The sequence below is a fragment of the Lontra canadensis genome, unplaced genomic scaffold (assembly GCF_010015895.1).
Source record: "Lontra canadensis isolate GAN:19392208 unplaced genomic scaffold, GSC_riverotter_1.0 scaffold23, whole genome shotgun sequence".
Lineage (NCBI taxonomy): Eukaryota > Metazoa > Chordata > Mammalia > Carnivora > Mustelidae > Lontra > Lontra canadensis.
In genome coordinates this window covers 17,493,154-17,565,242 of record NW_022631017.1, presented here as the reverse complement: position 1 = coordinate 17,565,242, position 72,089 = coordinate 17,493,154, and the positions used below count along the sequence as shown (strand labels likewise).

General features: G+C 37.8%; 2 protein-coding genes and 1 non-coding gene across 3 annotated transcripts; 1 reads left to right on the top strand and 2 right to left on the bottom strand.

The window, feature by feature from the left end:
• The first annotated feature begins 19,648 nt into the window (after positions 1-19,648).
• On the top strand, positions 19,649-19,811 carry LOC116870630. Its single transcript, XR_004383274.1, has one exon. It is a non-coding gene; the product is annotated as a U1 spliceosomal RNA (small nuclear RNA).
• A 10,712-nt stretch (positions 19,812-30,523) lies between these two features.
• SMPDL3A (sphingomyelin phosphodiesterase acid like 3A) lies at positions 30,524-47,185 on the bottom strand. The gene is made up of 8 exons (XM_032862432.1): positions 47,074-47,185; positions 41,674-41,887; positions 40,376-40,520; positions 35,786-35,882; positions 34,873-35,042; positions 34,241-34,421; positions 32,764-32,888; positions 30,524-31,158 (listed from the first exon to the last, which is right to left on the bottom strand). The coding sequence occupies exons 1-8, from the start codon at positions 47,183-47,185 to the stop codon at positions 30,841-30,843; spliced, it is 1,362 nt and encodes a 453-aa protein (XP_032718323.1). The 3' UTR covers positions 30,524-30,840.
• Positions 47,186-50,935: 3,750 nt separating this feature from the next.
• On the bottom strand, positions 50,936-55,086 carry FABP7 (fatty acid binding protein 7). The gene is made up of 4 exons (XM_032862433.1): positions 54,733-55,086; positions 54,121-54,293; positions 53,346-53,447; positions 50,936-51,219 (listed from the first exon to the last, which is right to left on the bottom strand). Exons 1-4 carry the CDS (start codon positions 54,803-54,805, stop codon positions 51,169-51,171), a joined length of 399 nt encoding a protein of 132 aa, XP_032718324.1. The 5' UTR covers positions 54,806-55,086; the 3' UTR covers positions 50,936-51,168.
• Positions 55,087-72,089: the final 17,003 nt, after the last annotated feature.

Here is a 72,089-nt window from a genome sequence, read left to right as displayed (position 1 = left end):
GAGAAAAGGGAGCTATGTGGAGACAATTCAAGTCTTGTTGGAGCGCTGATGTCAATGTAGGTGAAAAGAAACTGATATCAGAGAAAGAATCTTCCAAAAGCAATAGGACAATTTTAATAGAAAAGGACAGACAGGGTTGAGAAAACTTAATATTTCCAGCAGCCAAAGGAGAAAAGGAGAAAGACCTAATATGTTGAGCACTGGGTAATATCCTCAGAAGAGTATCACCTTAATGTTGGGGACAAATTAGACCCAAACTAAAGGGTGCTCTGGACTCACCCTAACAAAGCTTAAGGCAGACCTCAAAAGGGTCAAACATATCCCAAGTAACTTAATTGCATACCACAGTAATGTCCAGCACTATTTAAATGAATGAAACAAAATCTAGTACCCAACAACATAAAATTCATAATCTCCGTCCTCAATTTTTAAAAAAGGACATCAAATAAGTAGGATATATGATCTATCATGAGGAGGAAAGTCAATCATCAGCAACAGAACCAGAATTTACAGAGATGGTGAAATTAGCAGACAATGAATTTCAAACACTGTTATATTCCATAGGCGCAAGAAGGGGGAGAAAAATGTGAAAATTATGAAGGAAGGATCGAATGTAATTTGTAGAGATAGAAGTATAACATCAGAAATAAAAAATATGAAAGAAATTAATCACAGATTAGACCCTACAAAAGAAAATATCAATCAACTTAAAGGTGTCGAAGTGAACTTAAGGCAACAGAAAAAATCCACACGGAAGCACAGAGAGAAGAAGACTTCAAAAAAAATTTTTTTTTCAACAATACAGCAATGACCTGTGAGGCAATATCAACAATCTAACACAGTATCACTGGAGACCCAGGGAGAAGAAGCGATAGAAAAAGTCCTTGAAGGAGTAATGACCAAAAAGATTCTAAATTTGATGAAAACTAGAAACCCACAAAGAACCCTATGCAACAAGAAACATAAAGGAAACCACACCAACACACATCGAAATCAAATTGCTGTAAACTAGTGTTAAAGAAGATTTAAAAGCAGCTGGGGAAAAAGGTACAATAAATTCAGAGGACAAAGACCAGGATGACAATAGAATTGTCAGAAACTATGAAAGCCGGAAGACAATGAGGCAACTGAATGTATTGGAAGAAACGGTGAAGACTGTCAACCTAGAATTCTATATCCAAGGACAATAACTTTCAGAAATGAAACTGAAATAAAGATTTTTTCAGACCAAGAAAAAGTGAAGGGATTAGTCACCAACAGAAGCGCAATAAAAGAAAGATTAAATGAAGTTCTTCTGATAGAAGGAAAATCATGCTAGACAGGTGCTAATTTGGCTCTGTGTAAAAGAATGAAGAGTACTGTAAGTGGTAAATATGTAGATAAATACAAAAATTAAAATATCCCAAACTGAGCTTCTGAATTTTTCCTCAAAATCTGCTTCTTGCTCAGCCTCTCTTTACCACATTTTAATGACAGCTCCATCCTTCCATCTTAAGGTCAAAAATTTTGAATTAACATTGACCTGTCTTTTTCCCACACATCCTATATCAAATCATGGCTCTAACTTCAGAACATGTCCAGAATCTTCCCTCCACAGCTCTCTCCTTGATGCTCACCCCCATCACGCAGTCCCAACCTTCTAATCGGCTTTTCTGCGTCTAGCAGCACAGTGTACATTCACAACTCAGAGGTCCCAGGAATCCTGTAAAAACAGGCTGCTGCGTGTCACACCTCTACTCACAAAGCCCTGGTAGCTACCCATCTCATCAAGAGAAAAGCCAAACTCTTGCTACAGCCCACAGGCTTCATAGGGCCTTCCTTTCTCCAATCTTTGCACTGCTCTGTCCTGTCCCCCAGACACCACCACCTCCCCCCACCCACCCCGTGTCCTCCCTGCCACTCTGCTCAGGGCTCAGGGTGTACAGACCTTCTCAAACACAAGACTTACTCTCTCCCCTCGACATTTTTGCATTTCCTCTTCCTAGGTCATTTTTCCGCAGACGCTATCATGATTTATTCCCTCCTTTCCGTCCAGTCTTTTCACAAATATATTCATTGAGGCCTTCCCTGAGCACACTAGTAAAAGTCACAACTTCTTGCCCGCACACTCCTACTCGCTTCCCTGATTTATTGCAATTCCCAGTCCTGATGTATTATATCATGTGTGTACTGTGTTTATCTCTCTGCAGTAGGACATAAGTTCTATCAGGGAAGGAACACTGTATTTTGTTTTTACTGCTGAAACTCCAGTGTGTAGATCAATGGCAGGCAGTTAGCAGGCCTCGATAAATGTTTGCGGAATGGAAAGAGTAAAAGAAGGGGTTTAACCTAGTACTGTAGCTGTAGTACATGCTCTTTGTCACCAGATGGCAGCACACTAGCATTAAGGTTTTAAAAGAAAAAAGAAAACGGGAATTCAGATCCACACACAGGGGGATGAGAAGAGGTTTTCCCAAACCCAGGTGGTGTGGTGGGATCTGCGTAGAAAAGAAATCAGGGGTAGTTGAATCAACCTCTGTTTTCCGGTGTATGACCTTAACCTTCGCTTCACTCTCTGGGTCTCAGTTTGCTCATATTTTAAATCAAGGGCTAGCGCTAGACTGACTTACCTCTGCTTCCCTTTTGGCCCTAATATTCCATGATTCTAAATTAAAAAGGACCCCTGCTCACTCATCCTCCTGTTTTAAAATTCATGCACAAGCTAGAAGGTAGAGCAATGCCTTTCCCATAAAGTTGTATTCAAGCTACTGGGATTTCATTAACTCCTCACAAGTTCAATAAAAAGAGCCTTTTGTGTGAAGACTATATGAAGTAGGGAGCTTCATTCGATTTATTTATTCCCACCTCTGTTCTTTTAATGAGACAGAGCAATACTTCTGGAAAGGGAAGGAAGTTAGTACCTATCAGGAGATCTGAGATAGTGTTAATTAAATGCTGTGGTTTCTTTCCTTGTTATTAATTTTGGGGAGAAGCTGATATGTACAACAAATTGTGCATATAGGAGAGGCATAGGAGATATTGCCTCCCAGAAAAGAGACCATTTAAATTTACCCATCAAAGGAAATGACCGAATTTATTTTCCTAATGATGGAAGAGTTTAATTTTCTCTGAAAGAAGCGGCATTTCTAAAATGTATCAGGGGAGGGCAGTGAAGAGTCATATAGAGCCACTAGTCAGTAAACCATCCTTACAAGAGAGAATTCTCTTTTAAGCTACTTTCTTTTCTTTTCCTGTCCCCTAATACAATTCACTCACCGTTTTGTTGGTTTGAAAAAAATTAGTCTCATCAAGGGGTTTGTGGATAATACTTCAGTCACTAAGTTAGCATGGCACTTTGCAATAAAAACTCCTGAATCACATGTTACCGTTACAAAATGAAGCCTACTACCATAGGCAAGAGAAAGCCTTTTTTTCATAATCAGATATTTAAGTGACTTTAATGAGATCCTTTTTATGGGATTAAATGCATTAGTTTCTACTCGAGTATTTTTTTCTTAGTCTTGGCATTTGACTTATTTTAGAATGTCTAATCCACATTCATGTCTCACGGAATTTTATTTTTGGAAAAGGGGAACATGAACAGACAGGTTGGCTTCTTAGGACTGGTTATTATTATCTTAAGGCAAAATCAACCCAGGAGCTTGGGTTTTTTGGCCTAACTCCATTGATGTATGTGGGTGCTCTGGTTGCAAATATATGTGGGTTGCTTAAGAAACAAGGAGGGAAAAGGTTTCTATGTCATGTATCCAAAGAGCATGAAATAAACACATCTGATTTTCTAGTTTTCTGGGAGAATAACAGGTAAAGGTATCTGGAATGCATCAAACCATCTGAGCTCAATTCTGGCTATGTTCTCATAACCCACGGTTATTTCCTTTGTACCACTTACCAAAACTGTAATTATCTAATGATTTGTTTTTTACTTTCTATCTTCATCACCTATAATTGTACCACCCACCACTCTTGCCAACTCTCTCCTCATTCAGGGCTATATCCCTGACAATGTACACAATGCCTGTTCATATATCAGGGGCTCAATACATATTTGTGCTAGAATAAATAAGTTCTTCTAGCTTATCAGCCCCAAGGACAGGGAGGTTCTCATAGTCATCTTCAAATTTCTGGTATCTAGCACATATCATGGTAGGGCATGTAGATCTAGTCAATGTTTCTCAGATAAAGCGTTGTCTAGTATATTTCTTTTCTCTGCAGGATACCACAGGATACCACAGGGAACAAAATGAGTTTCATGTTCTCATGAAAACATTCTAGTAAAAGCTGGAGGAACAGAAGTAACAGACACATGCATGAAAAATAATTAAAATATCCAACAGTAATAAAAGTACATAAACTCTGATAGCATGTCAAGAAAGCCTGCTTTGGGTAACTGACAGTCAAGTTCAGAGCTGAAGGCACAGTCCTCTGAAGAGCACAGAAGAATAAGAGCAAGGGAATAGCTTGTGCAAAGGCCCTGTGCAGGAGTTTGGCAGGCTTGAAAAATCAGTGAGGCCAGAAGGATTTGCTGAAGAATGGCACGGCCACCCATCTATTCCATTCTTGGTAATGGAAACCAACGAAAAGGAGCCTGAAAGGGATGATACAAGGAATGCAATAACAAATCAATCATCTAATAACAAACACAAAGGAATCCTGTACTAAGCACTCAAAAGCATAACGCTCAATACCCTTAGCATTTGATTTTGCAACATTATATAAAGAATTCCCCATAAAAGCTTAGGGAAATACTATGCTTATAATGCTGCTTTAAATATCAGGATGCAAAATTTCTTAAACAGGGTAAGTTCAGTGAGGCAAGGACCATTCAAAGAAATAAGGAAATATTATTTGATGAATACTTAGTGAGTGCCTTCTAATGCCAGACATCATTCTTGGTTCTAGAAATACAACAGTGGACAAAACAGAAAAGGCACCTGTCCTCATGGAGGCTGTATGTATGTGAGTGTGTGTGTATATATATATATACACACATACATATGTATACACACACTCACATACATATATATACATATATATACATATGTGTGTATATGTATGTATGTGTGTGTGTGTATATATATATATATATATATGGGACAGATAGGCCCTGCCCCCAAAAAAATCACACAAAAGAATGAAATTATTTCATCTGTGACAAGTGCTACAAAGGAAAAGTGCCAGGATCAACTTGGCAAGTTGGATGCCTTCCAATTCCCCTTCTCAAATAATCTATCAACCAACCAATAAAGGGATCATTAAGAGAGGTTTCCTTTAAGTAATAGAATGACTGGATAATTTTCTCCTTTATGTTTTCTGCATTTTCTAAGTTATTGTAATGAGAATGTTATTTGACTTATGTAATCAAATTAGCAGAATGTACTAAATAATACATAATGATAGTCTCGTTAACATTTCAGTTGTTAACGATAGAGTCTCCCCTCCCCAGGGAGAGGAGACACAAGGAATATTATAAATGAGCTTTATTAAAAGTGACAAAAAGATTTGAGGTCCGTGATTTGGTGCATCTGATTCATAACTGTAACAAATGTTCTCTGCAAGACTAATCTCTCTTCTCGGAAGGATAAAAAGACATAAGTTAACATGGACGCTTTCTTCTTTAATTTATGAAGAGCATTATCAACAGGGATACTGTTGTTAGCCCCATGTGTTCAAAAAGAGATTTCTGCAATTCTGTCTCAGATAAGCAGCAAGAAGGGCTTTCAGGAATTTGGTCTATGTGTTATGAAGACGCCAGTGGACCTCAGCAGAAAGAAACTCCCTATTTTAAAAACTTTTTCTTGATCAAATGTTCAAATTCAAGAGTCCAAATACTGTTGATTGCCACAAAGCTAACTGTATGAATGGGTCACCAGTATTGACCAAAGTTGTTTCAGTAGGACGTAGGGTATATCATTGTTCCATGTATCTAGGAAAGAAAGACTCCATTGGGTAGTCCTCAGCCGGCCGCCTCAGGAAAACCAGTGCATCACACGCAATACACCTCCCCAGACCAGTTTGTGCCCTTGAGGAGGAATGACACAAGAGACACAAGGGGAACCAGCTCACCATTTATTGAAATCACGCAATCAACCACAAGCAATGTAATATGAGATCTGAAGAGAGATTATCCAAAATGTTAAGAAAACAGGAAGAAACATTCTACTTCCTTTAATCAAAACCAAAATGAACAGAAGTATTATTTTCTTTGTCTCTACTCTGCTAATGCACAAATACTTTTTTAGATAAAAGTTAATATAATCACTGGAAAAATGGGGAGGGAGTTTTGGGGGGGGTCAATAAAGTATGAATACAAATAAGCTGATATCCTGGACCCATTTCTCACTACACCGTAAATTTTTCCTCATCTTCTGTCTCCCTTTATTTCCCCCTCCCATTTTAGAACCTCAATGAAAAATATGTATGTGTGTGTGTGTGTGTGTGTGTGTATATATATATATATATATATATATATATATATGGTTATAGTGGATTCAGCAATTCTCACAGAAAAGCAGGCATGTCTTGCTCTTTTTCCCAGGCTTTTTTGTCTTTCCTTGAAAGACCAAGAAAAAAAAAGGCAAAAGCAACAAGGGGAGACTGTTTGGCGCTGCCCAGCTCCCCATCATGCGATGCTGATGTAACAGGCCGGAGGCGTGCGGACTGGCTGCCCGTGAACTGGTCATGCTCTCTTCACGCATGGAGCGGCAATCAGCTTACAACTAAATCACATCTGAGCACAAGCTGTCTCCACAAAGACAACCAAAGAGGCAGCATTCAAGAGCTTACAAAGCGTCTCAAAAGCCAGAAAGAAAGGGGAATCCTGAAGCTGCTGAAGGGGAAGGCTTCCAATAGTAACACCCACTCTGGGCATTGTGCAGCCTACCCAGGGAGAATGACGGATGGAACACCATCTGAAGTTCACACTTGGGAAATGCTGCATGTTTAACACCAGGACTTGGAGGAAAGTGCCAAGATATAGAACAAACAAATAAATAAGGAGAAGAGGAAAAGGAAGATGTCGTGTGGTAACAGCAGAACTGATGGTGTTTGCTATATCTCAGGCTTCCGGTGAACTCAGCTAATTATTCACAAGCAGGAATTTTGTGAATTGCATATACTTTGCATGTCATTTATTTTCTAATGTAAGCATTAGGAAGAGTCATTTCTTGAAAGTTCAAATGCCTTTTGTTGGAAGCGCTTAAAAAAAAATTTAACACTGACCAAAGATCATCAAATAATATCTAAAATAGCATTTAGTAGGTCTGTTCTTCCAGGGCAGAGGTTGTTAGTTAATACACTATAAATTATTTACAGTCACGTCATTGATCATCTTAGAAACAGGTTGTACCAGAAGAAATGTGCCAGCTCTGACTTAATCTGGCCCTGAGATCTGAACCAGTTCTCCTCACAGGATAGTGCAAGACATTTTATAGGATACCAGCCTTTGTTATCCACACACTTGTCTGCCTATTCCTACCAATGCATCCTTCCACGCATCCAGTACTCCCCAAGTAGCTCACATATTGCTTGTTTGTATTTACCTCTTTGTCATCACCTTCCTCTTCCGAAAGCCTACGGCAATACGAAATCACAGGCTTTTATCATAGACTCTTAAAGGGATATTTGGTAAGATCCGTATACAGAAACTTGCTTCATTCCAGGTTGAAACATAAAATTTGTCAATTTCCTTCCAATTGAGTGAAACAGAATAATCAAAACAAAACACTGAGTCTACTAAAAGAATGTGAAAAAATTGGATGTGGGAGATATAAGGTTTAAGAATGAGACACAGAGGGGCGCCTGGGTAGCTCAGGTCATGATCCCAGGGTCCTGGAATCGAGTCCCGCTTCTGGCTCCCTGCTCAGTGGAGAGGCTACTTCTCCCTCTCCCTCTGCTTGCTGCTCTGCCTACTTGTGCTCTCTCTCTCTCTGTCAAATAAATAAATAAAATCTTTAAAAAAAAAAAAAAGAATGAGATGTAGAGTGAAAGAGGAAACTAAGAGATTAGTTTGCATGTGTACACTGTTTAGTGCATATATTTAATTACACTAACTTAGAGTTATGTAGTGCTTACCTTTTGCCCTGCACTTTTCAAAGCACTCAAGAAATATTCTTTCCTTTAATACATAAAATAATTGTGTGATATAAATTATATTGCTAATCATGTTTTATTGATTAGGAAAACCAAAGCTCACAAACTTAAGAAGGTAATACAACTAATAAGTAGCAGAAATGAGATTTGAACCCCAGCTGTCTAGATCCAAAAGCTGAGCTCTTAAAATCTCTGATACACATCCTTTGTGTTAAAGCATGTTTAAGATTTTTTTTTAATCAGCACTTTCAAGGAATTTTGACACCTATTTTTTAAATAAAAAATAAATGTCTGTTGATTAACTTGCAAAAATAAATAAATATGAGCACTAAGCAGGTCAAAATACTTACCAGCTTAGCCAGCAAAATACCAGCTACCTAGGAAGTCAAACCATAAGAAAGATGCTGAGTAAGAAAGGGATTAGAACAAGAAGAATTTTCCATGTGTCTTAATTTGGGCTGCCATGACAAAAACCAAACCAAACAAACAAACAAAAAAAACATAGACTGTGTTGTGTGGCTTAAGCAACAGTTCATTTCTCTGCAGGCTGGGAACTCCAAGGTCAAGGTGCCAGCAGATCCAGTGTCTGGTGAAAGCACTCTTCTTGGTTTGCAGATGGTCTCCTCCTTGAATCCTCACATAGTTGGAGAATAAGAGGGCAAACTGTCCTGTCTCTTCTTGTAAAGACACTAAACCTCCTGACCCAATTATTTCCCACAGTTCCCACTTCCTAATACCATCACACTGGGAATTGGAATTCCAACAGAGGAATTTTGAGAGGACACCAATATTCAGTCCATAATGCTAGCGATTTAAACATAGGAGAGTATCAGGTCCTACCATCCTGATGCCTGCATCTCCATCCAAGGTGCTACCAAGTCTTGTGCTGAACTGATTCCAGAGCCCTGCTGAAAGTTGGCCTTGAAGAGTCAAAATTACCCTCTGATTTGGCATCGGGATATTTCATATACTTCCCTTTTGGAAGATACGCACACATCTTCACATGCACCCCATTTTCATCTGAAGGCCATCATATAACCAAAGAAGGCAGGATGCATATTTAGGTCTCGAGTGTCAAAAAGAGGATTTTGAGAAAGAAACAAAGGAAGAACACTTCAGTTTCAAACAATATGGGCCTGACTTTTAAATATTGTCAAAGTATAAGAGCAATTTCAAAATTGATTACATATTAATCAAGATTAGGTTATTTTAAAGCCTATGGTTATTGTTGAAACACCAAGAAAATTAACAACGATCATAACAATGCTATTATTACTGAGAAGTAAAAGCAGATTTTACATAGAGATCAACTCTGTTCCAGAGAGTTGTGCCAACAAGACTGTAGTTGGACTGAATGTATAATAATGAGGAATGCCTTTGAGGAGTGGCACTGGGGGGAGAAGGTGGCTTAGGATTTAGAATCCACAGTCTTTCTGTCACAAAATCTAATCATTGGGTGCAGCCAGTTTTGTTTTTTTTTTTAGTTTGTTTATGAAATTGAAATGGAGAGACATTTCAGAAAACATACTCTAGTTCAATCCAGAGTAGTCCTGCTTCTTACTTTTTTTCAGAAGTTACTACTCAATATCAAAAATTATTTGTTCAAAGACATCCATAATGAAAGCACACTGTCATCGATCACATGGCTGAAAGTCTTTTGAAATGATAATAATCAGTGCTTGGTCAAGTGTGTGCTCTGCTTTCCTAGTGAAGGTATAAACTGGAATGTAAAATCTTACATGGAAAGACAGTAGTATCAACAAAATTTTTCATCATTTGATCCAGTAATTCCATTTCTAGAAACTGATGATAGGAAAATAATAAAAAATCTACTCAAAGACTGACGTATAAGAATATCCTTTATAGCGTTATTTGTTGTGGCAAAGCACTGGAAACAACTCAGATTTCTAATGCTAAGTAAATGGTTATATTATTGGTTATATTATTTATATTAATGGCTATGTCAATGATTACATGTTTTAAAGAACATTAACTACCAAACTCCCTCAAGAGATTGTGGCGTGAGATTGTGGCCCCAAGCTCCAAGCTAAGTGGGCTACGTTCAGCTTTCTGATTTGACTTCATCCTCTGTTCCTTGTCTTAGCCTGCTGCCCATCACCTTCCTTTCCAGTTTTCCACAGTGACTTGGCTTTGCATCTCTCTCCTAAAATGTCATGCTATTAAACTGGTTCCAATCCCTAATCTCTCAGCTGTCTTCCCTTCCTCCGCATAACTCAGGAGGGAGGAAGGTAGTACATTTCTTAGGCCTGAATTGGAAGGTTATTGGTACCTAGGAACCCTATTAAGGTTGAGGGTCACGCTATTAGAAATCCATGCAGTATCTGGCTATTTCAGAGCCAGACATACAACAGGGACTCACTTTCTGGGAAATCTGTTTGCTAGGTGGTAGAACCCACACAAAGGAGTTAAGGAACAAGGCTGGCCCAAAGGAATTCAAAGCAGCTGCTTAAAGCTCTATTTATTTCAATAATCTATCTCTGTTATTTTAAAAAATCTATCCATATATTGACAGCACATCCTTACAACAAGATTTGTTACTAGCTTGTTACCAGTTACTAAAGGTATTCACTTTTTTAACATTGCAGTATTTCTCAGTGACCCTTTATTTTGGATCTGGGAAATTTTGACACAGTAGAGGTCATGAGCCATAGAAAGATCCTGGCTAGGGGGCGTCTGGGTGGCTCAGTCAGTTAAGCAGCTACCGTAGGCTCAGGTCATGATCCCAGGGTTCTTGGATCGAGCCCCCTGTCAGGCTCCCTGCTCAGTGGGGAGCCTGCTTCTCTCGGCCTGCCCATCCCGGGCTTGTGCTCGCTCTCTCTCTCCCTCTCACACACAGACACAAATAAATTAATAAATAAAATCCTTAAAAAGGAAAGAAAAGAAATGGGAGGAAGGCGGTTATGAATGAGACAATGGAAAAAAACTGTCTTGAGATTATATCATAGGTGCTTCCTTAGGTAGATAAATTTTAGAAAGAATGACATTGGAAAATCCTTGTCCGCATTATCTAATATTAACTATGCTTTCTTCAAGTTCTAATGTTGCTAAGATTACATAATTCTAGAGACAGAACAGGTACTGGGAATTTCAATTCCTTCCATCTCTATTCTGAGAAACAAAAACTAATACTAAACATGCAAAAAAAAAAAAAAACAACAACTCACAAAAAAACAAACAAAAAACAGAACAGAACCATTTCTTGAACTTTTGGGCAAGGCCCCACCTTGTTATGACAAATCACAGAGAAGTTTTTTCATAATTACCTCCATGTCAAAGAGCTTCTTCATTTACAACAAAAGCCAGATGTTCAAACCTTTCCTCCTGCAAATATTAGTGCAAACTACTATTTAATTATAGATTTGAGATTCTTCAAAGAGAAATACAATCTAAGGGAAACATGTCTGCAGTGACTTTGATAGTAAGAGAGACGTAGCAGGGCTGATAAGTCTGCCTTAAAACTCCGCAGGGGAAAGCGGGTACAACAAAAATCGCCTGCTGCTAAATCTGTGTTGTTCTTTCAGTGATAACTTAAGAGCAGCAGGAAGCACCAGAAAATGAGGAAGATCCTAGGTCACTGATGTTAAGAGAATATACTTTAAAGTAGTACTGGGTAAGTTCTTTCATTATAATCTGCCAGTTTTTTATCACTAAAAACTTAAAATTTTGAAAATATAAATTAGCATATTTGATTGATTTTGCCTAAGACATTAGGTCATCACAACCACAAACACAAAAGAAAGCTTTACATTTCCTTTTCCTCTAAGCTTCAAAGGGAAGCTTCAGAGAAGCAGTTCCTTTCCCCCAGGAAAATGCATCTCCCAGTCACATGGCTTTGGGCTACTCGTTGCTGCATTAATATAGGAAGGAGACGGAGCAGTTCTCAGGATCGTTTAAATAGATGGATGAAAAAAAAAAGTCAATCAATCAATAGAGGGATGAAAATGCCTTAAAGGGATGTTGAAAATGGAAAGAAGCCACACTGGAAAGGGTTTCCATTTTAAAGGCTCAGAAAGAAACTGAAAATGGCTGTGGGAAAGTAAGAAGCATGGCTCCTACAGATCTTGAACTTGGCCTTTTGGGAGAACAGAGATTCTACCCAGTGCTTACAGCATCTAATCCATACCACCTCCAGGAGAAGAAAGCCTGTAATGAAAGCCGATTGCCTCACAACATGCCCCTAGAAAGAATGACCCATGTTCTCTCCACTGCTTACTGTTACAGGGTTACCATGGTTCGGGCAGCCTAATGACGAGCAATGCTCAACGCACCCTGTGTGAATGGAGATGATGTAAAGGCACCCAGGAGGGTGCTGTGTGAAATCCAAGCATCCCTTGTTGGAGAGCAACAAAACCATCTGCCTGAATGGTGAGTAGAGCAAGAGAGAAAGAAGTTCAAGAAAGCATAATTAAGATGCCTTCTATGCAAAATTTCATAAGCCACCTAAAGCAATTAAGAAATAGTTTATGACACTGAAGCAAAAAGAAAAAAAAAAATGTACCTTTTAGATTTATAAATAAAATAGACCTCACAGTTTTGTCCCTAATCTTGGTCACTTAATTTGAAGTATTCTGTTATTTCTCAGGCTAACAGACTGCAGGAAATAACGACCATTGTTGTTGCAGTAAGTCTCACTTTTCTTCCGGTTTTTAGCTTGGCAGTTTTTCTTGAATTAACTTTTTCATATTTTACTTTATTTATTAATATTTTACTATATGCCTATGTATTTGAGTGTATACATACTATGTATTGTATTATGTCTGTATACATACTACTGTATGTATGTATACATAATATGTATGGAGTGTATACATACATACATACACTCATACAAAAACCAGTGTATGCCAGGCTTTTTTTTTTCCTGACCTGACAGTTGCAAACACCATGCTCTTTACTCTTCAATACTTCAGTGCATATTCCAAGAACAAGGACATTTTCTTACCTAATTAACTACAGATAATTATCAAATTCAGAGGCTTTATATGAATGCACTATTATACAATATACATCTTACTTTCGATCTTCACTAATTATCTCAATCATGTTCTTTTTGGATATTTCTGTCCCAGTCCAGGACTTTGCACTGCATTTACCTGTCAGGTCTCCTTGGTCTCCTTTCAACTAAAGTAATTCCTTAGTCTTTTGTTTGTTTTCATGACAGTAACCTTTTTGAAGATCATGGGCTAGCTGTGTCACAGAATGTCTCTCAATGTGGATTTGTCCGATGTTTCCTTAAGTGTACATCATCTACACTACACATCGTAGGCAGGGGTAGTGTGTCATTAGTGAATCACAACAAGAGGCTCAGCTGTTTGTTAGTGACTTTAAAGATTAAGACTTGTTTAAGATGGCACCTGCTGCATTTCTTTATGAAAAAGTTACTTTTTAAATTTTGATAATTAACTTGTAATCTGTTGGGAGATACCTAGAGATCACATGTTTAGCATTTTAGCATCCATCAGTGATGCTTGATGGAAATAGTTCTTACATGATGGTTGAAAAATAATTTCAGTAGCTTTAAAAAAAATCTATATTGGTAGAAACTAAGGAAAGAGATTTGGATTTTTTGTCATTTCTCATTTTTATGCCTTTGGACATATGGAGAGATGTCTGCTCAATTTGATTGAACATGCAATTTAACCGACTTCCTAAAACAATACAGAAATATTTCTTTCCCACTCACATTATGTGTAAGTGCATGTGTGTATAGTAGTTATATTATCTATTGCTTCCTAAGAAAGTTCTGTGGCATAATATATTTATATTATTATACTATATATATAGAGAGAGAGAGAAAGAGAGAGAGTGTGTGTATGTGTATGTGTGTGTGTGTTTTCCAGTACAATCCTTATTTTTTTCACGCAATTGTAGGACTTGTCCCCTGTGGACAGGATTGGTAGATGGATGTCCAAATGATGAATCCTTTTTTTTTTTTAAGATTTATTTATTTATTTGACAGAGAGAGAGAGAGAGAGATCACAAGTAGGCAGAGAGGCAGTCAGAGATAGAGAGGAGGAACCAGGCTCCCCGCCGAGCAGAGAGCCCAATGTGGAGCTCGATCCCAAGAGCCTGGGATCATGACCTGAGCCGAAGGCAAAGGCTTTAACCCACTGAGCCACCAGGCGCCCCAATGAATCCTTTTTAAAGCAGGTGGGATGCTCTGGGGGCCCCAGAAACAGTGCAGAAACTTGAAAATCATTCCATAAACTGAATAATCACGTGTATAGGAACTAATTTTATAGCTCACATAAAAGGGATGCTCAATCGACTATGTTAAATGGATAATTGGGCCCCATTAAATATAAAATGAGCTGTTAAAAAAAGATAAAAGAAACTTTTCTAGCAACATATTAAAAGTAACGACGCATTTAATATGTGTAAGTCAAGTTTGAAAAAAAAACTCTCTTATACTTGAAAGGTTACATTTTACCTATCTGAAACAGTAGAAAAAAGGATAAACCCTTTCCAGCATGATTTCTAAATTAATGTCTTGGTCAGGAGAAAAAGTAAACCAAGATATACAATCGAAGAGTTAATTTAACAGAAGCAGGTCAAGACAACACCCTGCAACGTTACCGTTGCATGTGTTTTCAGTTCCTCAAAAACCATGGGGTGTTTCTTTATAAGGAGGCACATAGCATCTGAGGAGTGCTGATTCTGAGCTCTCAGAACATGACAGACACAAGAGGCTTCCTGAATAAACACAACATTTTGAAATACTGACAGGCAATTCTGGAAAAAATCCATTGTCTGACTCAGTTGTGAAATATATAACTAAAATTGTTTTGGAGGAAGAGTTTATTACTGGTTGTCCTGTGAGCCTGATGAATCATGCATCACTGTGGAAAGTCCTGGAAGCTACAGGCTTGCCTGGTATAATGGAAATAGTACTGAACTTGGAAGTCAGAAGGCTTGGGCTTGAGTTTCAGCTTCTTTACTTAATTAGGTATATCCCCTGGGGTTGTTATTCAATCCTTCTGAGTCAACTCTGCCCATAAGTAATGTGGCAGATAGGTTAAAAGATTTTTTTGAAATAGTAACATGCTAAAAAAGTACATTATTTTGAAAGAGGAAATAAGTGAAATCTATACAGTTTTATTTAAAATGTTTAATCTCATTAGGGGGTAGCTTATGGATATTAGACTAAATTAAACTGATAATGACCCTAATAATTGAAGCTCACTAGATATGCCTAAAATCTTTTGGGCTGGACTTCAAATGACCTCTGTCTAGCAGTTCATCATACTGCTGTCCCATGAATTCTTATTCAGAATAAAATCAAAAGTCATAACAATAATTTAAGTTCCATAAAGATGGGGATATTCTTTTCCTGTATCCCTAGTGCTTAAAACAGCACCTAACATGAAGGAGGAATTCCATAAATACTTGATGAAAAGCTAAATTAATTAACTAGGACTAGGCATAATCCTTTTGTGAGAATCTGGAAAGTATTTGAACTGATAACTAGTTGGGAAGAAAAATTACCCATCTCCATAAAATACACAGTCAAGGAATGCAAACTGCTGGCTTGAAAGAAGAAAAGAAACTGTTGTCCCTACCCCACTGTCTGCCACTGGTATTTACCAAGATACTTACCAACCAGAAATCAAGGCATATATCTTTCTCTGGCCAGAGTGCAGAAACCTGAGTATTAGTTTTTATCCTCAATCGATCTATCTCTTTCTATTAAAAAAAAATTAGACTAAGACCCCCAGAAGAGAAGTAGGCAAGAAATAGGGAGGAGAAATGTTTGTAGAACTGTGGGAAATGTAGTCTTCATTAAAAAATTATATGTACATGGGGGGACCTGTGTGGCTCAATCAGTTAAGCGTCTGACTTAGGCTCAGGTCATGATCTCAGGGTCCTGGCTGAGATGGAGCCCCATGTTGGACTCCTTGTTCATTGGGAAGTCTGCTTGTCCCCATTCTTATGCCCTAACCCACTCGCTATCTCTCTCTCAAATAAATAAAATCTTTAAAAGAAAAGTTATGTGGTCGGGAGGGTACCTGGGTGGCTCACTCATTAAACGTCTGCCTTTAGCTCAGGTCATGATCCCAGGGTCCTGGGATCCAGCCCAGCCATCGGGCTCCCTGTTCATTGGGGAGCCTGCTTCACCCTCTCCCTCTCAAGCTCCACCTGCCTCTCTCTTTATCTCTGTAAAACAAATAAATAAAATCTTTTTTTTTAATTATGTATATGGAGGTAGGATGAGACCAAATACTACAGAAAAATTACACATTGTCCCATGATAATGGTGTTTTAGTGTCTCAGACAACCAAATAGTAGAGACAAAATAAGATATCAGCTTAAGTCAAACAGAACCCCATTCTCTATATGTTTGGCATATATTTAAATTAGCCTTGGAGGTAAGCAACAATATGCCATCCAACTTTAGATCAAATAATATACTGACTAAAATTCAGTGTTGCTCTGTGACTTACTATAAAATACCCTATCAAAGACATTGTGTTCTATATGTGTCACTTGGTTAAAGCTTCAGCTCCAGGGACTATCCATTTACAATCGAAAAGTTCACATGCTTAAAGGATCAATTAACTTTCCATCAAGAATACAAGCCCGGAAGTGGTCAGTATGAGTCCTAATCAGGAAGCTGTTGCTCTGCTAATTTTCACACAATTGCAAAAATGGGTTTTTATTGGTCGAAACAATGGCTTGTGGACTGACATGATGAATGTTGGAAATGAACGCTCAAAGGTTAAATTAATGACATTCAAATTATTTCAATTAGCTAAAATAACATGGTTAGAAAGACAGATGGATCTATAGACAGACAGACATAGACATAGATATATTTTTATTTTTTAAAAGACAGTCACTCCTACCACATAAACAAGGTAGAAAAGCCCAGAAAGGTCAACAGCCTTTAGGGATGATGCCTTACACTAAAACTCTACCCTCTCTGCCTTCAAAAATGAACTCTTGAGGGCTTTGAGTGATGCCCTGTCCAACCATATTAGAGTCTTAGCTCAGCAACAAAACAAGTGTGCCCTTTTATGCATTTACCAAAATGTTCTCCCATATTTTGAACCAAATGAAGAAAGTTAATGGAATCTCTATAGTCAAAAATATGACCATATATAAAACCCTGCATTGGCCTAATGGGATCAGATGCCGTTGTTAACCTTCATAACTGTTATGGAAGGCCAGTAACCACTGGCAACTCAGAAATTACTTTGTTGAACAATAATGCAGAACCTTAAACAACAGTGTCTATTTAAAATTTTGATGTTTTGCTCATAATAAATTACTTTGCATTCATTTTGACCCTTTAAAATATTGACTTAAAATATTATTTCTCTTGATTACTAAGTTTTTTGGCAAGTCTTCAAATTTTGCATCAGATGCTAGTGACTCACAGCCCTGATTTTGAGCGTCAGAGAATAAGACTGAAATATCTTGTTTGTAGAATTTTTTAAAAAAAGATTTTATTTATTTATTTGCCAGAGAGAGACAGAGAGAGGAAGAGAGCAAGTCAGGGGGAGAGCAGGCAGAGAGAGAAGTAGACTCCCCACTGAGAAAGGAGGTCCATGTGGGACTCAATCCGAGGACCCCGGGATTATGACCTGATCTGAAGGCAGATGCTTTACTGACTCATGCATCACCCAGGCGTCCTTTTTTCTAGAATTTTGGCACTTGGCTCCAGCAAAACTTTCATTCCAGGTAGTACTCAAAGCACCTCAGTGGATGATGAACTAATTGTATCTTCTAGAGATTATAAAATGAGTACTGTAAATTTTTTTTGTTATTTTCTATTGTTTTATGTTATCTTACTAATAAATATTTAGTTTATAAATGTCTTTATGTCTGGTATAACTTAGCTCAAACGTGCTTTCATTTTAACCTGCCACCCAATAATTTCAAGATGGCTACCATTATCTGCTAAAAAGAAGCCAACAGAAAGCTGACTCAGGTTAGTTCATAGCACTCAAGGACACAATGAATGAAATCAAGGATAATGCATATTCAGTTTTACTTAAGTACATTTTTGTAGCAGTTGCTACGTGCCGGACATTATTTCACATGCTCTACAAAAATTGACTCACAACAACCTTCCATGTGAAATACTATTAGCATCTCTGTTTATAGATGAGAAATCTTTCTTCTCTCTCTTGGTAAAATGCAGAATGAGAAGTTTACCTCAATTGAAACTGCATGACTGAAAAAGTCCACATGGATATTATATAAAACTAGGTGCCTGGGTGGCTTGGTTGATTGGGCAATTGCCTTTGGCTCAGGTCATGATCCCAGAGTCCTGGGATCGAGTTCCACATCGGCCTCCCTGCTCAGTGGGGAGTCTGTTTCTCCCTCTGACACTCTCCCCTCTCATGCTGCCTCACTCACTCTCTCTCTGAAATAAATAAATAAAATCTTTTAAAAAAAAAAAAAAAAACAACCTAACACAGCAAAAAAAAAAAAAAAGCAAAAACACTGAAACTTAGGACTTAGAGAGAGACTATGTTTCTAAAATAATTCATCAAAAGAACAAAAAAAGATAGAAACCTTGTTAAAATCCTCCATAGGATGCAAAAACAATTCATAATTATGAAAAATCAGGCAAAATGAGAGAGCAAATCAATTGGAGTTATCTATAACAATTTTTAGGAGGCCAGAGTAACTTTTATTGTTAAGTTAAATGTAAATCCTCATACAGCTTTCATCAAAAATGTTTCTGCTCCACTCTTGGTTTAAATATACTTTAAAACTCAATTGCAGCACTGATGAGCACAAAAATATCCTGGTTCAGAAAAATGTCTCAAAGACTGGCATTTAATGCTATCCATTCCGAGAGTGTGTCATGTAGAATTCTAAGGGTGGATATGATTTCTGGATTTAGAACTTCTCAGCCGAATAGCCCTTTTTTTCCTCCAGCTTTATTGAGATCTAACTGATATACAGCAGAGTGAAAGTTTAAAGTGTACACGTTGATTTGATACATTTATATATCCCAATAGCACTATCACCTTAGCATTAACTAACACCTCCATCACAGCATGCAATTAGCACTTCTTTTTTTGTGAGAAGTATAATAATTTGTAATTATTCACTTACATGTGTGTCTTCCCTTTTGTTTCGTGATTCAATTACCTTCGTACACTCATACATAATGTAGGCCCAGCACACAAAAGGCATTAAAAGATGTTTAATGAATAAATGTAAGAATCTGCTCCTCCCTTTTCCTATAAAATAAGTGTTGGACATAGGAGTCACTTAAATAAAGACACTGCAAGTGAGCCTGCATGTAATATTCTGTGGTCTATCATTCTCAACTGAAGAAGATGGATAGTGCCTTAAAAGTACTCTTACTGAAAAGATCTTCTTTTCTTCTAAAGTATGAAGATTCCATACGAAAGATTTTGGTTCTTTCTGGTGTAGCAAACATATCCATTAAAATAGAACAGTAAGTAGGGGTGCTGGGTGGCTCAGTTGGTTAAGTGTCCAAGTCTTGATTCTGGTTCAGGTCATGATCGCATGGTCGTGAGACAGAGTCCCGCATCCAGCTCCGCGCTGAACATGGAGCCTGCTTAAGATGCTCTCCCTCACCATGATCACAAAAGTGGTTTTCCCAGGGCAAGGTTTACCCATTGCACTCCAGATGTGCTGACCCCTGCAATTTCCCCAAATGTGGGGAACTTGACTGCATAATTTGTGGTAGTGGTGGACTGCGTTCACGCTTTCCCCTAAAAAAAAAAAATGTTTTCTTTCCCTCTACACTGCCTCCCATCGCCCCACTAGAGCATATGTGCACACACTCTCTCTCTCTCTCTCTAAAAAAAGGAGATAGATAGATAGATATGTGTGTGTGTGTGTACACACACACACACACACGGCAATGAGTAGATGGTATTTAAAATTTTTAAGTGACTTTTTTTTATTTTCAAAGGAATTTTACATCTGTAAATTCTAAACTCAGTACGACCAACCTTTCCCAAACAAATACAGGGTCATAAAAACAAACACATATTCCAGCTAAAGATTCCAACTAGATTTTGAGGCGAAAGATGATTAATGAATGTTGAGGTGAGTGGAAACTACTCTGGGCCGCTGCCGTGGTTCTCAGATACCACCTGGCAGCAATCTGCAGAAGACAAGGAAACCCTGGAACAAAATGTTCTGTGGACCTCCTTCCGTTGTCCCATGCATGGTTCCATTGTTGGCTGAGTGATGTGAGAATAAATGCTTTTAAGACACATACGTCAAAAGAGACTGCAAGTATCTGACAGGCACCTCAATGTTGATCATCAAAATAGCAAAATTTGCCTGATAGACTAATCACAAAACAGCTTTTTCTTCTATACCGTGGTAACCATTTCTATGTTCTATACCGTGGTAACCATTTCTATGTTTAGGTAATTACATTATTTTAGGCAAAGCAATCGTTTGAATAAATTTTCATTATTCATTATTCATCATTCATTACTCTTCTCAAACTGAAGACTTAAGTGGCCATCTTTGTAATGTAATTGCCAGTATTTGACACTTTTGTTTGTGACATGGCAGTCACAGCCTCCACTAATTAGTTCTCTGGTAATGAAGTCCATTGTAATGATGGTGATCCTATTAAAAATATTTTAATTGTTAAATCAGTTTTAATTACACGTGACGTGGTTCAAAGTCAATCAATGTTCTTACTTAGTTGCACACACACATACGTCACACCAAGGTACATGCTAGCATAAGCTCCACCAAGGCAGGAATCTTTGTCTGTTTTATTCACTGCTGTATCCCTAGAACCTACAACAGTTCCTGAACATTGAAGGAACCCCATACACAATTGTGGAGAGAATTGTGCCATGTGAAACACAATGGCCATGGTTTTATTTGTATATAAACTGAATGTCCCCTAGAGCAACTCTGAGAAGTGTGAGGTTCTATTTTCCCTTAACTTCATCTTCCATTCTCTGTAGCCTTCGGCGTCCCTGTCAAATCTACTCTGTTTCCTTTGAACATCTAATAATGTTAAAAATAATACTAATATTTATATAATTTTTACATAATATAGTGCTTACCAAGTCCAGAAACTGAACTGTGTACTTTATATTTTCATTTCATTCCTACAACAATATTACAAAACAACTTATGTTATAACTCTCCTTTGATAGATGAGTTAAATTGAATTACAGAAAGGTAAATACTTTGACCACTTTTGAAACCAATGGAGGAGCTGGGATGAGATCTTGAATACCTTTAACTAGAAGCCTTACCTCATCACCTTATCATATCACTTCCCCAAGACCTCTTACCCACTACTCCTCCTCAGTACCACAATGGTAAGAGGACATGCTACTCTTCTTTTCTTATGTCTCAAAATGCCCACCTCCTTTCTCAGTGCCAGAATCCATCCTCTCTGTCTCAACTAGAATGGGGATGCTTCAATTATGTAGGATGGCTGACTAATCAATTCATTACCCTTTGGGGTAAATAAGTTTCAGTCGATGTACTGCCTAAGCCAAACCTTTCATCTCTGCTCAGTGGTAAGTTTCATCTGTTCATAGAGAATTCAGGCACCAGCAAAAAATTGATAAAAACATCTCCAAAGGCAGATAAAATTTCATTCATTCCATACCCTTCATTATAAAGCTTATTTGCCTATTTGTCAAGCCCTGTGTTAGGTAATGGGGTTATGAAGTTGGGTGAAGCAAAGCCCTCATCCTCTCAGAACTAATGGAAGAGAGGAAATGAGAGGAAAAGAAGGCATGATAGTAGCATTAATGTTTTTAAATAAGGTGCCATGGTGGTCCTGAAGGGAAAAAATTCTACAGGAAGAGGTTAGGTAAGTTTTGACAACGAAGGCAATTTTAATGTTGGGTCTTTTAGAAAAAAATAGTATTGGAGAGAGAAATAAATGGGGGAAGGGAATGAACTGAGAAGGGGAACACTGTGAGCAAATATGAAGAAAATGGGTAATTGCATTTGTGTTTAGAAATTGATCATCTATTTTAATTAGAGTACATCCATAGCCATCTTTCCAAATTACTAGTTTGAGGACACAGAATTCTCAAAAGGGAATGTATTATATATGAAAAGAATGCAAAAGAGCTGGATTTTTACAACACAAGAGAAAGAAGTTTTATACTGATTTAATTTTTAAAATTAAAGTGCAGATACATATTGTAAAAGGAATTCATTTTATTAAAAAGTAAGGATGCTGAGTGCTGCTAAAATTTAATGAGGACAATTTTACAAAACAGGAACTTTAGTTATGTCTTGAAAAACTAAAGTTATAAAATAGGTATGATCCTTATCTTTTCATTATTTCTTTCAATGTTTCATGGGGTGGTTACCTATATTATGCTTATGCATATAGTTACTCCAAGAAAAAACAACCCAGGTAAGGGATTTTGTAACATGAGGAAATCATTCTCCACCCAAAGAATAGACAGCTCATCAATAACTGAATTAATACTATTTTCCTTTCCATAACTGTCCTCAACATTTGTCTTTTTGGGCAATATGAGTAGGGAGGCAGGCAGGTGATCCACTTTCATAAGTCAGTCATATTTATTCCTCACAAATTTTAAATAATGTAGAAACATTCATACTAGTAGTGTCTAAGTTGGTTTGGGTTCTTTCTTAGGATACTCATTTATTTTTTAAAAGAAACCCTAAAATCCTAATGAGATGATTAGAATAGTAAAATGTTTAAGGAACTAAATGAAGTCTTCAGCAGTCTACATTAGCTGTAACACACGATGATACCCTCCATCTGTTACTCTATCCCCCACCCACTCCTTTCCAGCCCTCTCCTCTCCCAGTAATCCCAACTCTTTCATGACACCACTGTCTACCAGTTTTCCAGCCACAAATCTAGGAATCATCCTTTATTTCTACTTCATCTCTTATATCCATGTCATCAACAAATCCTGTCGCTTCTACATGCAAAATATATCACAAAATGGGCTATTCTTCTACACGATCTCTGCCTCTGCCCACCTACAATCCCCTCTCAACAAGACTAGTTCAACCCATCCGAATGTCTCCATGTTTTCATTATGAATCATTCTCCAAGAAGAGCTAAAATAAATCAATTTTAAAAGCTAGATTAATAATTTCACTTACAAAAAGTGAGTATATAATATTTAACATATAAAAAATGTATAGAGAAAATAGGGCAAACCTCAGTATTTGACAGACCACATTAGGGCATATAAAAAATATTATATTATATTATATTATATTATATTATATTATATATAAGTATTATATTATTATATTATAAATTATATTATAAATATTACTATATTTATATATATTTATATTTATATTAACATATAAAAATGTATAGAGAAAAATAGGGCAAACCTCAGTATTTGACAGACTGCATTAGGGAATAAAACTTTACCAACACATTTCAATTCCCTTACCTGTCTCTCCTCAATCAACTTTCTCATTCAGTAACTTCCAGTGTTCCTATATTTGATGCATATTTTACAGGCATACCTCTTTTTGGTGTGCTACATATATATCTCTAAGAAATACTATTTCTTCATTTTAAAAGTCTGATGTGAATGGTATTATATTGTATTTATCCCTTGGCAACTTGTTTTTTCACTCATTGTTCTGCCTGTGACATTTATGATGTCAATTTTCAGTTCTGCCTAATATTTCACATTCTGAATAAATAATATTTCATTCATCCATTCTCCTGCTGATGTATATTTAAGTGGTTTAAGTGGTTTTTTTATTGTTACTACAAACAACGCTTCCAGAGATATTTTTATACTCTATATTTTCAAGAGTTTATTCTTAGGTATATTTCTCAGACTAAATTGCTAAGCAACAGAGAATTTCATCTTCAAATTTACCTTATAGAACTGAGCCACTGTAGTTATTTTCAGTGAGTCAGTTTTTTTGGAAGATAAGATAGCTGCAGTAGTTAGAGGGAGGTGAATACTGTTCTCGTCCGCCGAGGGTCTAGAGTAATAGAATTCTCTCAGGAGTCTAAGATCAAATGATGTCTTAGGACAAGGCAACACTCAGAGGGCTGCTGAATCCACTAAGCAGATTCTTCTACTGTATTCATACAAGATGGGAGACGTCTGTTCAATTTAGCCAACCCACTCACAATATGCAAAGATAGGACTATTATAATTGGGAAGAATTCACTCAATAGGTATTTCTAGTACTACATATATAAGCAGGCGCATTTTGCCCTTAAGTCTCTCTACTTACCAAAATCAGTGGCTCTTATTAGAACTGTTTGCCATTTTCCTCATGTTTGTGCCCCTCCCTCCTATCAACAAAACGGGTTTTGAAATAGCAATTTAAAAAATCTACACAGGATGTGGTTTATGAATTTGTCAAAGCACTCTCCATGGCCAGAGATAAATCGAGACAAGTTTTCGTGTTGGCATTATAACATTTGTTATTTATTTGAACATAATAGGAGACAAGTGTTGACTGGGAAGGAGGAGGAGCTTTATTCAGGAGGCTAGCTATGTGGAAGACTGTAGGTGGTGACCAACTCAGGGCTGGATGATCTCCAGGAGGAAATCTGAAAGATCTGTCCCTGCAGATGCAGAAGGCTTCTTCTGTCTCCTGGAAACTGCCTGTTGATGCCCAACCAACACTAACTGCCAGTTTTGCTTTTGACTTAAATGGGAAGGAAAAGAACATTTGGAGCAAGGTGACAAGCAGGTGAGTTGTCAGAAGGTGAGTGGACCAGGTGAGTTTGTCAGAAGTGTAAAGTGACGTAATTTTTTGTGAAGTGCCTGGTGATTTTGTTGTTGTCTGTGCTCCTCTATTCTGGGAGAAGGAAAACATTTGAGAGAAACTAAGAACTTTAACAGTCAATTTCCCCAAGACTCAGGGCAGATCTGTCTTTAGTGTGTGTGTGCGTGCATGTGTGTGTTTATCATCTCTTGTGTAATGGGAAGTTCCATCTCTATCCTGCCAATTATCCCTGTTGGGTTGGATTTTGAATAAATGGAAAGAATACAGCCAAGAATCTATGACTCAGAAAAGATAATTTTCTTTTTTTTAATTTAATGTAATTTATTTATTTGAAAGAGAGCACTAGAGAAGCACAAGTCAGGTGCAGAGAGAGAGGGAGAAGCAGGCTCCCAATGTGGGGTTGGATTACAGGACTCTGGGATCATGACCTAAGCCAAAGGCAGACTCTTAACCAACTGAGCCATCCAGGTGCCCTGATTTTCTATTTTAATACTGCCTGGCTAATGTGCCATCTAGAATCAAATAAGAGATGGTCCTTAAACAGATCTTTAAAATATTACACTATTTACAATTAAAGTGTTTTGTCAAAGGGCAGGAAAGGATGATGAGATACCCTACGTTCTGACCTTATGTCTTTACATCATAAAGATGCTGCCCAGGAAAACAGTAGCTTAATGGCGCAGAAACTAAAAGAAAGATCAAAAGATTTTGGATACCATCCAAAATCTATAAAGAATTCATCAAACTCAAAACCCAAAGAACAAATAATCCAATCAAGAAATGGGCAGAAGACATGAACAGACATTTCTGCAAAGAAGACATCCAGATGGCCAACAGACACATGAAAAAGTGCTCAACATCACTCATTATCAGGGAAATACAAATCAAAACCACAATGAGATACCACCTCACACCTGTCAGAATGGCTAAAATTAACTAGTCAGGATCCATCTGGGCAAGGATGCAGAGAAAGGAGAACCTTCCTGCACTGTTGGTGGGAATGCAAGCTGGTGCAGCCACTCTGGAAAACAGTATGGAAGTTCCTCAAAAAGTTGAAAATAGAGCTACCCTATGACCCAGCAATCACACTGCTGGGTATTGACTCTAAAGATACAAATGTAGTGATCCAAAGAAGCACGTACACCCAAATGTTTATAGCAGCAATGTCCACAATAGCCAAACTATGGAAAGAGATGCCCATCAACAGATGAATAGATAAAGAAGATGTGGTATAGATCTGCAATGGAATATTATGCAGCCATCAAAAGTGAATCTTGCCATTTGCAACAGCATGGATGGAACTAGAGAGTATAATGCTAAGTGAAATAAGTCAATCAGGGAAAGACAATTATCATATGATCTCACAGACATAAGGAATTTGAGAAACAAAACAGAGGATCATAGGGGAAGAGAGAAATGAAGATGAAACCAGAGAGGAAGAAAAACCATAAGAGACTCTTAATCTCAGGAAACAAACTGAGGGTTGTTGGAGTAGAGTAGGGAGGGATAAGGTGGCTAGGTGATGGACATTAGAGAGTATGTGCTATGGTGAGTGCTGTAAATTGTGTAAGACTGATGAATCACAGACCTGTACCCCTGAAACAAATATTACATTATATGTTAATAAAATAAAATAAAATACAAAAAATACAAAAATAAATAAACCCCCCTGCTGGGAAAGCCATCCTATTCAGGATTTAAAATACCCCTTTAGGAAAGGAAATCCACGACAACTGTGTTCACTCTGTGATCCATTTTAACCATGTCTTCTCTTGCCCTAGACTGGAAAGACAGGACAATAGTATGGGTAATTCAGACTTCAGCTACAGCCACATGTGCTATCAATTGTTGGTTATGTCATCTGAAAAGCCTGGTCAGTGCAGGATCATGGAGACCCCTTGGTCCATTCCATTTAGAACACCTCAGAAATCCCCTAAGGGAGTTGGTTTCCAACTGTTAAGGCCAAAATAAAAATATATAATGTTAGAGGGCACCTGGTGGGCTCAGTGAGTAGAACATGTGACTCTTGGTCTTGGTGTCAAGAGTTCAAATCCTATGTTGGGCATAAAGCTTACTTAATTAAAAAAAAAAAAAGACTATTTAAAATTCCATAGTGTTAGAATAGCTAGATTCTTTCAAAATGATCATGAGTCACCCTGATGTCTCACCCTCAAAGTACTGTATTAAAAGAGGTTATTTTCAAAGGATAGAAAATAGGCTTGTATTCCCCAGTTAGATACCACATGAAACCATCTCCCAAAAGGGACCAGCTCTCTATGTGTGTAAACAAAAGTCTTGTTTCATTTCTGGCTACAGATGATATCTATAGCGAGGTTCAGGCAAGCAGAGATTAGATGGACTGAACTGCCCTGTTCGTGCTGATTCTCACTAAGTTTTGAGAAGGACCCCACCATTCGTCTTTGTGCTCTGGCTGGGTTTGTCTTTAGTTGCAAATCAGATGGAGTGCCCTGAGCCACAGACTGCATTACAAATTCTTCTACCCTTTCTGGACACTCCAGTAATCCCCTTCTTCCTCCACTTGGCTGATGAGATTAAACACAGGGCTAGTTCCTTGAAATTATTTACTAGACTGACAGTGACCACTCAGGCAATATCTCTGATGGGGATGAATGTTTCTTTGGTTATACATTGTTGCCATAATGGGAGGCTGCTTCTCATCAATGTGTGTTTTGCAACCTGTCCCAAACTCTAACCATCAAGAAACCACCAAATCTTCGGCTAACTTATAAATATCATTAGATTCCCTAAAGTCCTGGATAAGCATATGGCCCTAGACTATACCCTAGCTTATCAAGGGGGAATTTATGTTGCTGCAAATTCATCTTGCTGTGCTTATATCAATACCTCCTTGGAAGTGGAAACCAGTATTGATAACATCAGACAGCAAGCCACTTGGTTGCAGCAAACTCTATTGCCATACACCCCTGTTCCAGAAAGGATGGAACTGGTTCACATACACCTTCCCCTGGATACCATCGGGACTTAGGTTCATATTAGGCGGTATTCTAAGACATTCTAAAATTAGGACTCACCCTCGTGCTAGTAGTATTATGTGTATACACAGGAATTAAGCTCATTACAAATGTGTGTACCAAAACTGTGCAAACAAGTCACATCAGTTGTGCATTAAGGAATGCTTCAAACCCACATTAACATATTCCATTCCAAGGTCCTGACTACACCCTAGATCAGCATGAAGCAGCTACTGAAGATGGACCTTGGTCCTTAATCCCATAGATATGGAATGATAAATTGACAGGGGGGAATTGAGGCCACCTTGATCTTCATAACTAGCAAGATGATCTTTAATAGGTGTTCTTAGGTTCATATGATTGATTTACTAACACTCCTTGTGAATCTATATATCTTATTTTCTTTTCTAGAAGGAGAATAGAAAGCCCTTGCACATCACAGAATAAGAATTGGGCCTCTCGCACAACCCTCCAGCACTGAAAGTTGTAAATAGGAACCACGAAATTTACAGAGAATCAGGAAACCTCAGAGCTGGCTTTTGGGCAAGTGTCTGCCTCCTCTCCAGGTCACTGGCCTTCTGAATAAAGCTCATATCCCTTCCCAATCAACACTTGTCTCTTGAGTATTGACCTTTCAAGCAATGGGCAGCTGAATTTGATACTTGGTATTAAAAGTCTGAAAAAAAAAATTGTAAGATGCTCTGATTTTAGAGTGGTAACATTCACTTAATTACTGATGAAATCCTTAAATAATACTTAAAATGTGAGACCATTTATTTCTATTTTAAGGTAAAAGTAACCTGAACACAAAAAAGATATATAAAAATTTTAAGTCATAGAATAACATAGAAAGGACCCTGTGTGTTCACTGCCCCAAATCCTAGCAGATGCAGGAATTTCGTCCACCATAATCCTGCAAGCCCTAACTTGTTCTCTCCCACCATGGGGACTCATTTAGAGTCAGTGCTTGCCATCTTTGGTTTTTGCCATTTAAAATTCTTTTTCTCATATGGTACAAACCTGTTTTCTTAAAACTTCTGTCTATGAGTACAAAAATATATCAATATATAATGTAGGCATTTGACAATAACAACTTTGAATATAACTGAAGGCAGGATGATTTCTAAATAATGAGATTAATTTTATAACAATGAATTTTTGCTTTGTTTCCAGATCCTCACTTCTATAAACCATACTAATTTATTTTTTTAGACCTGAAAATTAAGAAAATGTTACCCTAATGAATATCGATAGTCTCTTTCATATTATATTTTTATTTTGCAATATTTGTATTCTCAGGCCTTTGGCAATCAGAATAATTTAGTGTCATTATGTTGCGATCTTACACATTTTTTTTTTTTTAACACAAAGTCAAACCAGTCACAGGATAATGAGCTTTACTCTTCTTGTTGCTTGACCAAAGTACTGAGGTTTCCTAAATCCCTGGGACTCTTCACCTGCTCTTCTACTCAAATTCTCCCACTTAACCTCACAAACAGCTTGAGAGAAGCTGGTGAGAGGCAAGCAACCATGGAAGAAGCCAAAAACAATCCCACAAAACAAAGGCTCATTTTTTCCCTCTCTTAGAGTATCGTGACAAAGAAAACACCACTGCTGCATCCTCACATATTTCTCTGAGAAATATTAATACCTTTCAATGCCTTTCGACCATGATTTTCTAAGTGTGAGACCCTGGATGAGGATCTCGGCCTTATGCTAGTACTGCAGTTACAAGAAGCACAGCTTGTGACATTCTCTTCCTTAAAAGTTAGTGTTACTAAAGAGGACTCCCCTTCATTCACTGAGTAAACACTGCTAAGCATCTCCTGTCCTGTGGTGGTTCACAGGTCCCATGATGGCTCAAATGAGAACTTGGGGTTTTCCCAACCGCAGACCGTGTATGGAAACAATGTTAGCCTCAGTTTACACATGAGATTTAAACAGCTTAAACCTCAGTTTACACAGGAGTTTTTAAGAGTGAATTAAAGAAAATTTTCTGGGGTGCCTGGGTGGCTCAGTGGGTTAAGCCTCTGCCTTTGGCTGAGGGCATGATCTCAAGGTCCTGGGATCGAGCCCTGCATTGGGCTCTCTGCTTGGCAGGGAGCCTGCTTCACCCCCTCTCTCTGCCTGCCTACTTGTGATCTCTCTCTCTCTCTGTGTCAAATAAATTAATAAATAAAATCTTTAAAAAAAAGTAAGAAATTTTTCCTATTAAAAATAATTCACTGGGGCGCCTGGGTGGCTCAGTGGGTTAAAGCCTCTGCCTTCGGCTCAGGTCATGATCTCAGGGTCCTGGGATCGAGCCCCACATCGGGGGGGGGTCTCTGCTCAGCAGGGAGCCTGCTTCCTCCTCTCTGCCTGCTTCTCTGCCTACTTGTGATCTCTGTCAAATAAATAAATAAATAAATAAATAAATAAATAAATAAATCTTTAAAAAAAATAATAATTCACCATGGAAAAAAATAAAACAAGATGAAATCAGAGAGGAAGACAAACTGTAGGAGACTTTTAATTATAGGAAACAAACTGGGGTTGCTGGAGGGAAGGGAGGTGGGGGGATGGGGTAACTGGGTAATGGGCATTAAGCAGGACACATGATGTAATGAGCACTGGGTATTACGTAAGACTGATGAATCAGTGACCTCTACCTCTGAAACCAATAATACATTATACGTTAACTGCATTTAAATAAAAATAAATATATAAAAAATAAAAACAATTCATCATACTTGAGGAGAAATCATTTGTTTTATTGTATAAATGACCATTTCAGAAGTGTACAAGAGCTTAAATTAGATATATAAACTGGAAGAAAAGGTATTCGCGTCCAGACAGCATTCTAGAAATGGGCAGTTCAATTACATTAGATATAATAAAAATTTAGAATGTTACAAATATCAACATTTGAGCATTATAAAAAAGAAAGCAAAAGTAGGAATTCTGCTTGCCCACTCAGTAACACACACAGAATTATGTAACAATTCCCACACACTGCTCTCAGAAACAGAACAATGTTACATTTTCTATGAACACAAACAATGAAATATTAGGAATGGTACTTAATATAATGTTGTTTGAGGCAATCTATATAGGAACTATGATCAAGACTCAAAATTGCACAAATTTGATAGGCCTTACATTTCCCATCACAAATTACACTGCTGTCATAACTCACAAAGAAGTAATTATAGTATTTTAGAAACTGCTCATTGCCTGGGACTGCAAATTGTTTAGCTAATCCATACAAACTTTTTGGCTGCAAATCTTCAATGCTGTAGGTCTGAGTCAGCACATATTCCAGCTTCCAATCAGATTCTCCCTTCAGATTTGCATCTGTCAGGTTCAAATAATACTGCAACATATCCTATATCAAAAACAGTCACAACGCTTGGTTCATTCTTTGGCATATAAAGTACTGCACAGCAAGAAGAGTCCTTATTTGGATTTATGTGACATTCTTAATTTAAAGTTGCAGCCAGTTAAAAACAGTGAGAATTGGTTTTGTTAAAAAAAAAAAAAAGTCCCAATAGAAAAATCTGTATTACATTTTTTTTATCGAAAATAATGAGGGAACATAATAGAAAATAGTCTAAGCTATACAGAAAGATGTACAAAATAAAAAGCTTTGATTCACACACCTCAGAAGTAACCACTGCTAATAAAATCACTCTACGTAAATCAGTGATGTTCTGAGGCAGCTTGTATCAGCTCACAGAGCGAATGATCAAATTTTTAGCAATCTTGCAAGTTAACTGACATCACTTTGGCAGCTTTAAATTGGCCATGATGGGAGTATCTATATCATGGAAATTGGCACTATAAACTAAAGTGTCTTTTTCCCCCAATGGACAACTGTTAAACATTTATCAGCACCAGTGTATGTGTGTTGTTCTAGACTTTATGTGCAAAACAAATATAAATATTTAGAATATATATACCCATTTACTATCTTTTTGGCTTTTTCAAAAAATGAAGTTATACAATGCACTGTTTTGCACTTTTAAAAATAATTCAGTGCTGTATCATGGCAACTTTTCATGTCAGTATATATATGTATGTATACATGTGTGTGTGTCTGATGCTCAGATCCATAAAAAGGAAACTAATAGTTGTAAAAATAATTCAGTCAACTGTTTTATTTCCTCATTTAATCTAGTGTTTATGAATTAAATCAGGCTTCCCCCGCCCTTCTTCCTTCATAAAAACACATTCTACAGAATAAGAGAGCTACCTCCCATTAAACTTACCTAGAAAAAAAATGCATTTACATCAACAGAGACTTTAATTGAAAATTTCTTTTCAAATTAAATGAATTAAAAGGGACTGTACTCATAAGAAAAACACCCAGCCTTTTGAGGCTAAATTGATCTAAAACATTGTCGTGTACAAGCTCCAGAGAACTTTTGTCACAAAAATAAGTGTCCAGCTCAATTTATTTTCTCTACAAAAAAAATTTGCCCACAGGTATCGAGTGCTTACTATAAGCCAAGCGTTTTTCTAAGTGCTTTACATATATTCATTCACGTAACCCTCGCAGTGACTCTGTGAGGTCAGTCATACTTAGTTTAAGCCTCGTTTTACAGAGGAATGGACTAGGGACAAGAAAGTTAAGTAGAACAACTCTTGAGAGTACAGTTTCAGAATCTACAGTTACCTTCACGGCTATGTTTTAGAGAAGAGTAATTAGTAACAAATAGGGCTTAGTGCAAAGCTTCAGTATGTATCCAAGTCCACAACTCAGACTTTGCCCCGTGTGCTAAAGGAATGTGAAGTCCTCAGGAGGGCAGAAACCACCTCCCAAAAGGTGACATCCTATACCCATACTTAGCAAGTGCTGATAAGCCAAATACAAAAAAGAAGACATCACAAGATTTCAAGATAGAAACTACACAGTTAAACTGAAAACATTCAGCTAAACTAATGAAAACTGTACAAAGACAAGCATAGTTCTAAAATTGTGCCAACTCACCAATAATTTATAATCATGAGGATCATACTGAAATAGTCTGATGCCGGGATTGTTGGTCTGTTTTTGCAAAACACTCTTGACTGGGGTAACAGCAGGAGCCACAAACAAGGAATTTATTGGACTTCCTGGATAAGACATATGTACATTAACATTTTTTTAAATTATTTTAACTTTATTAAAAATATGAACAAATTCAAGATTAAGACATTAACAGATGAAACAGTCAAATGACATAGGATCCTTGATGAATCCGGACTTGAAACAACTCTAAAGAGACACTTGAGAAAATAGAGGAATCTTTATTCTGATTTGGTATTAGATGATACCAAAAAATTATTGTCGATCTTGTTAGATAAGTCAATCATATTATGGTTATATAAGCTAGTCACATATTTTAGCAATGCAGATAGAAGAACGTAGGGCTAGAATAGATCTAATGTTTGAGATTCACTTTCAAATACTTGAGGAAAAGAAAAAAGAATTAAAAAATGAATAGGTAAAGCAAATGTGGCAAAATCTTGATAGTGTTAAATATAAATGATGGTACATGGGGGTTGTTTTATTATTTTCTGCTTTTGGGTATATTTGAAATTTTTCATAATAATAAAACCCAAGTTATTACAAATACACACACAGATACAAAACTAGTTTGTTCTATACATCTACCTAGAACAAAAACCAATAATGACACATAAGAATCTGATTAGTGTCACCATGTTTCTAATACATAGTTATTATAGGACTAAATTTCTGAGTAAAAAAGCTATCAAATGCTGAAAACTGGTCATTTTTTTTAACCAAGTTTATTCATTGTAGACAAAAGAGGTAATGTATTTCAAAAACATTCCCCAATTGCTGAAAAAATATATGTATATATTTTTTTCCTGGCTCACTACTCTAAAATCAGAACTCTTATTTTGTTAACTCCCAATTTCCTCTTCTTGCAAGGAAGTCATCTTTAAAAATAGGTCATCATTGTTTGTTTGATGCTCAATCTTCTTCTATTTTTTTTTCTTTTAATCCTGAGTAGATGACAATGTTGATTTACACTTAAAATTAAGTGCTTGATATATTTTAAACCAACGGTAGATTGTATTTTGTTAATTAAATTCTGAGAAATAAAACAAGTCATATCAAAAGAGACGCGTCTAGGAGGTAAATAACGAACAGCAGTATTTGTCCAGACTTGAGGATCTAAAAGAAAAGTGGAGTAAGCTGAGGGTTTCAGAGACTTTTTTGTTGACAGCTAGCAAATGATGGTGGCCCCATGGAACAAATAGGGAGAAACACAATTGCAGGTCTAAATATAAATTATACACTTGACTTACAAGCGTAGAAGATAATTCAGAAAAATTTATCGCTGGCAGGTTGACTTAGTGAAACTTTTAATTTGCTGGATCAGTTCAAGATTACCAGCTAGCCACTGTTCTGCTCTAGCATCTTGAACTGGGGAGATGCAAACAGAGTATCATATTACCTTTTTCATCAGAAAGAACCATCATGCTATCTCTGTGAGTGTGTCCATAAAATTGTCCTACAATGACACTGCTGTATTTTCTAAAAATATTTATCAATTTCTCATTATGGAATTCTCTCATTGCTGTGGTGCTGCTTGAATAGGGCAGATAGCCCACTGGAATATGTGCTATGATGTACACCTGGAAATAGAAACACAAGGATGACCGATGAGAATCTTTTTGCACACTTACCACAACCAACTAACATTTGGATACCCAAGACTGAAATTATACTAATTAAAAATTTAAAAAGCTAATATCCCATCTCTACCTCTCCTATCACCAAAAAAGATGAAATTATAAAACTATCAATATCATATTAATATCATTTAAACTACACTGTTGATGATATTTGGTAACTGTGACCTTGGTCACAATTTTTTTAAATAAAAAAACAGATATCAATCCTCAAAGCATTAAAAGCAAAGCAAAATAAAAAAATACAATAGAGTTAATTAAACCATAAGGTGTTTCATGTGAAAACATCTTCAAATTTTAATACTTTTATTAACACCTGACCCCACTCAAGTTAATAAATACACACATCTAGCCCCTTTTTATCCCATGATAGATTTTGGTGTCTGGGATCTACCTTCTCTTTATTTTGCTGAGAAGTGCTCAGTATACTCTCTAGCCATTCAAACTGATTTGCTGGGTCCGTTTCATTCAGAGTCATGATATTTGGGCCGTAGTACAAGTTTGTGTTTAGACTGATGATCCTAAGGTTCAGGTTAGGTGATACTTTCTGTGTATAAAAGCCACCTATAAAAAGAAATTTAAGACACACTCTAGAAAAACACACACAGAGATTCACAGTGACTATGAAAGCAAATTCTTAATTATGGTTTACAAGCCAATTGGAAAGGTTATACTTATTTGTCATCATTTAGTTTGTATGTACACAGGCTGTCATTAAATAAGAATCAGGTCTAACACTTACTGAGAACCTACTGTGTGCCAGGTCCAGAGGCAGCCCTTCCACATACTGAGCTAATCACAACAGGTGTATCCAATAGTCAGATGAAACATTAATAAAGTGTTTGGGCACTAGGCAACCAGGTTCCGAATTTTTTAAAAGAAATCTTAGTGCGTCAACTTCTACTTCTGCATGTTTGGGGAGTTAAGATGAGAGCGTGAAATACCAAATGCAAAAATGGGAACCCATTTTGACCTTGCCAGAGACTGCTATGGAACTGATGTCAGAGAAACCAGAGCTGCTACAGTCTCCGGGGTGGGGGAGACTCATACCCACGATCTGGTGGTGACAACACCCAAGGGGCTGCTGCAATGGTACTTTCAAACCTAGCACCTGACCTTGGACCTGCTCTCTTTGTCCCGGATCCACTCACCATCCCTGCCTCTCCTCAGCTTTCAAAGATGACTTACGGCCTCCAGAAATCTGGGCATATCCAGAACGACTACACCCGTGTGAAATTAAAGATCTTAGCTGAAACAACAGGAATAAAAATAGAGATGAAACAGGGATGAATACATCTTTCACTTACCTTTCCTTAAAGTACGAAGTGCTTCTTCATCTAACCAGGGTTTCCACAGGTCCGCTACTGCATTGTACACCTTGCTGGTGACTACAGGTAATTGATCCTGCCCACAAACAATGTAACCCACCATTAAAACTTTAAAGAGACATGGGTTAACTAATTTTAGCATTACTTGAGCACATACTACTATGTTAGACATCAGGAGATGCAAGGATGAATACGAGATAGATTTACTTTTTCAGGAATTTATAACATAAGGAGATATATATATATATATATATATATATATATAAAACCAATCACCTATAAGACAATGTGACAATGTGCAGGTGCTACCACAAAGGTTCTAGGAGGGTAGAGATGTGAATAATTGAGTCTGGCCCATAGCGTCAGGGCGGAAAGTGAAGAGAGCATACAAACCAGGCTGAGTTGAAAAGAAAGGGCATCAAAGCAAAGACAATGACCCAGATGCCAGCACACACAGTGTTATATAGAGAGAAAAGCACTTGTACTGGTTGGCCAGTATATAGGATGGATGTGGGAATGAGCTCATCAAAGAGACACAGAGGCAGGTTTGAGCCCGAACACACAGGGCCTGGTATAGCACGCTAATAGAATGGAGGAAATGTCATGATTTTAGAACTAAACAAAGTCCTCTGAAATGCTCACCCCAGTATAAAACTTCTGAACTTCTTGAATGAAAATTTATAAACACATGCTTTTGATTTGAAGAAGTCTCTTTATAGCAACAGGTTTTGGTTTTTTAGACAACATGTATATAAAACTTTTTTAATATCAAAGTATTTTTATCATCCCAATTTATCGTATTATAATAAAGAATCTTTATGGTGACATAAGCTTTAAGGAAGGGGAAAAAAACCCCAAACTTTAAGAAAGTACATACTGAATAAAAATCCACAAATTATGTGTGAAATTTTGTAATTATTCCTATTTTTTGTTTTAAAAAATTGCATTAATAAATTGAAGCCATTTTTCTACTCTCCTCATATTCTTCTGCATATTGGTGATATGGGCCTATTTCTTAAAAGAGTTTCCTGTCAGCATTAGTTAAAATGTTTAGTTATTTTTCAGATGACATCCAAGGCACATTAATTCCTAATACATATCCCTCATACATGATGAAAATAGAACTACATTGAGGGAATGTAATATCCAAATGACTTGTTCTAACTAGAACTAACTATCCTAAGTATATTTTCAATTCATGTCAGATACCAGAATTATCTGTCTGAAAAATCACACGAAGCCTTACAGGTCAATCTGGATCTTGATTAAAAATTGGTTATCATCATCAACATCAAAAACCTCAAAGTGTTAGCCATTGATGTATAATATTTTAAGCTTATGGGCCATACAGCCATGCCAACATACCGGTATGGTCATGTATAATCTTAAAATTATGTAAAATCACACTAGACTCTTCTCTCAACTTTAGATGTGAGAAATATGAGCACCAGAGAAGTTAGATGATTCATCCGGGGACAGCTGGTCAGTTCCAGAGCTCGGTCTAAATCCCAGGTCTTTCCACCATCACTCCTATGTCCAATTATCTGTTGTACCATGCCATCATCTCAATCCTCTTTGGCTGTGACATGAGCACTGCCGAGAAACGAGGTATAATGAGAAGTGACTCACCCATAAGTTTGTTGGCACCAGCCTTGCCAGTGTAGGAGTAAATGAGGACCCTGGCCCAGACTGCTTCCTTGGGTGGTGACTGGAAGGAATCCCCAGGCTGCCCACGCTAATATCTACTTCTGATGTAATGAATGGGGAGGTGCACCTGTATGTGTATGCTTATGTAACTATGTTTGTGTGCATGTTTATGAGATTATAATAGAGAAATAATACTTAACAAATTATTTGCTTGATTTGTTACTAACATAATTCACCAGAAGCTGACCTCAGCTCTCCATCTGTAGAAGAATTTGTTGTGGGAATCTGTTATTGCTGCATATTACATTTGACATTTCAGGAATTGGGGAGGAAGGGTGGAAGTAGAATAATAGAAAGGAGATTTTCAGATATAAAGTTATAAGCTAGAATGAGAAAAAAACTAACTCTTTAAGGTATACAGGCTGCCCAATACACCCTAGCTATACATGTAGTAGGATATATTTTAGAGTTTGGATATCATCTATCCTTTGAATTATTACAGGATTTGACTTCACAAAAAGAAGATGAAACAAATCCCCAAAGGAGTTAGGAAAGATGTATCCCATGTCACTGCTTACTGTTGTAATAACTACCACTCCACTTAGTATGTGCCAGGTAGGAAGCTATGGACTTTTCATGTAATATCACTAATTCTCACAAAAACTTTCCAGGGCAGATATTCTTGCTCCTATTTACAAATTAGTGACTTATACGTCAAGGACATTAAGTGAATTATCCAAGTTGGTCAAGCTATTAGGAGCAGAGCACCATAGGGTTTTATATTCTAGTGACTATAACTCTAAATCCCACGTGTTCTCCACTACACCAATCTGCCTGTCACATAAGCATATAAAAACAAGGTGCTTGGGGCATCTGGTAGCTCAGTCAGTTAGGCAACTGACTCTTGTTTTCAGCTCAGGTCATGATCTTGGGGTCCTGTGACTGAGCCCCACATCGCGCTCTGAGCTCAGCGGGGAGTCTGCTTCAAGATTCTCTCTCTCCCTCTGTCCCTCCCCCTCTCACTCACTCTCTCTTTCTCTCTCTCAAATACATAAATAAATAAATAGATCTATCTTTTAGGAAATTCCCAAGCCTCTGCCCTGTGTGGTCTAACATCTCAGCAGTAACAAAGTTGACCACTGGCTTACATGAATAACTCACAAAGACTAATGTATTTATTGTTCATCTCAAGCCTGGAGACCAGTGTCAAGAAGTTTCTCGAAACTGAAGCTCATCCTAGAGTACAACTTTTCAAAATCACTGCGCTTAGGTTATCAAACCCCTCATGAAGCATTCTTTTAAAATGAGATGGAAAAGATATTCTAAGCAAGGAGATACATCTAGACAAAGAGAGGTAGGGGAAAAAATACCATGTTCAGGAATACTGAGCTGTGAATCTGGCAAGAACAAGGGATTTATGAAAGGATGTTAGTCTAATTGAACACCAAAGATCCGGGATGTGGGCTCTACCACCAAGTGAGTATGAGCATGTGAACAAGCAATACGACATTTCTGGGCCTCTGTCTTTCTCGTCTATAAAATGAAGAGTTGATCTAGACCAAGGGCCAGCAAACTTTTCCTACAAAGGGCCAAATAATAAATATTTTAAGCTTATGGACCATACAGTCTTTGCAGCCACAATTCTACTCTGCTGTTCTAGTGCAAAATAAAAAATCAGCCACGAACAATACAGAAAGAAGAGCCATGGCTCTGTTATGATAAAATTTCATTAACAAAAACAAGGTGCAGGCCCAGATTGGACCATAGGTCACAGTTTGCCAAGCCCTCAGCTAAAAAACAATCTCTGAGATCTCTTGAATCTGTGCAAGTCTAAGATTCTACACTGCTCTGCTCTAACAGGACCCTACAGGCAAGGCCCAACATCCCACAGTTATCTACAGGCTGCTTAGCAAACAGTCACTGTAATAGATTGAGACCTGGGCTTATCAGGAGGCAAATATTCTGAACATAATCTCTGTCTTGAATCACATCTTAATTAGATAAACTGGACTTGAACAGGAACCTCCTCTTTGGTACTTATGATAGTTTGCTATATTTGTTTGTTTGTTTAAGATTTTTTATTTATCTATTTGAGAAAAACAGAGATTCGGAGAGAGAGCATGAGCAGGGAGGAGAGGGAGAAGCAGACTCCCGCTGACCAGGGTTCATGACAAGGGGCTTAATCCCAGGACTCTGGGATCATGACCTGAGCCTAATGCAGACACTTAACCAAATGAGCCACCCAAACTCCCCTATGCTTTTGTTTTTAATCATAATCTAGCACAGATCAGAGTGTGGAGAACTTTGTATGCGTGATAGAAATTCTGCAATATGTAAACATTTGTCAATATTAAACTTCCTTGCTAACCTTATCATGGAAATGTGAATGAACAACAAAATTATTCAAAAGAAAGTAGAAATTAAAGAAGAATATGAAGGAAAACAAAAATCAAACTAAGGCAATTTGCTTCCAAAACTCACTATGGATGTAACTCTTTTTACAGATTATTAAGAATCACTTTGAAGTCTCTAAAGCACTTATCTTACCTTCTTCAATAGTTATTAAGAGCATACTCTACCACCATGAGCCCCAATCCCATGCCTTACCACCAGCTAGTTATTGTTATAGCTTTGACACTCCCGGTGGGAAAAACCCTTTAAACACTTTTGGAAGTTGGGGGCACCTGGTTGGCTCAATGGGTTGGGTGACTGCTTTCAGCTCAGGTTATGATGCCAGGCTCCTGGGATGGAGCCCCACATCAGGATCCCCACTCAGCTGGGAGCATGCTTCTCCCACTTCTCCCTGCTTGTGCTTGCTCTTGCTATCTCTGTCACTATCTCTGACTCTGTCTCTCTCTCTCAAATAAATCGATAAAATATTAAAAAAAAAAAAACACTTTTGGAAGTTGAAATCAAATTTACCTGTGGCCAATAGTCATGATTACCCAGTGCAGGGAACACCTGGAGATTTGGAAAGACAGTCCGGATGGTGGTTGTCATATTAGCAATCACATCTATGACTTTATCTGTTGAGAGTTCATACACTGGAACGTGAGGTGGGCTATCCCTGAAAAGGAGACAGAATCGTAGAGAACAAAATCAATTTCTAAACTTTTTTTTTTTTTTTAAGATTTATTTGTTTATTTTAGAGGAGTATGGGCAGGGAGAGGGGCAGAAGGAGAGAGTCCAAGCAGGGAGAGGGGCAGAGGGGGAGGGGGAGAAAGAACCCTCGAGCACACCCCTTGCCGAGTATGGAGCCTGGTGTGGGGCTCAATTCCAGGACCTTGAGATCATGACCTGAGCTGAAATCCATAGTCTGCTGCTTAACCAACTGGATCACCCAGGCACCCCAAGAACAAAATCAATTTCTATAAAAAGTCACTAGATTTATGCATGATGCCTTGTTGCCCTGAAGGTGAACCGCACACCTTCCACAACAAAACAACAGATGACTGCTGAAAAGTTGATCAGCTATTCTTCATTTACCTTTTTCCCACAGGGAGTCCTATTTTTAAAAATCTGTGTAATACAAATACAAGCCTATTATTCTGCCTGACTGAAGATTTATGAGAGGCAAGTATTTTAGCAACTAAAAGCACAGATTCCAGAGCTAAAATGCCTGGGTTTGCCACTTACTAGCTATGTGCACTTGAACAAGTTACTTAGAAGCTCAGCCTACATTTCTTCATCTATAAAATCAGAATAATAATAATATAAATTGTAAATATTAAGTGAATTATAATGTATAAATTAGTTAAATAACACCATGGTTATTATTGCTGGCACAGGAAATATGGATCTCATCACTCTGTCATGACAGATAGAATTAACTAATTATACTACCAGAAGATGATATTTACAAAATTGCTATCACAGATTAACTCCCATTGTAGCCTTTTGTTTTTGATTATTTAATCAAGACCTATTATCACATTAAAAAACACCTCAAAACACTGATATGAGTGTTCTGTGAAGTCATCTCTTAGCTAACACCAACATTTTTCTAGAGCCAGTATTCTAAACAAATTTAAAATTCTGAGACTTCTAAAATCTTCCATATCTCTAATAATCTAATGATTAACTGGACATAGTATTTTTAAAACCCAAATAACTCTTAACTTAAAGCCCAGTTAATCTTTATAGGAATTCAGCATTCTAATGAAGCTTAGGACACTGTAGGTAAATATTGAATAACTAACGGTATTTATATAATCACTTACCCTGTCCATATCATGAAAGATGCTTCTTGTCCTGAATTTTTAATAAAATCAAATGCTGACAAAATAAGGTGATACGGAGAATCACACAGAACATCTCCAAAAGGGCCAGGATTGGAGGCATTGGCGCCTTTAGATGAAGCACACACTTTTGTGTGGTCATCTGTGATGTGGTAAGTAGGGTCTAAGTGCAAGTCAGTCACGTGCCAAAACTGTCCTGTTGATTAGAAAAGAAATGGTGTTAAATCTACTTGTGTTTAGGAATTCCCGTCAAAATATTTACAGTAAAACTAGAGACAGTCCTCCCTGGGATGGAGGAAAGCCTTAACGATTGAAATATTCATTTGCCCTGAAGGTAAATACAATACTTCCCTGTCAGAAGATAAGGATTCCAAAGACAGCAGGAAGAATTTACCAAAATTTGCTACTTACACGTGTCAGCACGCAAGAGCTCTTGGACAGCATGACTACCTAACAAAGACTACATAACAAACATAAGTTGCATAATGAAATATAGGGAGATATCCTTCCAGGAGGTCACTAATAATATATTTCCTGTCTTAATAGTATGTTTCCTTCCTTGCAGAATTTGAGGTTTTAGAAATTACTTATGTTCTTCTTGTGGAAAAACTGACATAGAACCATGATGTGGTCTGTTAGGGTTCCACAGTGAAGAGATTGCAGAATGAGGAACTAAATCTCACTCCTACTTTCTTGAAAATCCTTGCCTCTCAACATTAGTGGGAAAAGAATATAACATTTTAATACTAGCTTTAAGCCAAAAGTAGGGATTTCCAGAAGCCCTGAAAGGGTACTAAATACAGGAACATCTCCTAATGTACGCTTGTACCAAATGTTAGTAATATTAAGAAAGCATTTGTTAAAAAGGAAGAAACCTCAGGGAGAAACCGAGAACCCACCTGAGAGCAGGGGAAAGATTCTTTAATTAAAGGAAATATTAGTACAAATAATCACAGTAGTACCACTCTTTATTAAGCATTTGTGCCAGGCATTATAATAAGGAAACTAAATACACTATGTCATTTTGTTCTCAAAACTTGAAGCGGGAATCACTGTTCTCATTTTAGAGTTGAGAAATGAATGCTGGATTAATTAGGAAATTTGTTCAGCTAATACACAGCTAATAAAAGGCAGAGTCAAAATCTGAACCCCATTTTGAAAGGTCCTCCAGTTTGCTTATACCTCATTTACATATATAGTCTAAGATTTTGCTGCCTTCTCATTTGTAGTCAATAAATTATTTTAATATTGAGGCTTTTTCACACTTTGAATTTTGAGTTCACTCTGATGATGACTAAGTTGTCTCCAAAGATGTCGGATGTGACATAGCAGCAGATCCTACAGCAGAAACGTGGAGCAAACAAGTAGAAGGCGAACTTTCATCTGTCTGGACGAAGATGACAAAGACTGAATATGGATGTGAGCAAACACCTGAAAAGAACCCAAAGCTGGGATAATAGAGCAAAAAACTGAAAATGGTTAACTTGTTAAGGTGGAAAAGGTAAGTTATATTTGGGTTTTTTTTTTTTTTCTCCACAACATTGTTACAATTTTGTAACATATTTAAGTTGACAGCTAAGAAGTGGTAGACAAAAGAGCCAGAAGAAAGTAGACATAAAGCAGTCTTTATGATCAGTTACTTGGTATTCTGTTCCCGTTTGAAAACCTTTGCCAAGAGTGATTTATTTTATTCTTTAGTGCAGAAAAATACTCCAACTTTCATTTTTAGCTTAGACATACTTTAGCTGGCACACAAAGCAGCGTTGGCAAGCAGCTCAGAATCATCCTGGAGTCTGTCCTTCTTGGCGTTTAAATATACAGTACATCTTATTTTTATGCAAATATGTTTTTTTTTAATTGCTGGCAGAATGTTAAGGTACAATAAACTGCACACAGAACAGTATAGTGTTGCGGTTAAGAGTGGGGACTCCAAAGTGAGACTACCATGACTTTCAATCCACGCTCCAGGGGTGCCTGAGCAGTGCAGTTGGATGAGCTCGCACCTCTTGGTTTCGGCTCAGGTCCTGATCTCAGAGTTATGAGATCGAGCCCCCCGTGCAGCTCCATGCTCAGCACAAAGTCTACTTAAGTCTCTCTTTCCCTCTCCCTCTGCCCCTCCTCACCCTGCTCTTTGTCTTTCTCTCAAATAAACTTTAAAAACCAATCAATCAATCCAAGCTCCACTTACTAATCTAACAGGGTGATCTTGACTTGTTTTCTCTGCAAAATGGGAAGACTATCACTGCCTCCTGTATGAGAGTTAAGTGATTTAGTAGAAGTAAAGCTCTTAGAAGATACCTGGCATCTAGGTAACTAAACTCCATGATAGTTATACTGTTATTATTTGACCCCAAGCTTGAATTTGAGATTGAACCTCCTCATTTCCAAGTAAGAATTAGAATTTATCAAGTACTTACTATAAGTTTCGTGCTTTTTTTTTTTTTTAATGCTTTACATGCATTAACTCATCATTATTTCCAATTTACAGGTAAGGAATTGCCAGCACACAAGGATTAATTCAAGTCACGTGTGTCAGACACAACAGAGTTGAGACAGAGATTCAGGAAATCTAACTCCGGTTTCCATGCTGCTCTTAACCACTGCACTACTTTTGTCTCTTTGTGTGCGCTCACCTTCAAATGTCCTTCTGTCCCACTTGCCTCACGTAAAGTAGATGACAACACCTACATGAGATAATGTGATGATTAAGATACACAAGATAATAAATATATTAAAATTTTATAAACCCAAACTGGAAACATGTTAAGAACACATCTCTAGTATCTAGATTCATGGATCCTTTGTAACTGGAAGATGTCTAACCTATAGTGGGCCCTCAATAAACATTTTTTAATTACGCACAGGCAGGTTTCAGGATTTCCTCAAGATCACCCGGTGACTCAGTAATGAAAGCTGAACCAGAACAAGTCTCTCCAGACTTCCAATCGAGTGCTCTTTCCACTACATTGCCTTGCCAGATCCAGATAAGTGAGGGGGTAATTATTTAGATGCACTGAAGAAAGTCTTTAAATAGAAGCCAAGAGAACTCTGCCAGGTTCTTAACCTGGGATTTATGAATAATGAACCTCTGGAGGCCTCACCTCCCACCTCTAGTGAAATTAGAGATAAAGTACTCCGTGTGTGTATGTGTGTGTGTGTGTGTGTCTAAGGCCACAAACCTGGCCTGTGGCAGAGCCCACACTCTGCTACAGATTCTCTGGTTTGCAGTCCCAAGTTCTTGTCACTCCACGATGATTTTTCTCTTATTCTGCAGATAATATTTAACAAGATTTCCACAAATGTATGTGTATATGCTTGTGTGTGTTCTCAATATATATAGATAAATGCTCAACACTATACCAAAAAAAAACCCTTATAATTTATCTAAAAACATTCTAATTTATCCTAAAGAACCTAGTAAACCATAATTCAGATATTTGGACATATGGTTATTGTTTCAAATAGGTATTTTTGTTTGCTTGCTTATAATGTCAGTTCCTACCAAATTATTCCTGCAGGTCTGACCTACTAATTCCTTTTTTTTTTTTTTTATTAAGATTTTAGGTACTTATTTGACACAGAGAGAGAGAATGAGAGAGAGAACACGAGCAGGGGGAGCAGCAGGCAGAGGGAGAGGGAGAAACAAGCTCGCCACAGAGCAGGGAGCCTGGTTCAGGACCTGATCCCAGGACTCTGGGATCATTACCTGAACCAAAGGCGGACATTTAATCGACTGCGCCACCCTGGTGCCCCTAATTCTAAAGAGTTGTAGACAAACACACTTAGGTAAGGTCTCCCTGGGTGTTGTCCTCTGGCCCCTGGGGCTTGACAGGACTGGGAATTTACACACAACACACATCAAACAAGCAGAGGCCTGTCGTGGTGTGTGTTGCAAAGGAAGCAATTTGGGATGTGGTCAGGAGGAGAGAGTCACATCAAATAGAAAACAAATAATATAACCCGTGAAACTGCTGAGTCAACACTTCTGCAGGTCTTTAAACCCCACTTACTCCGTCTCTACCCCCACCCTAAGTGACTCAGCCTCTTAGCTTCCTTATCAAAACAGGGAAGTGTAAGTGAAGATTCCCGACACATCAGAAAGCTGTCACTGAGACCCTCTGCAATCAGATTGCTAAAGCTAAACAGTAAATTTGCCATTGGGTGGTCCCACGCAACCTGGGACATTTTATCTCAAAATCCTAAACAGTTCCATAATTAAAGAAAAACACTAGCCTTAATGAAAAGCAGCAACCAGTGTGCATAAGTATTTTGGGACAATTTCTTGTTATGACTGACAACTGGGAAACCAGATTCACAGTTCCTGCTCTCAACTGCCTGACAGCTGAGTCATGAGAACTTGGCTCTTGGACAAAGAGGAGGTGTATTTTCAGAGCATTTCCAAAGTCGTGTGAGATAGCAAGAACCTCAGAGAAGAGAGGTTTCAGCACCAAACACTGCAGAGTTTCAGAGACAGCTATGCCCAAAATACAGAACTCCACCTGTCAAAATTTCCTCCCTCTAAACAAAGCCATTCTTTTCAAAGAGAGTCAGGGAGGGAGGCAAGGGGTTCCTTGATCTTTGAAACTGAAAGCTCAAAAGGCATCCTAAAATCTAAAATTCGTTAAACAGGTTGTTGAGCCCCAATTCTCAGAGTTTCGTATTCCATGGGTCTGGGGTGGGCTAAAAACCTGCCTTTCCGGCAAATTTAAGTAATGCTGATGCTGCTGGTCCCCGCACCACACGTTGAGAACCACCAAGGCAAAAGCTACTACCTTAAAGTGTTAAGAATGAATACAATTGGTCCCACCCACAGAGAACTCAGGGGCATTCAGGTAAAGTGAAATGAAGGTCCCAGGAGTTCTAACATAGACTAAGAGGTGGGTAGCATCGAGACCGTGACGGTCCTCCGCTGCTGGAGTGGGAAGAAAAGGCCACCAAATCCGGGGAGCAGGACAGAAGACTACCTGAGTCCCACTGAAATGTGCATCCCCGTGGGGAAGAGCAAACTCCGCAGCTCCCCTGTGTTCTGGGCAGATTCGGGCCCTCTGGGACCGCGGGACTTGCAGCTTCTACCTTCCGTTTTCCTTGAGACACGCGGAGATGTCTTTTCTCCGAGGACGCCCGGAGGAGTCTGGTCTCCGCAGCCCCCTGCAGCGCCCCCACTGGCAAGGTGCTGACCCAGCCCGACCTTCCGCGGGTCGCTAGGCATTCTCGTCCCGCAGTCACCCTCCTCCTCCCAGCGCCCTGCGCGTCTGGGTCTCCACTCCCCACCGGCCCCGGCCGGGACGCACTGCTGCCCCCAAGCACTTTTCACGAATTGCGCGGGCGCTTTAACTCTGCGCTCTCCGGCAACTCCCGGCAGGGAAAGGGTCGCGGACTCACCCACCGCCGGAGCGGGACTCGGGCTGCCACCCGGTGCCAGGGGCAGTCCGAGCCCGGGAAGGCAATGCCAGACGACCAACAGGCAGCAGACAAGCGCGCCCAGCAGCGCCATCGCGGGTCAGGGCCACGAGCCGGGGATCCTGGAGCTGTCTGGCCCGGGGGTGGAGAGAAGGCAGGAGGATGAGGGTGTAGAAGTCCAGCGGTCACGTGCTAGGGTAGATTCTGCAACGAGTGGGTTCGTTTGACCTTCTGCAACTGTCCAGCGATTATCTGCCCTCTTATGTCTTCGCGTCAGTGACTGGCCTAGGAAGGAATGTGCTTGGGTAAATCCCAAACAGATCATCTTTCCTAAATGGCACTGGCACCAAACGGATGGGGCTCCTTTCCGGAACACATGCAGAGAAACTTGAAGTAGCATAATTTGGAGTAGGTCATCAGAAATTTTGGATAGCACAGTGGACTTCGAAGGGCGGTCCCTAGACTAGCAGCATCAGCACTACCTGGGAATTTTCGTGGGAAATGAAAATTCCCAGGTCCCATATCGGATCAATGACATCGGAAACTCAGGAGGGAGGGTATGAGTTGTCCAGTAATTTGTGTTTTTAATAGCCCTCCAGGTGATGCTAAAGTGATGGTTGAGAACACTGCTCAAAGACACTAGGTTTTAGGTTTTTGGTTGTTTGGGGGGTTTTGTTTGCTCATTTACAACTGAGTTAGAACAATATCTCAGAACTGTGCTTTATGCTGTCCAGAGATGCAGAAAAGCATAAGTAGAGCCAGTTGATTTTACTCTTCCAAGAAATTTTAAAAAAATACTTAGTCTGACAATGGAGGCAAGATCCCCAAACTACTTTGGGTTCTGTGTTCCTTCTTTTACCAGTTATGATATGAGGATGCTGGCCTCTTTAAGATAAAAAGCATATAGCTTAAATTTGTAGGGCATGGAATTCCTTCGGGGGGAAAAATATCCTGCGGAATGACTAACCTCATAAAAGAGGTTGTTACATGTGTTTGTTTCTCATCGGATGAAATCTTATGTCCTGTGTAATTTACTGGGAAAGTGTCACATCAAAAGGGTTTTGAAATGCGAATCAAGGTGCCTCCATTTTGTTTCATGTATTGCCAGAGTGCTTAAGTCCTGCCTCAGTTTTAGGATAATTCAAAAGCCTTTCTAGAACCAAAATGCTTTCCAGTGGTGGACAGAATGGTCTTTGGAATTTCTCAGTACACAACCTCAAAAGTATGGAGGAAGATGGGCAGGGGAAAAAATGGTGAACAGATGAGAGAGAATATCTTTAAGGACGGTAAAATAACTTGTGCGTTTCTATCCAAAACATTTTCAAAGATAGGAAAAGGATTTTTTTAAAGTGAAAAAGTAGCAATTTTCAGTCTTCTCCATACCCTTTCCCCCCAGTTTCCAATAAGCTTTAGTGGAATTGAATTGATTGTGAAACACTTCTTCAGTAAGTAAGCATAAAATACCACCTGCACATTATGAAACCTCAGAAATGCTTGAAATCCTAAAAAGACAATGGGTAGAAACATCATTCCTCCTTCTACTCCCTCTGCTTTCTTTTGTTTTCCTTTATACCTACTCTCTAAGAAGAGAAAAGCGCCAGTGCCTCAACATATCTGGGTTTTCACCTTAACTTTGGACATGTTTTGATAAGTCCTCATGTTCCAGATGGAGGAATTGTTTGTTGTGAGGGTGTACATTTGGGTGAGAGAGAACACATATGACAGAGTGGAAGCTGCTGCTTACTCATCATCAGTGGTCCAAGTGTGGATTTCACAAGACAGCCTTTACTCAAGTTTGCAGACCTTGGGATTTCACAAATGTTTTTCCAGGGCCTGTTGGTCAAATTGCCTGTGGACTTGGTAATTTTCCCTTTTCTATTAACTATGTTAAAAACAAAAACAAAAAGGACAAACCGGAAAAGTTAGTACACTGGCAGATTACTGTATGAGCTAGAATACCGCTTGAAGAAATATGATGTGCAACCACCCTGTAAACATTTGGGATGCAAAAGCACTCGTTAATTAACTTCCCAGAAAAATACATTTGGTCCACAACTGTCACCCTTGTTCTTTGTCATTGTAATGGTAATTTTGTTCTAATGTAGGCCACCCAAAACCCTTCCCATTCTTCACTCTGTGAAACCCGTTGTTATGGAAATAAACACCAGCAGGATGTTATTTGGCCTAATTATAATAAGCCAAAGTGGCCGAATCCCCATCCTAGGCCTTGTATCTTTAAGGACAGAGAGGCCAGAATACATGCTTCTATTGGAGCTTAGGCTATAATCACCAAGTGAAATCAGTCCTTCAACAGAAGCAAACATGAAGGTTGTCTGAACAATTCCGAGCAAAGCCTTTCTCAGTGTTCTGTTTCATGCTCCTAAAGACAAAGGTATGGGGTGCTGGGTAGATCAGTTGGTTTAGCATCTGACCCTTCATCTCAGGATTGTGGGTTCAAACCCTGCATTGGGCTCCACTCTGGGTCTGGATCCTACTGAAAAAAAGGGGGTGTGGGTAGACTCTGTAGTTTTAGGAATGATCATCTTAGCCAGACAATCTTATCTCGGCATTTGGTAGCAATTGTATTCAAATGTTAAATCCTAGAGTTGCAATGTAGTTTTTTTTCTACTCTTCATTATAGTAATTAAGGTAATCCAGTAGTCAGATAATAGTATTATTATAGTGAATTTTGTAAGTTAAATTAAGTTTCCTCATGCTTATATCTGTAAATTAATTGGATCCTGAATTAATTTATAGAAATTTACTGAAATCAGCTGGCTGGTTGAATGAATATTGCATTTTTTTTTTTCATGAAAAAAATATTTACCCTATTTTCCTCCCAGAGTCTAACAGAGAAAAGATTTCTTTTCTGAAGGATTGGGAAACTAAAATCTTGCTTTTTTTTTTTTTTTTTTAAACCCCAGAAGAGATATACTGAAATGTCAATTTTTGAGAAGAAATGAAGGGGAAAAATCATAAGGTTTATAGTTCTCAGTATTAATCATTAATCATGACAATGTGGACGTGTATACTTCAATTTCCTCCTCAGTAAACTAAAAGTAATAATACCTGCCTTATCTGGTTCACATTGTTGGTATGGGGAAATGGCTAAAAAGCATTTTATAAATGATGAAATACAAAATAACATTTGTTTCTACTTACAAAGGCAAACCTTAGACAGTTACAAATAGATATTTACTTTCCCTTGGTCAACTCAGTTCTGACAACTCCCGCACACACACGCCAGAAAGGGAATTTGAATGCTTTAACCCACACTCTATTTTAGCGCTCTTACTGACTTAGTTGAACTCAATGTACTTCTCTTTAGACACATCTTTATAATCCAGGATAAAATTCACTTTCTTTCCCTATTTACCTTTCAAGAAAAAATGAGTTATCTGACATTTTGTTTATGTGATATTTTGACAGGATTTACCTTTAACTAAGATATTTTCATGTATATCATTTTGCTTCATCAGACAACCTGTTTCTAATAGCAGCCCAACCCACCATCCCAAGGCTCCCTTGGATTCTGGCCAAAAGAATTTAGTTGTCACAAATTCTCTATGGCAGTCTCAACCAAAACTGTGGCATTTCCACTTTTCCCCAGGCTTCTGCTTATTTCTTTTTAATTAGTATTTTAAACAAAGTGCTAACTTTTTCAGTTTTACCTTACACAGTAAGAAAGGCTATTTTGTCTAAAACCTCCTAATGTCTAATTCCCCACCAGATTACTGATACTAAAAACAACGACAAAATTTCTCACGGGTGGAAGATTTTTATTCCAATTTGATTTGCATTTCAGTAGAAATTATAAAACGAATTCACTTCTTTATTTTAAAAATGTGTCTTAAAATTTTTAATGTGAATTATAAAACATGTTAAACTTGCAGATCAAAGTTGGGCTAGTTGCAGTAAAAAGTTTTAAAAACAAGTTTTTAAAGCACCGTTTTCTACCTCCACATCAAAGATAACCTTCTAATTAGTGATCACCCATGCAGTAATAGCAGGATAACACTGAGTCTTGAGTAAACAGAAAAATTGTAGAGCTTTTCCAACCTCGTATCGGGAAACTTTCTATGCCTTCTCATAGTGGCGAACAGCAACCACATCACCAAAAGTCAGAGTCTGAAAGATGGAAAAGATAATCAAATCTTTACACAAGATATCGGTAGCTGAAATTCCTAAAGATTATCATATATATAATTTATGTGTTATGCAAAAGAATGTCATTTACAAACATTAAATGCTGCATAAGCTTTTTATTTCTTAAAATAAAAAGAAACTTTTTACTTATGGAGTGAATAACACATATACATAGTTCATGTCTCTAAAAGGAAAATGAGCTGAAACACTGAGATTAACTATGTAGATTCAGGTCAAAAGAATTCCTTTAGCCTTAAATTATCAGGGTACTTGGAGCAAAATAGCTATCTGCTTTGAAAGTGAATGGAATTTATAGTAGGTTTTCATAAAACATAAATTTTGAAGAATTTTTGGAAAATCCAAATCATTTGGGCAAATGGTATTTGGAATGATTTGTTTCAAAGTTGTCAGGAAAAAGTAAAGGTACAAATGTTCTCATTGCTTTGGTCATCATATTTTAGCGCATGTGGACCTACATGGCCAAGTTGGTATGATAATGGAACATGGACTTTTACATCAAATTAACTGGAAGAATTGCTCTAAAACCTCTTTACAAAACCTAGGGATTTTTGTTTGTTTGTTTGTTTGTTTGTTTTTTAGGTTCATTATTTTCATGTGTTGACATGACTTTCAAAAACATAGCATGCCCTTGTCATCCATTGCTTTCATCTTTTTTTAAATCACTCTTGCCTGATCAGTCATGCATGCCAAAGCTGAGCTATCCACTGTCCTGTATTTGGGGGGAATGGAGATAAAAGCATAAAGGAGAATCTCAGATTGGATCTTTTATAAATAAGTCCTTCCTTTTGACGATCAGTGCAGAAATAAGTGGGCAAATATTCCTTCACATAAAAGGAAAACCAATCCTCTGTTCTCCATCTCACTTCTACCCATGAAAAGAAGTTATGAATAATGTAACCCTGTGTCTTAATCTAGAACAGCCCTGATTGCAGCAGTTAAGGAGAAAGAAAAAACAACAGTTAATTTCCTTAAATAGCAAAAACAAAACAAAACAAAACAAAACAAAAAAAACCTTTTGTCTACTATCCTAGAAGGAATATATACAGCAATACCCACCCACCCCCCAAAAGAAACCCAAAATTATATATTTACTATTTCAATGTTATCAAGATACCATTACTCAGTTCACAACAAAGTTCCTGGATGTTAGATTAAGGCATAACATTTTCCCCAGTTCATGATGCTACTCCATCATTAGAGAAGTTTTATTTTATTTTATTTTATTTTATTTTACTTTACATCTTACAGGTTTTTACATGACTACCAATATTGAACAGGCACGTTTACAAGGCACCCTATGCCTTGAAAGAAATACAGGAAGGAAGTAACATCAAAACGGTTCCCTCTAAAAAGAAACTACACTTTTCTGTTTTATCCTAAATTATTTGCACTGAACATAAGGAACTTTTATAAACTAGAATATAAAATGTTTAAAGACCTCTTATTTATTGCAGTAGCTGTAAAGTAATTTCTCTGATATTCAGCAAACTTGATACTCTTAAAGTAATATCATTCTTTTTATATATTTCCATGAATATTTTTTAAAAGATTTTATTCACCTATTTATTTTAGAGGGAGAGAGCATGAGAGGGTTGGGGGAGGTAGGGGAAGGAGCAGAGGGAGAGGGAGGGAGTCTCCAGCAGACTTGGTGCTGGGCACAGAGCCCTATATGAGCCTTGATCTCACAACCCTGAAATAATGGTCTGTACTGTGACCAAGAGTCAGACGCCTAACGGACTGGGCCACACAGATGTCCCCAAGAATGGTTTTATATTTAGATTTCGTTTGAGGTTTAGACATTTACAGTAATCCTACGCATTCTTTTGACACAGTTTTAGCTAAATCAATGGCAACTTTTTTAAAAGTATACCGCATAGAATTTTTCTTTTTTTCTATCATTAAAGAAGCGGAGCTGAAGATACGCTTAGCTAGGACATTTCCATTTCCTCTCTTTTACCCATGGTAAAAGAATCTTGCTGGAGACTTAATGTTATTAAAGAAAGGAAGGAGGGAGAAAGAGATGGGGAGCAGGGGCAGGCAGTGCAAAGCTAGAATGAACAAAGGGAGACTTGTGATTGATTACTCACCATAACCATTTTGCCGTCCTTAATTTCTCTAACAAAATTTGTTTCTTTGCCATCCCATTTCTGTATGTGAACAAGTTTGTCCCCATCCAGGCTAACAACAGACTGAGACCGACAAAAAATGTGGAACATAGCAAAAGGTACAGATTAGATTTCTGACAGGAGAATCAAATGAAGTGGTTTTTGAAGGAGCTAAATAATTGAATAAATGAAGAGCAACTAATTACCATATGAGTATCCTATCCTCTGTTGCTTCTAGAGTCACTATATAAACTAATAACTCATACTTTGATTGAAATGTGTACATCTAAATGCAAAACCTTCATCTATCAGAAATGAAAATCCTGAATAAGTAGTCTCAGACCTGTCATTCTACTCTTTTAAACACAGCTTTAAGATGAGGCAAACTGTTTAGTCAAACTGAGGCGATCAGAGAGATTAAGCAAAATGCAACCTTTATTTTAAATGGACACTGTTGCTTTTTGAATTACAGACATGAAAAGAAAGATGCATAGTGAGAAATGGACTTGAGATTTGAGTTTTCGCCAGTACCCACGGTTCCCACGTAGATTTGAGATTTGAGCTATAGCCAGCACCCACCGTTCAGAACATAACATATGTGCACTAGAATGCAAAATTAATCCTGGTGTCCTCTCTGAATTGAAATACCGAGAGCATTCTCTTCTTCCCAACATCTCAAAAGGAGAACCAGTAGTTAAGAATCTCTCCTTTACTCCCTGCTCCCCACCCCCACTCCAGAGAAGGAGCCGCTCCTTACCTTACAGTTTCTGTCATCTGCAGTGGTTTCATCAAACTCTTCTCCCAGATGGAAACTAATCTCTGTGTTCTTGAATGTGCTTTGAGTCCTGATCACCACTTTGTCTGCCTCCTGACTGATGATCACTGTTGGTTTAGTCACATTTCCCACCTGCCTAGTGGCAAAGCCCACACCTGAAGAAAGAAGCAATACAGTTAGCTGCAACTTCCAAGATAACTCACATCACAAGAATCGCTTTCCTATCGTCGAATCCAGGCCCTCAAGTGTAAGTTTCATTAGCCCATTATCAGCCAATGCAACTACTGAGCTATAATCATAGGCAGACGCTTAATTGGATGCACAAATGATAAGTGGATGCTGAAGAGAAAACAAAAAAGCACGGAAGCTTCACATCCTCCACGGACTACCAAATGCACTGTTATTTAGCCCCAGACAAGAAAGCAGACACATGCTGCATTAAAAAATCCCTTCTGTGGGAAATGCATAGCCTGGCATTGGATTATGACAACACAATCTGTCTTTGTCCCTCACCAGTCTCATGGGTGAGGAAAGGAACGGGCACTACTGAAGCCGCACGTTAAGAGGAGAAGAGCACATCTTATTTTTACCTACCTAGAGCCTTCATGTACTCATCAAAGTTCTGGCTGTCCGTCAGCTTCCAGGTAGCACAGAAAGCCTCCACCATCCTTGCCCTTTCCGTTAGCTTTGGAAACAGGTAAGAAACAGGAGCAGACAGGAGCCGGGATCTCTGGATCTTACTGCCACTGCAACTCAGAAGACCCCTTCGCACCTCACTGCAGCTCCTGCCTTCTTATGGGGAAAAGAAGCAGGCAGAAAGCCAAGGATTTGAATTGCAAACACACCCTTCCAGTGTCCCCCTTTCCAGGAGGCTCTTGCCGGGCAGGGGATGTGGGGGGAAGGGGGGCTCAAGTGAGGTTCCAATCTGCTTTGTGATTGGCTCAGGCCACTGGGTTAGCGGAGTAGGGCGAGTGCCTCCCTATCCTCACCCTGCAGCCCTTCTGCTGAGAAAGCCCTGCAATGATTCAATGGGGCTGGAGGCAGGGGATTGGGGAAATGAGAGAGGGTCTTTCAGGTTCAGCTCGAAAACTTGGCAAAGGCAATTTCAGACTGTGCGGGAAGAAAAAGTTGCACAATAAGACATTCAGATTGATTTCCGTTAATGGCAAAGCTGGTTACAAATGAGGACCCCCTTTAAAGAAAACCACTGAAATGCCAGAATTTTCAGACAAAAGAGGCTGAATAGTGTCTTTTATTTTCTCTCATATTTACAGGGAGAGCAAAACACAAGCTAGAATATGCCAAACTAGGACAAGAAGAGGGAGAGGAGGTGTGAATGCCTTCCCTAGATTGTACAACTAGAAGGCTACTCCGACTGGGTATCAATGGGACACTAACTAATTTTGGCCTCTTCCCAACACAAACTGAGTGAATTTAAAGATCCATTGTCCTTTCTAAGAATCTGAGAGCCAGACTGAAATGGAAAGGGACCTAAGTTAGAGTATGGTTAGGACTCACTAATGAGGTACAAAATAAAAGAATGTTCTTTTTTCTCTCCTTCAACAGATTATAGAATCTATGTGGAAAAACGGAACGTAATATCATTTAATAAGATTTTGAATGACCTGCACTGTAGGACCTTTTGGTTTCCTGAGGCCACATCGACATAAATACCATCTGTATATAAGTTAGGGGTTAAGAATGGGGATATGACAGGAACTAGAGGAACGGCAGGAATCAGAGGACCCTTGGCTTTACTTGTACTGATTCAGGGTACCCCCTTAGCAGCAAAATACCTCAAGAGTTCTAAGTGGATTATTTAATGGAGGTCTCTGAAACTCCCTTTCCCCAGAGGTTCCTCCTGCTTTGCTTAGTGTAGACCACTGATGAAAAATAGGTTCCCTGGCTTTCCTGGGGACCAAACAGGGGAATCTGATTTCGCAATCCTGCTGTCCTTTATCTCCTAGCACTTAAGCCTCAGCCCGCTGCCCTTAGCTTCTGCCCACGCCACATACGAGACACAAGGCTCAGAACGTGTCTTGTTCACCTGCCAGTTCCAATAGTCTACTCTGATGTCTCAAAAGTGCTCTTTTACAGTAATTTGATCTTTACCCACACCTGGCCTCTCTCCAGTTTTCACCATGTTTGTGAATGACACCATCAGCCCCCAGCCCCCGCCCCACAAGCCAGAAAACCTGGAATCATTCTAAAATTTTATTCTCTAAAATCAAAATCAGTGTCAAGGCCTATCTATTTTGCTTCCTGAATATTTGTCCGATTGTCATCCACCCCCTCTCTCGACGATCGCCATCTTAATTCAAGCAGCCACTGCCTTTTATTAATCTTATTGATGTGGGAAACAAAAGCAGAAGAAAAATTATTAAATCTCCTTATTACTTACAGCCCATTGAAAAGTCTTTGAAACAGGCAGAGTGACATTCCTCTAGGAACTCAGCTGTCTCGAGGTCAATACCTTGCTTAGGGCAAGAGGCAATCTTAGCCTGAGCCCCAGGATCTTGTAAGTCTACTTGAACATAAAAATTCCTTTGGAAACTTTCTTTATCTTTACACCCCCAAGATACATGTTGGCAATCATCCTCTAAGCATATGACCCACCGACATACATCTGAAGAGTCTCATGACTGAGTTTTTACTTAACAGTGATAAATGACTTTTTCCTAAAAGTAGCTAGCCCTTTCCGGATCCTGGAGACCTTGTTTCCTAAATACCAGGAATTGGAAGAAGGGCGGGAATCAGAGCAGCTTTGGCTTTCCTTGTCTGATTCAGGGTGCCCTCCAAAGAGCAAAATACCTCAAGAGTTCTAAATAGAGTGTTTAACGGAGGTCTCTGAAATTCCCTAACCCTCTCCCAACTTGAAAGTATATAATGGGCCACTCCTCACAGCCCCAGTGCAGCTCTTTCTGCCTACAGGTCCTGTCCCTGTGCTTTAATAAAACCGCTTTTTTGCACCAAAGATGTCTCAAGAATTCTTTCTTGGCTTCAAACCCTAACATCTTTCCTACGTCACTATGGCAACAGCCTCTCGACTGTTCTTCCTTCAGCCATGCCTGATCTCCAATTCTTTCCCGACACTGGAGCCTGCGTGACATTTTAAAATACAAATCTGCATCTTCCTAGTGACAAATGGTGTTAAGACTCTTTTCCTGTGCTTCTCTGCTATTTGTATATCTTTACTGGTGATGCGACTGTTCAAATCTTCTGTCCATTTTTAACTGGGTTGTCTTACTGCTAGTGTATTACAGAGTTCTCTAAATATTCTAGATAAAAGTCATTTATTTCTTCATTTTTTTATTGTATTAATGGTTTCATTGGTGTGTCAAAATTTACCAGGTACGTACATTAAACATATGCAGTTGATCGCATGCTGATTATAGCACAGTTAAGCCATTTTTATTTTTATTTTGTAATTAACATATAATGTATTATTTGTTTCAGGGGTACAGGTCTGTCATCAGTCTTATACAATTCACAGCACTCACCATAGCACATACCCTCCCCAGTGTCCATAACCCACCTTCCTATCCCCTCCCCAACCCCTAGCAACCCTCAGTTTGTTTCCTAAAATTAAGAGTCTCTTATGGTTTATCTCCTTCTCTGGTTTCATCTGGTTTCATTTTTCCCTCCCTTCCCCTATGATCCTCTGTCTTGTTTCTCAAATTCCTCATATCAGTGAGATCATATGATAATTGTCTTTCTCTGACTGACTTATTTTGCTCAGCATAATACCCTCTAGTTCCATCCATGTCATTGCAAATGGCAAGATTTTTTTTTTTTCTTTTTGGTCAGTTAAGCCATTTTTTTAAAAATCTAAATCTTATCTTGTTCCTCCCTGCCTAAACTCCTTCATGTGACTTCCTCCTGTCCTCACATTAAAGAACAAAATTTCTAACAGCGTCTATACCTGGCCTGCTCCTAACATTTGAAGGACTCAGAGTAAGCACTCAAAGAGAGGCTGGCATGTCTTTGTGTCTCAACAATAATAGTTATGGATCCAACGATGCCCACAGCCTGACCAGCATCCCAGCTGCAACTCAACGTCTACCCCTCTCCCTTTCCAGGCAGGTCAGCCTGTGGCTCTCTGCAGGCCTGAGCACCAGCACAGATCTGGTGAGGTGGCGGGCAGAAGTTGGTCTGGAATCCCCTAAACCTGGGATGGGAACTAACTTGGACTTGATGTTGTACTGACATGACTAAAGATGCCAGAAGCCACCATGAAAAGCCTGAAATGAAACCAACCCAGAGAAAGCAAAGCATACACAGTCAGACCCTTCTGACACCAATTGAGCCTTGAACCAAGTCCGCAGAGCTAGCCCCATCTATGAGCTTTTCATAAACTCTCTTTTTTACTAAATCTAGATGATTAATTAAGCCATTATGCAAACAGTCCTCTATGGTGGAAGTTCTTAGACCATTTTATTTTGTAACGTCAGAATATTCTTGTATGTCCCATTTGATAAAATATGCTAAAATTGAGGGAATGTTTAAGTATCATTCTAAAAGGTAATGAATCATTTCTTTTTCATGGTTCAAGAATGTAAGATCATTAAAATTGTATATATTCACCTTAGCTTCTTATAGATCATGGTGCTGAAATTATTCACCCATACTCATTTATTTCTTCCACTCTCTACATAAGGATATAAGCTGATGATACTGATTTTAACTTAAAGTATGTATTTTGTAACTCTGATTCTTTCATAACTCATATGAAACATAAAGCCCGGCAAATTAGAGATAGTTTTTTGGTTATATATTAATTTAGTGTGAAGCGGAAGAAAATTTTGTTATACATGTCTATAGTAGAATTTTAAGGAATAGCCACTTGGTGATTTTATACTTTTCTAAACTGACACATTTAACCTTTCTGTTTTTAACTATTTAAGATGTATTAGTTTATGCCTAAGAATGTTATTTAAACATTCCTGAGAATGTTTAAATAATAGGTTATTTGCTCTGATTACTGAGGGTTTTACTAGAAGAGAAAGTGAAGAATAGAGAAGAGATCGTGCTAAGAATGATTCAACTAATAGATATTTTTTCCAATTTTCCTACACCTTAGAGCAATTTACGATTTTGCTATGGCTTTTATAACCCAAAGGCATCCATAGGCTTTAGAAAGGAAATACTGTGACAGATTCACCGCTCTTTCATGGCTATTTCCTTTATGTATTAACTAATGATAATAAATGAATTAAAGATTCGTTTTTAATAGTGAAATAAAAAGAACAAAGAAAGAAAAGTTGCTTTGGTAGACCTTGGCAAAATCTCCAAATGGAGTTGAATCTCCTGGCACTTCCTTTATGGCAATTTTTTCTTCTTAAGAAAACAGAGAGTATCAATACATTTTAACACAGTTCTTGAGCAAAGTAAGACAACCATGCATAGCTTGAATTGGAATTGCAGGGCCATTGATTAACCTTCAATTTTGGAAGATAATGCCAAACTTTTCCTAAATGGATTCACCAGTTTAGGCACCCACAGTGGATTTACATCTTCCCCAACACTTAGTATTGACAGGTTTTTTAAAGTTGGCCCTTCAGAGGCATATAAAATGACAATTTTGTCTTCATTCGGGTTTTCCTAATCTCTAATGAGGTGAACATCTCTTCATGTGTTTATTGGTCTATGGTTCCTTTGTCTGTGAAGCATCTGTTCATCTTCTGCCCAATATCATGTAGGTTGTTTGTGGTTTTCTTATTGCATATTCTTGATCCTAATTGTTTTAGAGTGTGGTTGTCATGAATATCATCTTGCAAATTTGAAACTCACTTTCTTTAATGTAGCTTTTGATAGCCAAAATTCCTACTTTTTAAGGATTTTATTTTATTTGGCAGAGAGAGTACAAGCAGGTGGAGTGGCAGACAGAGGGGGAGGGAGGGGGAGAAGCAGGCTCCCTGCTGAGCAAATTGTAGGATGTGAGATTAGATCCCAGGGTCCCGGTATCATTATCTGAACCAAAGGCAGAGAGGCTTAACCAATTGAGCCACCCAGGCACTGCTTTAAGTTCATACTTTTAATATTGTTGAATTTATTAATACTTTATTTTATGGTCAATGTGCTTTGTCTTACTTAAAGAAACAGCCTACTCAAGTTCAAAAAGATAATTATCTGCATTTTTTTACCAAGAGTTTTAAAGTTTTAACATTTGGGTGCTTAACCATCTGGACTATATTTTTACATGTCATGAGAATTAGGACCCAAAATATACTTCACCTCCATAATTTTCAATGTTCCATACATGTGTTGATCTCTGCATCCTATTTAGCTACTAATAAATTTTGTAATCTCTCTGCTATTGCTAAGCCCTCTTAATTTTTATAGCTTTGGAACAATCCAGTATCTGGAAGAACAAGTCTCCCCAACTCATTAGTCTTCTTTGGGAAATATCCTAACTAATCATGGCCCTATTTATATAAATATACTAAGATTATATTAATATCCATACAAAATCTTTTTTGTATGGATTTTTTTAAGTTAGAGCTGCATCTATCAATTTTGAAGCATTAACACCTTTATGATATTGTCTTCCAATTTATATCTATATCTTCCAATTTATATCTATATCCAAATAGATACAATGAATACAATGATGTATCTACTTATAGATATACTCTTCAATACTGTGTAATAATGTTTCATCATTTTCCTCTAAGGCTTTTGTGCATATATTACATAGACTTATCCTTATCTAACTGGGGTTCCCTGAGACTACTGACAATAATATCTTCTCCTTAATTATATTTTCTAGTGGTTTGCTGCTGTTTAATAGAAATATAACTGACCTTGGGAAACATCTGATTTGTAGCCTGTTCACTACACTATCCTATTATTTTTAATAACCCATAGATTATTTTCCTAGGTAACTAATGACAGCATATGCAAATTATACAATTTAAATACTTGTCTTTGATATGATTTTTCCCATAATATTGTACTAAGAACTTCAACTTAAGGTCAGATATAAGGTAAATTTTTAAAATTTTTAATTTTTAAAAGAATGCTTCTAATATTCACCTATTTACTATGTCATTTCCAAGATTTTTATAAATCATCTCTTTTTATAGTAAAGATGTTCCCTTAAATTCCCAGTTCCCTAATTATTTTATTATGAATGGGTATGCTGGTGGGTCATATGCCCTTTTGCCTTTAAAGCCTAAAAAGCAAGAAAGTCCCTGATCTACTCTACCATCTGCCTCCTGGCTATGGGATGTTAGGTCTCTGCCAACCAGAACCCTAGCAAGACATATTTTCTTGGCTATTGCAGATGGGAACATTACATTCTGAGTTGTTATAATTCTGTTCCCTCTTTCCTACACTTTCTTTCTTCCTCTTGAAATTAGAGAAGGGCTGGAAGTAGCTAGCGCAAAGCTAGCTCAGAATGTGGCTTCTATATACAAGGTGCTATTATCTCAAGCAAATACTTTAAAATCACTTAAGCAGTAAATGATGGATATGGTAGTTATTTTGCAAATAATATCCCAAAAATGTCAGAGAACTAAGCAGTGAGGACAGAATATTCTAATTCATTTCATATTTATTTCAAAACTGGAAGCTTATCCCACCAAACCTACCCTCTAGCTAAGAGAGCTGGTTCAGATAACTCCTGTATCTGAGGGGAGGGGTCCATCAGTTACTATCTGTGTAGCAAGTTTAGTTGAAAAAAAAAAGAAAAAAAGAAAAAAAGAAAAAAAAGCGCTACTCACACTGTGTGTAACAAATGCCACATCTAATTGATTGTTTCTTTTGATCTATAGAGGAAAACCAGAAAATAATAAACAAATGACACGTGAAATGTGTGGGCATATCTACAAAAAAGCAGAGGTCACTTTGCCCTGATAAGAGAGAATGAGAGTATACCCTTGAAAAATTATTTATCAAAACAAACAGATGAAGAAAATGTCTGAAAAATATCTCCGGCATATCAACAGGTGAGAGTAGCTTCTATAAGACATGAGAAAGAACTGGGGCGCCTGGGTGACTCAGTCAGATAAGTAGCTGCCTTCAGCTCGGGTCATGATCCTAGGGTCCTGGGATGGAGTCCCACATCAGGCTCCCTGCTCAATGGGAGCCTGCTTCTCCCTTTGCCTCTGCTGCTCCCCCTGCTTGGGCTCTCTCACAAGTGCGTGCGCTGTCTCTCTCTCTCAAATAAATAAATAAGATACTAAAGAAAAAAAAAAAAAGACAGGGGCAAGAATCTATAAGAAGAGAAAAGATTGAAATAAAAAGGATAACAGTGAAAACAGCAAAAAGACTGAGATTCAAAAATAAGCTGAATGTGATCAAAGGCTCAAGGAAATTAGTAACTAAATAGAAGGTATTATATCAGTGAAGGAGACAGTAATAAATAGAATGATACTGTTTGAAGAGACTTTCCAGAATTCAGGGACACATTGTGAATAGTGAAAGTGAAAATGTTAGATATGAAAAGAATGAAAATGTAGCCTAGTTATTACAGATATTATTAAGATAGACATCAAAACAAAGGGAATAAGCAAAATCATAATTGAGAAAAACCTTATATAGCTGAACAGAATATAAGCGTCAGTATATAGATCAAAATACCACATCATTTGATATAATAAGTGAAAACAGAACCCAAACTCTAATTCTAGCAATATTTTGAATCAAATATAATTCAAATAAGTAAATATACAAATAAGACGAAAAGCCAATAGTCGTTCAGAGTTGAAAAGATGCATGACATGTTATAATGGAAAGACATATCATGTCTTTCCATTATAGCATTTACATACCAAATCAATATAAAGTAATGTCACAGAGTGTTTGAAAACAGCTGTGGTTCAAATCTGTTTTCATTATATGTGAATGTAGAAGACATGTTCTCTTTGAAAAATCAATCAGCCATTCTTATTATACCATTTTCATATGTTGCTTGGCTGCAGGAAGAGACTACATTAGGCAATGGACTTGAGAACCCAATTTACTCCATAACTTTACTTCTCTTACAAATTAGTAAATTCTGATGATATACATCAATCCTGACAGCCTAATTTTGTCTGTCTCTGGGACAAGATCAAGATTTGCCTTTAAAATTTGTTTCAAAATCATTGAGTCCAAATTTAGAACAATGACGAACACTTTAAGGAAACGGCTTGCATCTCACAGGAAAGATACATATATTCATCCTTTCTCTAAAGGGAGGATCTTGGGTGTGGGAGGGGAGGATGTGTTCAGTTAAAGAAAGCATATATAAAATACTCATTGTTTTGACTTATCATGTCAAGGGTCAGCATGCAGTTTTTATCAAAGAGGTGACGGGTCATAGAAGATTGAAGAAATGCTTTGGTTCAAGATTTCTTGGGGATTCTTTGGGAGAGTATAATCTTTCCGTCTCTTTGAACATTCCTTTTCAAAATTTTAACAGATCAGAATTGAATTAAAATTTGTGAATTTCATCAGTAAGGATGGAATCATTTTGTAGTCTTTCTATTTAGAGACCATAGGTTTTATCTTCATTTATCCAAAGTGTGATACTTCTTTCAGGAAAATGTTTACTTTCCACATTAAGTCTGTATCCTCAATTCTTTTACTCTCTTCAAGAGAGCTTTCAACTGAACAAATAATTAAAATAAAAACATAATGAAACAAAACTCCATAACCCAGGGATTAGCACTTTTAATCTTAAATCTATTCAAATTCAGTACTTAAATAAATTAATATAATAATCTTTGGCTGCCCTATATTAAAATCCTATTATGAGAAGATTTTCTTGTTTTGACATTAATGACTTAAAACCACAGGGTTTCTTCCACTGGCTCTCTATACATTTTTCCTTAGATAAATTACCTAACCACATTACCATCTGAGTCCTAGTCTAGAAATGATGTTACTCTAGATCATCACTCACCTTCCTTCTTTCTTAAATGTCCTAGGCTTCCTTGGTACTTCTACATTATGTTGGTCTGTTTTCAAATTTAACTTCATGGAAATCCTGTCAGGTTAAGAGATCTTGGACCTATTTATTTTAACACTTACCTTGTATGAGCCTTATCCACTCACCCAAATGGAACTGGGGAAGGGAGAAGGAACTATGTAGCTATGTTCGAGTTTCTCTGGGTAAACGAAGCTAACTTTAACCTGGAAATCTCACAAATTTTGTTCCAGAATAAGTTTTTTTTTTAATTTTTTATTTCTTTTCAGCGTAACAGTATTCATTGTTTTTGCACCGCACCCAGTGCTCCATGCAATCCGTGCCCTCTCTAATACCCACCACCTGGTTCACCCAACCTCCCACCCCCCGCCCCTTCAAAACCCTCAGATTGTTTTTTAGAGTCCATAGTCTCTCATGGTTCACCTCCCCTTCCAATTTCCTTCAACTCCCTTCTCCTCTCCATCTCCCCTTGTCCTCCATGCTATCTGTTATGCTCCACAAATAAGTGAAACCATATGATAACTGACTCTCTCTGCTTGACTTATTTCACTCAGCATAATCTCTTCCAGTCCTGTCCATGTTGCTACAAAAGTTGGGTATTCATCCTTTCTGATGGAGGCATAATACTCCATAGTGTATATGGACCACATCTTCCTTATCCATTCATCCGTTTTATTTAAAAATGTGATTATTCATTTAATGAGGAACTATATGCTAATCACCTTCAAAAATGCAAAAACACTCATTTCAGGTGGTTGTGGTGATCCATGCTCAACTGGCTGTTATCTTTCAAGTATTTATGGCTAACAAAATGGCCCAAGTCAACATCAAAGAAAATGCTCAGCAAAGACTCATTTTATTGTTCACATCCATTTTGAAACAAGTAGTGTATTGAAGAAGCCACATTTACAGATTCATCCCTCAAAAACCTCCATTTTCTCATTTCTCACATTTTGTGGTTTTCATCTTATCCATCTTGGACAAAACAACATATAAAATATATATGACTATGTATATATTATATATAATAACACTATATGTGACAGAAAAGAATATACAATAATATATAATATATAATATAAAAATGTAACAATAGAGTGACTTTATTTAAATAAAATTAGAATGTTAAAACAAATTAAGATATTTATTGTTTTCAAAAAACCCACTTTAAAAAAAACCAGCTATTCAACTGACCAATTTAAAAATTAATGTAAAACTACTCCTCAGTCATATTTTTACATTCAAAAATAAGAAGAAAAGAAAAATTATACCTAAAAAGCTAACAGTGGCTATAAAAATTGAATGCCAAAAAAAAAAAAAAATTTGATTAACCCACAAAAAGGCAGGTGCAGAAGAAAAGAAGGAAAAAAGGACAAATGGGATTGGACAAATCGCAAACAAAGAACAACATGGCCGAAGTAAATATATATGCGTATACACCCCTAGTATAGAACATTTGCTTTAAATAGAAAGTCACATATGTTAAAAATGATAGAAAAAATATCATGCAAATTTTAATCTAAGGAAGCTGAAGTGCTTGTGTTATTATGAATCAAAATAAAATAGCACAAGAAAACTTACTAGGGACAAAGTGGGAATTTTATGATGATGAATGTCTCAATTACTATTTCTTGTAAAGGGGACTGAGAAAGTAATGAAATGTAGAATGATGAAAATATTCTTTGTCTTGATTGGTCTGTTGGATACTTGGGTATACATTTGATAAAATTACCAAAAGACACACTTAAAGTGTGTCTTAAAGTGGATACATTTGTTGCATTTGAATTATATCTTAATAAAGTTAACAAAAAGGGGCACCTGGGTTAGTTAAGTGTCCCGCTTTTAATTTCACCTCAGGTCATAATCTCATAATCTCAGGGTCCAACCCTATGTTGGACTCTAAGCTCAGCAGGGAGATTCTCTCCCTCTGACCCTCCTGCCCTCCAACATGAGCTCCCTCTCTCTCTCTAAAATGAAGAAATAAATCTTAAAAAAAAAAAAAAAAAAAAGTTAAAAAAAAATGAAGAAAAATTGACATCTGCCAAGTAAACCATAAGTGGGCTAAAGGTAGCATTACAGCATAGTGATTCAGATTATATGCTTTTTGGCCAAACTATAAGAGGGGAAGTCCTGCCTCTCCTTACCATATAGAAAATTAGCTAAATCAGTTCATTTCTCTGTTCAGTTCCTCTTTAAAATGAGCACAGTCATAGTTAAATTGTCATTGTAAGGATTAAATGAATTAATACAAAGAAAGTACTTAGTAAGCACTCAGCTGTTAGCAATTATCATATCCTGTATTTTCTGCTTAGCCCTGATTAACAGTAGACGCTTCTGACAACCTGTAACGTTATTCTAATGCATTGAAAGGAGAGGAATGGGAGAAGAAGAAAGAAAAATAGCCCTTTATTGGAAATCATTTTTTAACCTAGGGATTAATTAGAACTAATTTGCCCATCTAGATTTTTAGCTTGAGCAATGCCAAACCTCTTCCTGTAATTTTATTTGCATAGTTGGCAGACACCCTGTGGGGAAAGATGGCAGCCGAATACAATTTAAAATTGTTGCCAAGAATTCTTGTTACTTGATCTGGACACTTTTAGAAAGAACTTCTGGACTCTGTCCTGTTACACTGTACAGGTAAGATGTGCTTAATACGTTCGAATAAATGAATGAATGAGAGGGTGTAAGACTCATTCTGAGTATGTGATGCTAGTGGCCCAACTTCATAACTTTATAAAGGAAATACCCAAGAAGAAAACAAAATATGATGTTGGCCCAAGGGAGTCTCACAAACTTCTCAAAGCACCATGCAGCTCTACCATTTTATAAGATTTAGAAGCAGCCCCGCTCCTTGCTGTCCTATTGAGCAATGGTCTCTAAATATTTTTTATTTTGCACCCCATCAATAAAAAATGTTTGTCTTTCATATATATTATTTATTAATTTATTTATTAATTCCTAATTTAAATGTATATATTACTATGTTAATATAGTATGAACATTACATAAAAATATGCACAGGAGATGAAGATGAAATAAATAATATTTTTGTATGCTGTCTTGTTAATTCCGATAGCTTCCTATTACTGTTAGCTACTATTTTGAGGCCAAATATAACACTTAAGAATAAAGGTTATCTTCAGTAATAATGAACATAAATTCATGTTTCAAGCAGTCTTCTTGTAATTGTGAACTTTCCAAGCCAACATTTTTTTGCAAAAATGATTTATATGCTCCCGATTTATATTTGAGAATACGGCTTAGAAAAACTCACACTAGGAATAGAACACATTATCAGCACTCATTTTTTGTTATAATGTTTTACATTATTAACATTGTCTTAAATCTTCAGTATTTTTGTAGACATTTCTCTAATCTTTTTATCTCATTTAATAATGCTTAAATAAAACTAGAAAACATTATTTGAGAATTCACTTCAGTGGGTCTACATACAATCTTATTCACAGTAAGATGAAATGGGATGAAAAATGGGAAAACAACTAGACTACCGCATCGCTCTTCCATCAGGACATGTTATGACAAGTGACTGGCATTGTGCCTATGTGAAGGGCCAGTATCAATCCGCACATAAAGATAGTAAAGATTAATGTAAATCTCATTTTATATAAAATTAAATATAAGTAGGAGGACTAATAATTTCTTCTGGAATCTTAATAGATCATCTTGCAGACTCACTGGGATTCGAGTACCCTCCTTGAGAGTCCAATCAGGAAAGAAAGTCCACAAGCCACTTACACAGGAAAGAACCCTCAAGGATGGCGTGGGGTAAGAATTTGTAGTCCAGACCTACATATTATAATATACATCTTTCCTTTCCTATAACTGAACTTGATTACTAACTCAACCCCCCTATTGTTATCTAAGGGTAGAAGACTTGATATAGTCACTTTTCTGCAAATTCAGTAAAATTTGTGATTATTGAGGCATTTTAGGTTTACATTAAGTCAATTCAAAGAGTCCCTCTTCTTCCTTCTCTACGAGGTTTCATCCAAGATCTGAAGACAGGGAATAAAATGGAAGTGCCAGAGAACAGCGGCCAGGAGGTGAGTTGCGTTAGGGTAGTATCTCAGTATCTAGTTCTCAGTCGCCTTTGGACATTGGCACTCATCCCCAGTGCCTCAATGTCGGTGGTCCCTGACCCACATGAAGGAAAGGGCAGTGTCAAGAAACATTACAAGACTTTTGGCTGGAGCCACTGCTCGAAGCTAGACTTCGAGGCACCTATTGTCACCACTGATGAACTGGGAAGGGGAAAGCCAAAACAAAACAAAAACCAAGAAGCTGTAAAAGCTAACACTTTTGAGTTATTTAAAGGTCTCGGGGACAATTAGGAAAAAGGGGATAGTCTGTGGAGAGAAGTTCTTGAGAGGGCGGTAAGTCTGAGAAGTTCAGGGCAGTGAAGGAGTTGCCTTGGGAGTGGCAGCATTTCTCTCAGTGAAATAGAAGGCATGGCACAGCGTGTGGGCGCAGAAGCAGGGAATCTGGCGGACTGGAGGGGAGAAGATGAGAAAACACTTGCTGATTTTCTGCCGTGACAAGGATACATTCATCAACTAAAAATAAACCTTAAGTGAACTAAGATTATCTAGGTGTGGTGGAGATGAGGTAGAATCAGCTTTGTGGAATTCCTGTTTGAAACTAAGTTTGAATGTAGGAAAATAAAGTTACATTTCTGACACAACTGAGTCTTATGGGCTGGGATCATAGTGATACCCTCCAAACCTAGGAGCTTCTCTCTACCAAACAGACACACTGTGGAACCAAATCATCCTGAGGTGAGAGATGGGGGAGAATTGGTGGTTGGGAATGAGGTGGACTCCAAAGTCAAACTAATTTCAGATAAACCTCTAGGTGTGAGCAAATTACTAAATCCTTTAAATTTTCTAGGTAGGTGTATGGGAATCTATGCAAGGAAAGAAACAATCAACAGAGCTTTATTAATTGCTACAGAAATTCAGTCTTCTAAATCCCTGGAAAATACCTAGGAAAGAGTGAAAGTTATATTAGAGCCCACTCGTTAGGTTCTGAATTTCTTTAAAAAACTGTCTACAGAAGCACAGAAAGACACAGAGTTCCGGTTACCCTGCAGATTTTCCATCAAGCAGTGGCCTGGGGTATGAGAGGAGTTCAGACTCCCCAGTAAAGCTAGAAAGAACCACTTAGTCCCAGAGAAAGAGCTCCATCAGACAACTGCTAAGTATTTAGTCTGGAGGAAGCACTTTTCTTTTTCTTTGCCTTTAGGAAAACAGTTATTTCATTCTTGGCTTACACTCTTAAAAAGAAACCATAGCTAAAAACAACAGAGACCATGCAGGCTTAGGAAGACTCAACAGATCAGAGAGAGGTCCCTGACCCTAGGAAGCCTAAGCTCAACATTTTCTTGTACTGATCAGTTGTGGCAAAGACTAGCCGAACACCATGCAGAGGGAGTGGGTATGGCTAGAACTTTGGTGGGGAGACTGGCTACATTGTTCGTAAACTCTGAGCGCCATAAGGCTTGGTTTGCTGGAAGGGAGAGAGACTATCCCAGTTTGTACCTATTGTCCGGGAAAAATGAGAAATAGTGTCCCCTTTCACTTTCAAAAGTGTCCAAAGCTTAGACAAAGTGTACAATGCACCCTAGCTTTAAGCAAAGCCAACCCTTCACCCCTCATGTAAAAGTCTTCATCAGAGCTCATTCATGAAGGATGGCTTCAGCCTGCGTGATGGTCAGTGTTCTCAGAGGAGGACAAGGAGAGGCAGGAGTGGCTTAGGCCACTGGCAATTCTATGAGAGAAAACAAAGGTTGCTGAGAAGAGAAGCCAGAGAGCTTGGGAGCTAATGAGTCCCTTCTGGGGCCCAGAGTACTTCCCTGGCCACTTTTCCCCAGGCTGAGTTCTGAGGGGTAGTACAGAGTGAAATCCTATATATGTTTGAAGGAATCTGAGAAACAGAGTTTCTCATTCTCAGGTGGAGAGAGAGGAGGTAGCAAGCTTATTTAAATTCCTTTCAGACGCAGAAGCAGAGCAATGTTAAAATAGGGTGGCTATTTGCTTATCTAAGTAGGTGTGTCTGACACAGAACTTTCCTGCGCTAAATGTGCTGAAAAGAAGTGTGAAAATAGCTAGGTGTGAAATGAAACCAGGAAGGCCTATAGCCAGGATGTGGTAGTTACCTGAGGGAAACTTTGGAAGAATGGGACTTCTCAGCAAGGGTACCACGGCATGCATAGTGATGAAAATCAAGGACAAGATGTATCCCACCATACTTTGCTCCCTGGGGTCCCACCATCATCACCTGGACTATATGCCTAACAGCAAGGATGAAGGTGGGGGTAAGAATAGTAGTAGCCAAGATACAGGGCTTCCTGCAGACCAGCCAGTATTCTATGTAGTTTATATATATAAACCCATTTAATTCTCACAACAATCCTAAAATATAAGTACTGTGAGGAGATCCATTTTGCAGATGAAGAAGCAGGCCCACACAGGCTAAGAATAAAAATCCTGAATTAATTTAGATTAAGTAGAATTGACTGACATCAGTTTTATGATAACTTCTAAACTAGACTGCTCAAAACATTATATATGTATATATGTATAAATGTATGACACGCTTGAACACTCACACAAAGATTTAAACCCACTGAAAAGATGCTTAGTGTGAATTCTTAATTATGAGTTATTATATATAAGATAATGGCAAATCCAAGTAACAACATAGTTAACAGGCACACACACACACACACAAAACAAACAAACAAAACCCCAAACCAGAAAAAGTCAGAAAAACTGAAGCAATCCAAAAGAACAGGATAAATGCCACAATCTTTCCTCTTCAACATAAACCTAGCCTTTCAGTGTTTCCTCATTCTCTCATTTACTAGCTTCCTTGTAACTTCATTTTTTTCTCTTTGTGGACCTTGTCTTAAAGTAATTTCAATGCTGTTTTTATCAACAGCTTAAGTTTCTTTCACAACAGCCATGTTTAGACCAAGTTTCTTGTCCCTGTTCATTCTGCCTTTAACACCAGTAGATCCCAGAGTAAGAGTAAAAGTGGAGACCCATGTACTGTTAAATACATGTTCTATAATTTCATGGGGTGACAATTGGTAACATATCAAAAACAAAAGAATTCAGTTATTATTGCCCATGTCTGATTGCACTGTTAATGAACACTAACATATGAATAGGTAATAACAGCAAGCATAATTTATGAATTATTATACAATTATTCCATAAAATATATTTTCTTGCCTTCATTTAAGCAAAATAATTAGGTGGTAATAATCAAGATTTCCTCCCTATTTTGTATTCTATTGAAAGCAATTATTCTAAAGGATTAAAAGAAAATATGTAACTATATTCAATATGTAAAAAGCTTGCACAGTCTCATTAAAAAGTAGATTAAAATTAACATAAAAATGTAAAAATGAAAATTATTTTGGTTTTCAATACACTTTTCTTCTGAAATCTCCAACATTACCTACTTTTTTCATTTTATTTCTTTTCAGTGTTCCAAAATTCATTGTTTATGCACCACACCCAGTGCTCCATGCAATACATACCTTCCATAATACCCACCACCAGGCTCCCCCATCCCCCCCACTCCCCCTCCCTTCCAAAACCATCAGTTTGTTTCTCAGAGGCCACAGTCCCTCAAGGTTTGTCTCCCCCTCTGATTATCTCCCAATATCCTCTGTGTTATTCCTTATGCTCCACAAGTAAGTGAAACCATATAATTGATTCTCTCTGCTTGACTTATTTCACTCAGCATAATCTCTTCCAGTCCCTTCCATGTTGATACAAAAGTTTGGTATTCATCCTTTCTGCTGGAGGCATAATACTCCATTGTATATATGGACCATATCTTCTTTATCCATTCATCTGTTGAAGGGCATCTTGGTTCTTTCCACAGTTTGGTGACTGTGGCCATTGCTGCTATGAACATTGGGGTACAGATGGCCCGTCTTTTCACTACTTCTGTATCTTTGGGGTAAATACTCAGTAGTGCAATTGCAGGGTCATAGGGTAGC

Bases quoted from the DNA above. Each gene is read 5' to 3' on its own strand.
- SMPDL3A (XM_032862432.1), bottom strand. From the start codon at position 47,185: ATGGCGCTGCTGGGCGCGCTTGTCTGCTGCCTGTTGGTCGTCTGGCAT. The intron at 40,521-41,673 runs GTAAGTGATTAT...TCTCCTTTTCAG, and splicing joins TCTTTCATGATATGGACAGG to GGATAGCCCACCTCACGTTC. The intron at 35,043-35,785 runs GTAAGTGAAAGA...TTCTTTTTATAG, and splicing joins ACTTCGTACTTTAAGGAAAG to GTGGCTTTTATACACAGAAA.
- FABP7 (XM_032862433.1), bottom strand. From the start codon at position 54,805: ATGGTGGAGGCTTTCTGTGCTACCTGGAAGCTGACGGACAGCCAGAAC. The intron at 54,294-54,732 runs GTAGGTAAAAAT...TTCTTTCTTCAG, and splicing joins TGAGTACATGAAGGCTCTAG to GTGTGGGCTTTGCCACTAGG. The intron at 51,220-53,345 runs GTGAGTAATCAA...TCCATCTTTCAG, and splicing joins AGGACGGCAAAATGGTTATG to ACTCTGACTTTTGGTGATGT.